Source organism: Pseudochaenichthys georgianus, chromosome 6, assembly GCF_902827115.2.
Source record: "Pseudochaenichthys georgianus chromosome 6, fPseGeo1.2, whole genome shotgun sequence".
Taxonomy (NCBI): domain Eukaryota; kingdom Metazoa; phylum Chordata; class Actinopteri; order Perciformes; family Channichthyidae; genus Pseudochaenichthys; species Pseudochaenichthys georgianus.
Window position 1 is genome coordinate 43,855,084 of NC_047508.1, and position 72,089 is coordinate 43,927,172.

Genomic DNA, 72,089 nt, shown 5'->3' on the forward strand with positions numbered 1-72,089 from the left:
GCGGGTTGACAGGTGTCTGTGTTGACATTCCCCTTATTGTGGAATAAGGGGAATGCAGAGACAGGCTACAAGTGTTCAAGTTAGACAACTAACGTCTGGGTTAGTGTTCAAGACTTCATGTCCTCTTAATGGTTAATCTCAATGCACCCACATTTTCTGTGCTTTCCAATAGTTTAAAATTGTTTCATTCCACTGTTAAATAACCTGTTCAATACAAACATGCCACTTGTACAAATTAAATAACATTTCTGTGAACTGGTATTTGTTTAGTGAGCTTATTAGAGGATGTTCCCTGAAAGATTGTAAAATGTCAATGAAGATGTCAGAGTTACTATATTTGTTAATAATTACACACACAATACATGGCATTTGTGTGTGTGTGTTCCAAGTGAATCTGCGGCCCCCTGGTGGCCAGTACATCAATTATGTGGCCCCCACCACCATCAAAGTTGCCCATCCCGGATCTAAACCCTAACCCTAACCTCGGGTCCCAGGACGTAAACCCAAAACCTCCCTTTTCCCTGACCACATTAACCAGCTCTGACGGGGATTCCAAGGTGTCCACCTGGCCCAGAACCACCTCAATTGGATCCTTTCTTCGAAAAAGCAGCAGCGGTCTCAAAGTCCCTCATGGATGAATGGACTTCTCAAATTATCCCTAAGGAAGATTCCAGCCAACCTCTAGAGAAAGTCTCCGGATAGACCGGTAAGGCAAGGCAAGGCAATTGTATTTATATAGCACCTTTCAGGACGCTACAGTTCAAAGTGATTTACAAAATAATAAACAAAAGACATTTAAGAATAGATACAGCATAAATACATTATTAAATGGCATTTAAAAACAGGCATAAAAAAGCAAATATAATGAATGAAATAAATAAATCAACACAGCAGGTACAGAATACATGAATAAAAGGCATACTGCAGTGTGAGTATGAACAGCTCAATTAAAAGCAGCGGCAAATACAGATGTAGCGCTTCGTTTCAGACGCCTACCCGTGCGGGTCCGTGATCGGCACGGGGTGGGCCCCTGCTCAAAAGGAAAAAAAAAACGCAGGACTTGAAACGCCCCCTTGATAAATACATTTAATTATAATGAAACCAGCTGCAATGGATCATGGATCCACCAGGGGGAGCCGTGAAAAGCTGCCACACTGAAACTCATGTGAAATAAACAGCTGATCTACAGGTATCTGATATAGCGGATATTTGTTAAGATCCATATACTGTATGCACGGATAGGATCATATTCTGTGCTAAGTAAGAGACATGTAATAATTTACTAAACATCACAATGTTTTTATTTAACAAAATAATGTTTAATTCACGTTGGCGTAACTTACGCCGCGTAAGTACAAAACCATCGCTATGTTTTTAGATCAGGAAATGCATCCAGGGTCAAACAAACGATGTTCGATCTTCATCCTCGCATTCATTTAATGTATCATATGTTCGCGAGTTGAAATGAATGCACTAAATTTAATCCACGTGAGTTTACAACAACAACAATAATCGCTTTGTTTTTATATCACATCCGACCGGAGGAAAATGCAGCGGCTCTCACTACCGATCACCCTAATCTCACGGGCAAACAATAATATGTACAGTACCTGTAATCTGTGCAATAACAATAAAGTTGAATCTAATCTTGAGCAGGAACTAATGTAGGCTATTTACTTAGTACATATCTGACATTAACGATTAAACACGTTTGTGCATTCTTTATGAATGCAAACCGAGTCAACCAACCCCCCATGTGTCCTGTTGGGGACCCTTTGTTTAAAACTAATTGGCCATCGGAATGTGTGGAGTCACATTCCACAGCTCTCCCCAGCTCTCCCCCCTGTTTTAGTAGATTTCGCATGAGAGCAAAAGGAGAATATCCGTGTGTAAGAGTGAAAATGTATGTATGTAAAATGAGAATATATGTGTGTAAGAGTGAACATATGCTGCATTTTGAATGTCCGATAGTCCACCATTTCCACCGGAAATATCAAACATTTAATAAAAGTGAAAAACAATGAACAAGACTTAACGTATTCATCATAATTAATTATATTTATTTCGTTTGGATGTAGGATTTTTGACTTTGTTTAGAGCATTGATCTTCTACTATATGAACATGATGGACCCAAAATCACAAAAAAACGTAAAAACAGATTTTGAAAATGATTTTATTTTTCATAACACAAACATACACAACGAAACCATTTAAAAGCTGGAAATATATACATGGGATGTGACTATGATAATGTGAAAGTTTGATTGAGGTAGCATGGGATTTCATTCTGATAAGGCAAAAGTGTTATTATAAATATAATACAAATATATTTATATACACATTATGTACAACAATCTGTTTTTTCTGTCTTTATCTGTGCCACGCTTCAAAGCGGTTTCTGTCAACTACGACACAGAGGGCAACATCACAGATTCCTCCTCCTCCATGTCAAAAAACAAGCTTAAAGCTTGACTCACGTTCAGAGTTCTCTTCATCATAGTTGAGTCTTCAAAACTCAAAATCTATCTAACTATATCTAAATTCTCAATGTTTGTCAGTCACTTTACTTCAATCGCTGCAGTCTCCCGCCGCCTCTCTTCGTCTCCCGCCGCCTCTCTTCGTCTCCCGCCGCCTCTCTTCGTCTCCCGCCGCCTCTCTTTGTCTCCCGCCGCCTGTCTTTGTATATCTTCGTCTCTCTCCATTTCCCGCCGTGTCTCTTCGGTTCCCGCCGTCCCTCTTCGTCTCTTTTCGTCTCGTTTCGTATCACTCCGTTTAACTGATTACCTCACCCCCTCCCTGGTAAATACATCCTGTTGAGCAGAATCTACAGTTTCCAGTATTTTCCGTTTCGTAAAATGATAAAATTCGGCGAAGATATTAAAATATGTGCTTCCATTATTCATACTTCTGAGATATATCTGTATTAACTTTATATCATCATATGTCCGTGTTTATTGGGTATTTTTGCATGAAACAAAGACTGGCATATAGTTTCAAGCCAGTACTTTCGACAGAAATACACATATACATCCTGTTGAGCAGGATCTACAGTTTCCAGTATTTTCCGTTTCGTAAAATGATAAAATGCGGCGAAGATATTAAAATATGTGCTTCCATTATTCATACTTCTGAAATATATCTGTATTAACTTTATATCACTGTATCTCCGTGTTTACTGGGTCTTTTTGCATGAAACAAAGACTGGGATATAGTTTCAAGCCAGTACTTTCGACAGAAACACACGGCAATGTTGTCCGGACTGTTGTTTTTATGCGGCACCGGCTTGAACAGGTCATGTGATCTGATCACGCCGGCGTGACGGTCGACTCCAAAGGGTTAATATTAAATACATATAAGTATTTTTACAACTTGTATTTAGAAATACTCTGTTGTAATTATTGATGCATACATGTGTTCATCCATTCAATGTGGCATCTGCTATAATGGGGTTAATGTATGATATTACTTAATAATACAATACATTATAATATATGATATGATAATTACATTTTAGTTTTATTAATTTCTTATTTCATAGTTTCTCATTATTATTATTTGTATCGCTCATCTTATTTTTGATTTTATTAATCTGTGTGAATCTGTGCTGTCCTGTTTTTCACTCTCACCCTGTTGCTGTTTGAACTACTGAATTTCCCCACGGGATTAATAAAGGTCCATCTTATCTTATCTTAATGTATAAGTTGATTTACTTCAATCTACTGTACAATATTACAAGAAATATACTGCATAAAGCAAACTATATACTTTATTTGATCTAAAATATTGATGTTTCTACAACACCCATTGTGTATTTTGTGAATGAAGCGCCATCTCATGGTTAACTCCTGTAATTGAACAAATAGGGAAATTGGGCAACGCCCTCTAGCAATTTGGCAACACCCCCAGCCACTGGCATCCGCTGCGCTTTTGACTGGGACACACCCATTTGAGTCTGATATGGAGTGCTACATCTGTAGATACGTTTTTAGTCTGGTTTTGAAAATAAGAATTGTTTAAGCGGACATGCACGATTAGGGCAGTTTGTTCCAGATTGTCGGGGCATAATAGCTAAACGCTGCTTTTCCATGTTTATTTCTTATTCTTGGAACAAAGAGCAGACCCGACCCAGAGGACCTGAGACTCCTGGATGGTTTATAGTGATGCAGGAGATCGTTGATATATCGCTAGACAGAGCTTTGCCTTCTGACTTAGCTCTGATTTGCAGATATTACAATAAAAAACAATGCCATACAGAAGCCTGTTGTCTTCTTACTTTGCAAAAACTGAATTCTGACTCCAATAGCTTCCGGACAAGTGTTATAATAAAATACAGTATTTACCTCTGAAAAACAGTGCAGTATGATTGTAAAAGACACTGTGGATCAGTGAAATCATTGAAGTTAAGTATAGTATCCGAATGCTTCCTCTACTACCACAGTACTTAAGTTTAAAATACTCCATGTTCGGCATAGTGGTCCCCCTTTCAGAAGGGGCAAACGGCTAGAATAAAATCAAAATTCTAGAGCTCTGCAGTCACAACTAAAAAGTCCACAAAAAGTGTCATTTCACACTTTCTATAAACTTAAATAAACACTAACTGACCTTTCAAGCTTGTGTTCAGGTGCGTCCTCTTGGTTCTGAAGTCGTCTAAGCATCTGCAAACAAACCATTTACTTAATCAAACTTTGCAAGAACAGGTTACTACACTGAACAAAAATATAAACGCAACACATTTGTTTTTGCTCCCATTTTTCATGAGATGAACTCAAAAATCTAAAAGTAGGGTAGGGTTAGGGGTAGGGTTAGGGCTAGGGTTAGGGTTAGGGCTAGGGTTAGGGTTAGGGTAATGTTGTGAATCGAGTGGCCCATGGTGGTGGTGGGGTTATGGTATGGGCAGGCGTATGTTATGGACGACAAACACAGGCCACTCGATTCACAACATTACCTTAACCCTAACACTAACCCTAACCCTACCCCTCACACCAGATACTGACTGGTTTTCGGACCCCCCCAGACCCCCCTAATAAAGCAAAAATGCACGTTTCAGAGTGGCCTTTTATTGTGGCCAGCCTAAGGCACACCTGTGCAATAATCATGCTGTCTAATCAGCATCTTGATATGCCACACCTGTGAGGTGGGATGGATTATCTCGGCAAAGAAGAAGTGCTCACGATCACAGATTTTTTCAGATTTGTGAACAATATTTGAGAGAAATGGTTATTTTGTGTATATAGAAAATGTTTTAGATCTTTGAGTTCATCTCATGAAAAATGGGAGCAAAAACAAGTGTTGCGTTCATATTTTTGTTCAGTGTATTTTGTGGAACTTGAATCTCCTCCCACAGCAACATCACTCGATCAAAGGTGGAGGGAATGTACCATTTGTAAAGAATGGGATGAGGTCAATCATTATGATCCTTGTAATACACTAAACTTTCGCATACTGAATGAAGCATGTGGATTAACACAAGAAAAGTATAGAATGGTGTGGTGATTTTACTGCCACAGTACTTTGTTAGGGTGTTTTATGAAAATAAACCAGAGCCAGAAAGACAGAGGGGCAGGCTGGAGTTGAGAACTATTGCTAGCAGGATAGAGGCTACCAGGTTTTGTGTTAAAATCTGAAATGTAAAAAAATCCTTTATCCGCCCAGTTATGGAAATTATTAGACAAGGCTTAGCGTTAGCAAACAAGGGAGAAGAACGGATCAAACTGTTCCTATACAAACAGGAGTTGGTCGGATTCTCTGTCACAGTAAGCACCGCAGGTTGAACACAAATGCAGGAGACAGGAACTGTTAACAGAAAATACCTTATTGCAAGCTAGATCCAGACGAGATAAAATAGAACAGAAATTCAATTAATCTACATAAAAAACTGCAAATCCCTCTCTGTCTCTGTTTCCAACGGCGTCCACCAGGGCTCTGTACTTTGTCCACTTGTGTTTACCATCTACATCCACCATCTTGGAAAGATTCTCCGTTACAACGACCTCCAGTTTCACTGTTATGCAGACGACACACATCCAGAAGGAGCTCAACGTAGAGCCACTGCTCCGTTGTATCTGAAGGGGCCAATTGGATCCAGCCTCTGATTAGGCTGCTTCTGGGGGCCCTAAATTGTAGGTTTTTTTTGAGTTTTTTTGTAGTTTGGAGGAAAGTTGCATGGAATCTCCGCAGTACGGCCTGGGGGCAGTGCCGATTGTAATGCCTCACATGACACCATTACATTACATTACATTGCATTTAGCTGACGCTTTTATCCAAAGCGACTTACAATAAGTACATTTGACCAGGAAGACACAACCTTGAAGAAAACAGAATCATATAAGAACATCAGGTTTCAAATGACCCTGTGGACGATAGGCTTAAGGCTGACCAGACGGGCGAAGACGCTCTGAAGGATGGGTAGGAGGTCGAAGGTCGTGACAAGAGGGTGGACCAAAATGCAGGAGACAGGAATTTTAAAACAGAAAATATTTTTATTTTACTCTTGGTCCGAACGAGGCAAAACAGAAAATAACTTCTCGAAAATACAGAAATTCCAACAATGGCTAATAATTATCTGGATTTTACGACGTGTTCATGCACAACAGTAAATTAAAATGTCAGAGAGGATTAATGAGTCAGGTAGATTAAAATATATTAAACTAGAGTCCCCCTCTGCCCCTACTCTCTCTATAATGGAGGTTGTATTTTGGACTCTATTTGAACAAGGGTGATGGAATCCACCCTAAAATCACCCACTGGCTATATAAATAAACTTAAATATTACCACAAGTTATTAATACATTGTACTGATTCAACCAGTAAGCTGTAATCAACTTGATTATAAAGAATAATAATTACAATTAAAGGTAACTTTTCTGGCATGAAAAACAAATGCAGGCATGGAGTCTGTTTCTCTGGCCACCACGGTGACTGAGATAGATGAGCTGTGTTTTCCTGTAAGAAAAACAAAAATTCCCCCCATCATGATTAAGCATGAGGAAAAAAATAGAGCGGACTGTTACTTCCTGAATACAAGGCGCCAGAAGTCCCAGTTAGTGTGAATATTAGTTGTTGTCTTGGTTACAGGGAAAGGGAAGTTTGGGGCTCTCTGCTGGAACTGCTACCCCTGCGACCCGACCACCGATGAGTAGGAGAAGATGGATGGATGGTCTTGGTTACAAGTTGGAAAATGAAGCACCATGTTTCATGCCGCCGTACAGATTCTCCCTCAGAAAGACCAGCATCTTCCTCCAGGCGTCTTCCTGAGCGCGAGAATGTGCCACCAGCTCTCCGCCCCACAGAGCCATCACTGCAAAGACAACAAGCCAAACTATAGCAGTCAAAATTCAAAGTCCGGACTTGTTAGCTTAACTTTGAGATAAACATCTTCCAGGTCTGAAGGGAACATACTCGTAAAAGGTGGAATAGTGACAGATTTGAAGGTGCTGGCTCTGACAAACGGTGTAAATGGAGGTTCGATCAGGTGACCGGCATTCTTATAGGACAGGACAGTCAGCAGGTAGCTGTTCCCCGCTCGCTCCATCATCTCTCACATCTGCAAAACAGGAAGTATAACACATGGTTTTATATTTGTCAGATCATCTTCATTCTTTGGATATGTTTTGTAAATATGTATATCTTATACTCTTTTCTGTCTGAACTGTAACTCCCTGGCAACCAGTGGCGGCCGGCCCATAGGGGCGCTAGGGGCACCGCCCCACCTCTTGCCAGATAAAAAAAAATATATATATATATTAAATAAAAAAAAAAATATTTAAAAAAAAAATATCTAAAAAAATATATATATTTTATATTTGAATTTTTAATGAACAAGGTAAATATCACACAATTGGTATCACAAAAATGTATAATCTACAATACAATCTCGTTTAAAATTGTGTTACGATGTCTAAAGTTACTGATAAGTCACCTGTTTCCTGCCTGGCCTTGCCCATGGCATTAGTTTATCATTACCGGGCAGAGCCCCCGAGCGAAACAGCAGCAACCAGCACGTTGCAAAAGTCTCAATAGTAAACTGTGCCGCCGAAACATAATTTCAACCAATCAGCGGCGTCAAATATTTTGGTCACGTGGGCGCTCACGTTGGCGCCCATGTTGCTTACGTGCGTTGACGTGAGTTGTTTTTTAGACTCGTGAGTGACCAAGGTGACGCAGTATTTGGATGAGAATGGTGTGCAGGTGGAGTCGCCGGAACCTCGGTCCGCCCAAGAGCTACTCTCCAATCCTTTTGAAAGGAGAAGTTTGGGAGATAAATTGATACTTAAAGACCTTGGACCGGACCAACCCGATTTGTATATATCACAGCAAGCTCGTGAAAAAGACAAAACGTATCAACAAGGCTTCTCACATGGCTAGCTGGATGCAAACAGGTAAATGCTATCTTTTGTTTCACATGCTTGCTCTTCAAACAGCCGGGGACAGATACGATCTGTTCAGAAACTAGACAAAAGTTAAACAAGTACAAACCACAGACTGTCTGTGTCATGGAGAATACAGTCGCTGGTTTATTTATGTCTGTAGGCCATTGTTGTGAGTGTGGACGGTCGGAGCATATATAGCGTTAGCTTAGCCAAGCTCCATTCAGGAAACCAGGGATGGGCAAATGGCGGCCCGGCCCCACCTCCTCTTTTTGCGGCCCTCAGATTAATTTATAAACAATGTAATTAATTAAAAAAGTTTTACTTGTAGTACTGATACCGTCCACTAGACTCCTAGTTACGTCGCGAGCTGCGTACATAATTTCAAATACCGGTGCTGAGGAACAGCTGAGTGCGGGTTGACAGGTGTCTGTGTTGACATTCCCCTTATTGTGGAATAAGGGGAATGCAGAGACAGGCTACAAGTGTTCAAGTTAGACAACTAACGTCTGGGTTAGTGTTCATGACTTCATGTCCTCTTAATGGTTAATCTCAATGCACCCACATTTTCTGTGCTTTCCAATAGTTTCAAATTGTTTCATTCCACTGTTAAATAACCTGTTCAATACAAACATGCCACTTGTACAAATTAAATAACATTTCTGTGAACTGGTATTTGTTTAGTGAGCTTATTAGAGGATGTTCCCTGAAAGATTGTAAAATGTCAATGAAGATGTCAGAGTTACTATATTTGTTAATAATTACACACACAATACATGGCATTTGTGTGTGTGTGTTCCAAGTGAATCTGCGGCCCCCTGGTGGCCAGTACATTAATTATGTGGCCCCCATCACCATCAAAGTTGCCCATCCCGGATCTAAACCCTAACCCTAAACTCGGTTCCCAGGACGTAAACCCAAAACCTCCCTTTTCCCTGACCACATTAACCAGCTCTGACGGGGATTCCAAGGTGTCCATCTGGCCCAGAACCACCTCAATTGGATCCTTTATTCGAAAAAGCAGCAGCGGTCTCAAAGTCCCTCATGGATGAATGAACTTCTCAAATTATCCCTAAGGAAGATTCCAGCCAACCTCTAGAGAAAGTCTCCGGATAGACCGGTAAGGCAAGGCAAGGCAATTGTATTTATATAGAACCTTTCAGGACGCTACAGTTCAAAGTGATTTACAAAATAATAAACAAAAGACATTTAAGAATAGATACAGCATAAATACATTATTAAATGGCATTTAAAAACAGGCATAAAAAAGCAAAGATAATGAATGAAATAAATAAATCAACACAGCAGGTATAGAATACATGAATAAAAGGCATACTGCAGTGTGAGTATGAACAGCTCAATTAAAAGCAGCGGCAAATACAGATGTAGCGCTTCGTTTCAGACGCCTACCCGTGCAAGTCCGTGATCGGCACGGGGTGGGCCCCTGCTCAAAAGGAAACCCCCCCCGCAGGACTTGAAACACCCCCTTGATAAATACATTTAATTATAATGAAACCAGCTGCAATGGATCATGGATCCACCAGGGGGAGCCGTGAAAAGCTGCCACACTGAAACTCATGTGAAATAAACAGCTGATCTACAGGTATCTGATATAGCGGATATTTGTTAAGATCCATATATGTCACGGATAGGATCATATTCTGTGCTAAGTAAGAGACATGTAATCATTTACTAAACATCACCATGTTTTTATTTAACAAAATAATGTTTAATTCACGTTGGCGTAACTTACGCCGCGTAAGTACAAAACCATCGCTATGTTTTTAGATCAGGAAATGCATCCAGGGTCAAACAAACGATGTTCGATCGTCATCCTCGCATTCATTTAATGTATCATAAGTTCGCGAGTTGAAATGAATGCACTAAATTTAATCCACGTGAGTTTACAACAACAACAATAATCGCTTTGTTTTTATATCACATCCGACCGGAGGAAAATGCAGCGGCTCTCACTACCGATCACCCTAATCTCACGGGCAAACAATAATATGTACAGTGTTAATAGTGTACTGTATTATTAGTGTCTAATATTACTGCTATAATAATCACACATTGAGTTGTGCATAACATATGCATAGTAATTTAATACCTTCCAACACACATTGTAAGAACAGTTCTGTTTCATATGAGTGTTGAGAGCTGTATCCACAAATCTACTAATTTTGCCCTCAGTGCACCAGATTGATGCATTTAACTTCAATTTAAATAAAAACATCTTCTGTTGTAACAACAATAACATTATAAATAGTAACATAGCATGGTATTGCACATTTATTGTAGCTTTGAGAGTTACTGTCCTGAGATTTATTTATTACATGGATGAAGGTGACTGAGGCTTTTAATATAGACTTTTCAGTGTCCCACATTTTGCACAGAACAGTCCCACATTAGGAAAACAGATTGTCTGAGACAACTTGGCACTAAGAGTACTAATATGTCTACCATTTCTTTTATGAGTTTAATATCTGCATGTTCTCTTTTGGTTTGATGAGGACACATCCTGGGGATTTCAGAATGTTACTGGATTTTGATTTATTGTATCGGCTTCATGTCGCAATATATTCCCGAAGTCTGAAATGCAAAAATGTTCCACATTAGGGCAATGCACCCTACATTTAATCATTTTGTTTATTTTTAACGAAATAAATGTGCTTTAATCCATCATGAAATTAATGTAGGCTATTTACTTAGTACATATCTGACATAAACGATTAACACACTGTTCATACTGCTCACAGGCTGATATCTAGTGTATTCATACCCCTCACTGTTTATTCATCATTCAATTCATTATATATTTTATTCTGTAGATTGTGAACATTACTTTTCACTTTACTGCTTGTTGCACCTGGTTAGAAGCTAAACTGCATTTCGTTGTCTCAGTACCTGTAATCTGTGCAATAACAATAAAGTTGAATCTAATCTTGAGTAGTTACTAATGTAGGCTATTTACTTAGTACATATCTGACATTAACGATTAAACACGTTTGTGCATTCTTTATGAATGCAAACCGAGTCAACCAACCCCCCATGTGTCCTGTTGGGGACCCTTTGTTTAAAACTAATTGGCCATCGGAATGTGTGGAGTCACATTCCACAGCTCTCCCCAGCTCTCCCCCCTGTTTTAGTAGATTTCGCATGAGAGCAAAAGGAGAATATCCGTGTGTAAGAGTGAAAATGTATGTACGTAAAATGAGAATATATGTGTGTAAGAGTGAACATATGCTGCATTTTGAATGTCCGATAGTCCACCATTTCCACCGGAAATATCAAACATTTAATAAAAGTGAAAAACAATGAACAAGACTTAACGTATTCATCATAATTAATTATATTTATTTTGTTTGGATGTAGGATTTTTGACTTTGTTTAGAGCAGTGATCTTCTACCATATGAACACGATGGACCCAAAATCACAAAAAAACGTAAAAACAGATTTTGAAAATGATTTTATTTTTCATAACACAAACATACACAACGAAACCATTTAAAAGCTGGAAATATATACCTGGGATGTGACTATGATAATGTGAAAGTTTGATTGAGGTAGCATGGGATTTCATTCTGATAAGGCAAAAGTGTTATTATAAATATAATACAAATATATATATATATATATACACATTATGTACAACAATCTGTTTTTTCTGTCTTTATCTGTGCCACGCTTCAAAGCGGTTTCTGTCAACTACGACACAGAGGGCAACATCACAGATTCCTCCTCCTCCATGTCAAAAAACAAGCTTAAAGCTTGACTCACGTTCAGAGTTCTCTTCATCATAGTTGAGTCTTCAAAACTCAAAATCTATCTAACTATATCTAAATTCTCAATGTTTGTCAGTCACTTTACTTCAATCGCTGCAGTCTCCCGCCGCCTCTCTTCATCTCCCGCCGCCTCTCTTCGTCTCCCGCCGCCTCTCTTCGTCTCCCGCCGCCTGTCTTCGTATATCTTCGTCTCTCTCCATTTCCCGCCGTGTCTCTTCGGTTCCCGCCGTCCCTCTTCGTCTCTTTTCGTCTCGTTTTGTATCACTCTATTTAACTGATTACCTCACCCCCTCCCTGGTAAATACATCCTGTTGAGCAGAATCTACAGTTTCCAGTATTTTCCGTTTCGTAAAATGATAAAATACGGCGAAGATATTAAAATATGTGCTTCCATTATTCATACTTCTGAGATATATCTGTATTAACTTTATATCATCATATGTCTGTGTTTATTGGGTATTTGTGCATGAAACAAAGACTGGCATATAGTCTTAAGCCAGTACTTTCGACAGAAATACACATATACATCCTGTTGAGCAGGATCTACAGTTTCCAGTATTTTCCGTTTCGTAAAATGATAAAATGCGGCGAAGATATTAAAATATGTGCTTCCATTATTCATACTTCTGAAATATATCTGTATTAACTTTATATCACCATATCTCCGTGTTTACTGGGTCTTTTTGCATGAAACAAAGACTGGGATTTAGTGTCAAGCCAGTACTTTCGACAGAAACACACAGCAATGTTGTCCGGACTGTTGTTTTTATGCGGCACCGGCTTGAACAGGTCATGTGATCTGATCACGCCGGCGTGACGGTCGACTCCAAAGGGTTAATATTAAATACATATAAGTATTTTTACAACTTGTATTTAGAAATACTGTGTTGTAATTATTGATGCATACATGTGTTCATCCATTCAATGTGGCATCTGCTATAATGGGGTTAATGTATGATATTACTTAATAATACAATACATTATAATATATGATATGATAATTACATTTTAGTTTTATTAATTTCTTATGTCATAGTTTCTCATTATTATTATTTGTATCGCTCATCTTATTTTTGATTTTATTAATCTGTGTGAATCTGTGCTTTCCTGTTTTTCACTCTCACCCTGTTGCTGTTTGAACTACTGAATTTCCCCACGGGATTAATAAAGGTCCATCTTATCTTATCTTAATGTATAAGTTGATTTACTTCAATCTACTGTACAATATTACAAGAAAAATATACTGCATAATGCAAACTATATACTTTATTTGATCTAAAATATTGATGTTTCTACAACACCCATTGTGTATTTTGTGAATGAAGCGCCATCTCATGGTTAAATCCTGTAATTGAACAAATAGGGAAATTGGGCAACGCCCTCTAGCAATTTGGCAACACCCCCAGCCACTGGCATCTGCTGGGCTTTTGACTGGGACACACCCATTTGAGTCTGATCTGGAGTGCTACATCTGTAGATACGTTTTTAGTCTGGTTTTGAAAATAGGAATTGTTTAAGCGGACATGCACGATTAGGGCAGTTTGTTCCAGATTGTCGGGGCATAATATCTAAACGCTGCTTTCCCATGTTTATTTCTTATTCTTGGAACAAAGAGCAGACCCGACCCAGAGGACCTGAGACTCCTGGATGGTTTATAGTGATGCAGAAGATCGTTGATATATCGCTAGAGAGAGCTTTGCCTTCTGACTTAGCCCTGATTTGCAGATATTACAATAAAAAACAATGCCATACAGAAGCCTGTTGTCTTCTTACTTTTCAAAAACTGAATTCTGACTCCAATAGCTTCCGGACAAGTGTTATAATAAAATACAGTATTTACCTCTGAAAAACAGTGCAGTATGATTGTAAAAGACACTGTGGATCAGTGAAATCATTGAACTTAAGTATAGTATCCGAATGCTTCCTCTACTACCACAGTACTTAAGTTTAAAATACTCCATGTTCGGCATAGTGGTCCCCCTTTCAGAAGGGGCAAACGGCTAGAATAAAATCAAAATTCTAGAGCTCTGCAGTCACAACTAAAAAGTCCACAAAAAGTGTCATTTCACACTTTCTATAAACTTAAATAAACACTAACTGACCTTTCAAGCTTGTGTTCAGGTGCGTCCTCTTGGTTCTGAAGTCGTCTAAGCATCTGCAAACAAACCATTTACTTAATCAAACTTTGCAAGAACAGGTTACTACACTGAACAAAAATATAAACGCAACACATTTGTTTTTGCTCACATTTTTCATGAGATGAACTAAAAAATCTAAAAGTAGGGTAGGGTTAGGGGTAGGGTTAGGGGTAGGGTTAGGGTTAGGGCTAGGGTTAGGGTTAGGGTAATGTTGTGAATCGAGTGGCCCATGGTGGTGGTGGGGTTATGGTATGGGCAGGCGTATGTTATGGACGACAAACACAGGCCACTCGATTCACAACATTACCTTAACCCTAACACTAACCCTAACCCTACCCCTCACACCAGATACTGACTGGTTTTCGGACCCCCCCAGACCCCCCTAATAAAGCAAAAATGCACGTTTCAGAGTGGCCTTTTATTGTGGCCAGCCTAAGGCACACCTGTGCAATAATCATGCTGTCTAATCAGCATCTTGATATGCCACACCTGTGAGGTGGGATGGATTATCTCGGCAAAGAAGAAGTGCTCACGATCACAGATTTTTTCAGATTTGTGAACAATATTTGAGATAAATGGTTATTTTGTGTATATAGAAAATGTTTTAGATCTTTGAGTTCATCTCATGAAAAATGGGAGCAAATACAAAAGTGTTGCGTTTATATTTTTGTTCAGTGTATTTTGTGGAACTTGAATCTCCTCCCACAGCAACATCACTCAATCAAAGGTGGAGGGAATGTACCATTTGTAAAGAATGGGATGAGGTCAATCATTATGATCCTTGTAATACACTAAACTTTCGCATACTGAATGAAGCATGTGGATTAACACAAGAAAATTATAGAATGGTGTGGTGATTTTACTGCCACAGTACTTTGTTAGGGTGTTTTATGAAAATAAACCAGAGCCAGAAAGACAGAGGGGCAGGCTGGAGTTGAGAACTATTGCTAGCAGGATAGAGGCTACCAGGTTTTGTGTTAAAATCTGAAATGTAAAAAAATCCTTTATCCGCCCAGTTATGGAAATTATTAGACAAGGCTTAGCGTTAGCAAACAAGGGAGAAGAACGGATCAAATTGTTCCTATACAAACAGGAGTTGGTCGGATTCTCTGTCACAGTAAGCACCGCAGGTTGAACACAAATGCAGGAGACAGGAACTGTTAACAGAAAATACCTTATTGCAAGCTAGATCCAGACGAGATAAAATAGAACAGAAATTCAATTAATCTACATAAAAAACTGCAAATCCCTCTCTGTCTCTGTTTCCAACGGCGTCCACCAGGGCTCTGTACTTTGTCCACTTGTGTTTACCATCTACATCCACCATCTTGGAAAGATTCTCCGTTACAACGACCTCCAGTTTCACTGTTATGCAGACGACACACATCCAGAAGGAGCTCAACGTAGAGCCACTGCTCCGTTGTATCTGAAGGGGCCAATTGGATCCAGCCTCTGATTAGGCTGCTTCTGGGGGCCCTAAATTGTAGGTTTTTCTTGAGTTTTTTTGTAGTTTGGAGGAAAGTTGCATGGAATCTCCGCAGTACGGCCTGGGGGCAGTGCCGATTGTAATGCCTCACATGACACCATTACATTACATTACATTGCATTTAGCTGACGCTTTTATCCAAAGCGACTTACAATAAGTACATTCGACCAGGAAGACACAACCTTGAAGAAAACAGAATCATATAAGAACATCAGGTTTCAAATGACCCTTTGGACGATAGGCTTAAGGCTGACCAGACGGGCGAAGACGCTCTGAAGGACGAGTAGGAGGACAAAGGTCGTGACAAGAGGGTGGACCAAAATGCAGGAGACAGGAATTTTAAAACAGAAAATATTTTTATTTTACTCTTGGTCCGAACGAGGCAAAACAGAAAATAACTTCTCGAAAATACAGAAATTCCAACAATGGCTAATAATTATCTGGATTTTACGACGTGTTCATGCACAACAGTAAATTAAAATGTCAGAGAGGATTAATGAGTCAGGTAGATTAAAATATATTAAACTAGAGTCCCCCTCTGCCCCTACTCTCTCTATAATGGAGGTTGTATTTTGGACTCTATTTGAACAAGGGTGATGGAATCCACCCTAAAATCACCCACTGGCTATATAAATAAACTTAAATATTACCAGAAGTTATTAATACATTGTACTGATTCAACCAGTAAGCTGTAATCAACTTGATTATAAAGAATAATAATTACAATTAAAGGTAACTTTTCTGGCATGAAAAACAAATGCAGGCATGGAGTCTGTTTCTCTGGCCACCACGGTGACTGAGATAGATGAACTGTGTTTTGCTGTAAGAAAAACATGAATTCCCCCCATCATGATTAAGCATGAGGAAAAAAACAGAGCGGACTGTTACTTCCGGAATCCAAGGCGCCAGAAGTCCCAGTTAGTGTGATTATTAGTTGTTGTCTTGGTTACAGGGAAAGGGAAGTTTGGGGCTCTCTGCTGGAACTGCTACCCCTGCGACCCGACCACCGATGAGTAGGAGAAGATGGATGGATGGTCTTGGTTACAAGTTGGAAGATGAAGCATCAGGTTTCATGCCGCCGTACAGATTCTCCCACAGAAAGACCAGCATCTTCTTCCAGGCGTCTTCCTGAGCGTGAGAATGTGCCACCAGCTCTCCGCCCCACAGAGCCATCACTGCAAAGACAACAAGCCAAACTATAGCAGTCAAAACTCAAAGTCCGGACTTGTTAGCTTAACTTTGAGATAAACATCTTCCAGGTCTGAAGGGAACATACTCGTAAAAGGTGGAATAGTGACAGATTTGAAGGTGCTGGCTCTGACAAACGGTGTAAACGGAGGTTCGATCAGGTGACCGGCGTTCTTATAGGACAGGACAGTCAGCAGGTGGCTGTTCCCCGCTCGCTCCATCATCTCTCTCATCTGCAAAACAGGAAGTATAACACATGGTTTTATATTTCTCAGATCATCTTCATTCTTTGGATATGTTTTGTAAATATGTATATCTTATACTCATTTCTGTCTGAACTGTAAGTCCCTGGCAACACTGCCTCAGGCTAACACGATGATCTGCTAGGTTTCAACACCTACAAATGTCACGATAGTGGAATTTTAAACAATACAAAGGGGTTTTATTGCCATGACCACATTGTAAACATAGGATTGCCAAAGCATTCCGCACAAGGCGTTATAACAGAACAAAGACAAAAAGAAACACTAAACATAAATGTCAACAATACATGAGGCTCAACAGCATAACACAAAACATACTGTATATGCCAACAACGTGCAAAAAACACTGTTTCTAACACCTTAAAGTCCAAACCTGTTTAAAACCTGGGAAACATGTTCGAAATGTTGATCTTTACTTAATTTGAATAGAAGTTAAACTAACGCAACTTCATTAATACTCCCATGTTCAGTAAGCCTTGGCCGGCACCCTAGTTTGTGAAATCAGGAAGTGATGGCGCTGTTACGTTGTGGATAGCGGGCAGACAGAAAGCCTCAAATGGAGAAAGTTTTGCTATCAGTTCAGCTTTAAAGCCATTGTTCTCTCCACAGAACGTAAGTTATATTTACTATCGACCTCAACCCAGACCTCCAGGCCAAGTTTTCTATTCACACCAAATGTAATCTTGTAAATTCGCTCACGTCCATTGCAGACTCGTAGGAGGGCCAGTTCTGATCGTCCTCACCGACGACGAGCAGCAGAGGACACTGCAGTCGTCCCACCTGCTCAGAGACAAACAGCAGCAGGTTGTATCATCGCCTGCTCAGCATTTATCTTTGGATGTTTGAGACTTTACTCAGAGCTACACATTTATCGGAGAACAAAATAATATAAATTCATTTCCTAGTTGTTAAGTTTAAAACAACAGTGATAATACATAATGCAAACTCTTAACTACAAGAAACTGACAGAAAAGTGTTGGAGAATAGCAAACTAACAACTTTCATAGTTAATTTTCTTCTATCTTAAAAGAAAAAAAACGTTTTAAAAAGGGCTTTTGAGACAAAAAACACAAGCAAAAAAGAATTAAAAGAAAAAAGTGTCTAAGGAGTCTGCTGGTACTGACGTCCACTTTGAGTGAGGGGTCTGTGGGGATGGGCAGCACCAGATCTCTGCAGATCAGTTGGTTGTCCTCGTCAAAGCGAGTCTTCTCAACGTTTCTGATTTGAAAGAAAAGAAAAAAACGTTGTCTGAGGCTGGCTCAAAAGAAAGACCATCACACGTTTAAGACCCACCTCTTTTCCCTCGCTTGAGAGTCAGTCTGAGCTGTACCTATTTGTACGCTTTATTGTCTGTCCATAGCCTTTATGTGTGCCTGGTATCTATTCTTATGTGTGCCTATTATCTATTCTTGTAATATTATATTTTGTTATAATGTTATGTTCGTTGTGAAGCACTTTGGCAAACCCTCTGTTTTTAAAATGTGCTATAGAAATAAAGTGGATTGGATAGGGTCATGAAAATGTAACGTACAGAAAGTCATAGAGATAACTGAAAGCAGATTAACGTACTTGTTAAAGTAAGTCATTATTTGTTCCAGAGGTCCGTCAATCGGCTGCACATGACTCCCATTGATACACACTGCACAGCTGAGCTGGGAGAACACACACACACACACACGCACGCACGCACGCACACACACACACACACACACACACACACACACACACACACACACACACACACACACACACACACACACAGTGTGAGTACTTTGAAAATACTTACTTTGTACTTCCATTACTAATTAATGGCGGTGTAAACCTTTCGGTATGTCACCATTCAATTCAATTGTATTTTGCCAATTGGTAAGTTACATATAAAAATAGGGGAAAATTGAGTTTATGTTTGAAAAACACCATAGAAACCCTTAAAGCTGCGTCCAATATAATGAAAGTAACCGAGCTGGTCTTACCTTGAGACCTTTGGAGTAAACAGCCATTCTGAGGGTGACACCGGCGCCGAAGGAAAGACCCAACATGGCGATCCTGCTGCCGAGGATCTGAGGATGCTGCTCCAGGACTCTATAGGCCGTCTGCAGCAGGAAACGTGTCGATGTGATCAATAAAACCCCCACAAATGTTCCTACTTTTATCCACAAAAATGTATAGAGAAGGTTTCGGATATTTATTTTCTGAAGATATTAAATTTCATCTCCACTCGATACCCACCCATTATAAAGTGGAACTATAAAAAAACTATTTAGTTTACTAAAGTACAGAGGCTGGAAAAGCCTTTCACATTCAGAAGTCTGTGTTTTTGACCTCTGTTCCTTTGTGGAAAAAGCATGAAATCGGCAGGGCGAAAAAGGACATTATTCCCAATCAATCCGCATGTTTATCTCGTGGAAACCTTGACACAAGAACACTATGTCCTCTGTAAAGGTTAATGCATCTTCTCGTAACACAAACATAGAAAAACAAACACAAAGATAATAGACTAAGATGAGAAAACACTTTTAACCCACATAACAAAGCTCATCTGGTTTACCTCAAAGTAATCATTATCCACCATTCTCCCAGTTTCCTTAGTGATTTGAGGTGTGAGGTAGTCGAGGGCCATCGAGGCGATGCCGTGGGAGGCCAGCAGCGCTGCCCGGTACTCCACCAGCTTCCCTCCCCACCCCCAAAGGTCCAAGAGTCCGGGGAAAGGTCCAGGTCCTTCAGACGAGTCAAGACACCAAAACAAATCAATAGCTCCATAATTATACATTGTTATATCGATACTTTTTAGACAACTATACCATATTTGCTGATATCATAACGTATTCAAGATCAAGAATTTATTAAATTGAGCACCCTGCAATCCATTATATTGCGTTTTCCCGATGTTCTCTGGGATTCAATTTGACAAAAAAGTATTTCACTTTTCACTTGCTTATTTAAAACATCACAAATAACTAATGCTTGAACATTGTTAAAGTTTCTCTATGTCACACAAATGTCACCCCTTAACTCCGCCCAGAGGACACCTCCCTTCAGAATCTCCCCAGGTCCTACCTGAGGGCAGGAAGAGGGTCGCAGTGAGTCCGTCCTCTGTTATCGGGACTCTACGGACGCCGGGAGCCATGTACCATCGCTCTACCACCACACTGACCAGCAGCACCTGATCCAAGAAGCCCTCCGTCTGGTGACCCTGGTACACCGAGATGGTGACCACCATGAGAGTCTGGACGTTCAGCTTCCTCCACCTTGAAGAATGAGAGGAACGAGGTAACTCTAATGGTACGTTCACATCGTACACCGGATTAAAGCGATGCGAATATAATCGCTTGAGTTTCCCCGCGGCTTGAAGTGGTGTTTACTAGCGTCATTCAAACAAGTAGGCAGACGAAAACACTTTTATAATATGTGTTTCAGAAAACGATCGATAAGACTAATCCAACATGTAGCTGCTCCGTCCACACTCACAACAATGTCATACAGACAGAAATAAAGCAGCGACTGTATTCACTATGACACAGACAGTCTGTGGTTTGTACATGTATAACTTCTCTCCAGTTTCTGAACAAATATGAGGAGCTGTGAGCTCTGTGTGCTAACAGTTAACGGCTGATGTTTTGGTTATCTGATTCAACGTTAGTAACAGCAGGCCAAGATCCTCAACGCTGATTGGCTAACGCGAGAATGTGCCACGTGAATTTGACGCTCGAGTTGACAAAATGTAACTCTCGCGAAGGCGCAAGTCCCGTCCATCTCGTCATTCGGTGTGAACGCACCATAAGGCTTCATTTAAATCCATCCCCTACACCTTTTTATGGAAGTTAATTTACTTTAAATAATGATTATGTTTCATCCAAGATATGCTGACACAATACTATGGTTACGAAATGTTATGACGGCTGCTCTTTCTACCAGAGAGACAGAAGGAGGCTCGTTCAGCTGAGATCGGAATACTGGCGGAGTTCAGTTGGTCACAGAGTGCAGTGGTGTATGGGTAGTTTTGGAATCAGGCCTAATAATAATATTTGTTCCTGGACTGTCATCTGAACAGCCCCATGGTTGTTGGCCTACCTGAGCCCAGTTTTACTGCCAGGAACTGGTCTGAGGCTCCACAGCAGACCCATCGGTTCAACCCCAGAATATGTCCCGCCCAGACTGGGATCCCGTGAAACTGTGGGAGCGAAATGGATGTAAAATATTGACTTTTTTCTATTTTCACATATAACTCCATCATTTAATAACAAAATATGTTTTGCTGACATTCATGTCATGATGGTCTTACCGTTCACAATACCGGTGGCGTCGGCAGTGTAGTGAGCAAAAGCCTCCCAGCTGTGTCCGTCTTCACACTGGTGGAGGGCGTGGATGGTCAGCTGGAACCCAGGGAGGAGGTTCTGGACCAAGACGGTGAACTTCTCATCCACAAGCCCTCTGGACGGCTGGACCGACAGCTTCACGCAATGCTGTTTCATGTCCATCGTGAACTGAGCGGACAGAAGATATCAAGAGACGATACAACTAATAAAAAAATGACAGATTCCACTATTATTTCCAAATAGAGATGGTGCAATATATTTTATTTAATGTATTTATTTAGTTGGAGTTGGCACTTGTGTGCAAACCCTCAACCAGGGTCTCTAAAATCTAAGGAAATAAATGGTAAACACACCTTAAAAACACTACCATCCATCTAAACCAGGGATGGGCAAATGGCGGCCCTCACCTCCTCTTTTTGCGGCCCTCAGATTAATTTATAAACAATGTAATTAATTAAAAAAGTTTTACTTGTAGCACTGATACCGTCCAATAGACTCCTAGTTACGTCGAGCTGCGTACATCATTTCAAATACTGGTGCTGAGGAACAGCTGAGTGCGGGTTGACAGGTGTCTGTGTTGACATTCCCCTTATTGTGGAATAAGGGGAATGCAGAGACAGGCTACAAGTGTTCAAGTTAGACAACTAACGTCTGGGTTAGTGTTCATGACTTCATGTCCTCTTAATGGTTAATCTCAATGCACCCACATTTTCTGTGCTTTCCAATAGTTTAAAATTGTTTCATTCCACTGTTAAATAACCTGTTCAATACAAACATGCCACTTGTACAAATAAAATAACATTTCTGTGAACTGATATTTGTTTAGTGAGCTTATTAGAGGATGTTTCCTGAAAGATTGTAAAATGTCAATGAAGATGTCAGAGTTACTATATTTGTTAATAATTACACACACAATACATGGAATTGTGTGTGTGTGTGTTCCAAGTGAATCTGCGGCCCCCTGGTGGCCAGTACATCAATTATGTGGCCCCCACCACCATCAAAGTTGCCCATCCCGGATCTAAACCCTAACCCTAACCTCGGGTCCCAGGACGTAAACCCAAAACCTCCCTTTTCCCTGACCACATTAACCAGCTCTGACGGGGATTCCAAGGTGTCCACCTGGCCCAGAACCACCTCAATTGGATCCTTTCTTCTAAAAAGCAGCAGCGGTCTCAAAGTCCCTCATGGATGAATGAACTTCTCAAATTATCCCTAAGGAAGATTCCAGCCAACCTCTAGAGAAAGTCTCCAGATAGACCGGTAAGGCAAGGCAAGGCAATTTTATTTATATAGCACCTTTCAGGACGCTACAGTTCAAAGTGATTTACAAAATAATAAACAAAAGACATTTAAGAATAGATACAGCATAAATACATTATTAAATGGCATTTAAAAACAGGCATAAAAAAGCAAAGATAATGAATGAAATAAATAAATCAACACAGCAGGTACAGAATACATGAATAAAAGGCATACTGCAGTGTGAGTATGAACAGCTCAATTAAAAGCAGCGGCAAATAGATACGTTTTTAGTCTGGTTTTGAAAATAGGAATTGTTTCAGCGGACATGCACGATTAGGGCAGTTTGTTCCAGATTGTCGGGGCATAATAGCTAAATGCTGCTTTTCCATGTGTATTTCTTATTCTTGGAACAAAGAGCAGACCCGACGCAGAGGACCTGAGACTCCTGGATGGTTTATAGTGATGCAGGAGATCGTTGATATCGCTAGAGAGAGCTTTGCCGTCTGACTTAGCTCTGATTTGCAGATATTACAATAAAAAACAATGCCATACAGAAGCCTGTTGTCTTCTTACTTTTCAAAAACTGAATTCTGACTCCAATAGCTTCCGGACAAGTGTTATAATAAAATACAGTATTTACCTCTGAAAAACAGTGCAGTATGAGTGTAAAAGACACTGTGGATCAGTGAAATCATTTAACTTAAGTATAGTATCCGAATGCTTCCTCTACTACCACAGTACTTACGTTTAAAATACTCCATGTTCGGCATAGTGGTCCCCCTTTCAGAAGGGGCAAACGGCTAGAATAAAATCAAAATTCTAGAGCTCTGCAGTCACAACTAAAAAGTCCACAAAAAGTGTCATTTCACACTTTCTATAAACTTAAATAAACACTAACTGACCTTTCAAGCTTGTGTTCAGGTGTGCCTTCTTGGTTGGTTTGATCTCCTCTTGGTTCTGAAGTCGTCTAAGCGTCTGCAAACAAACCATTTACTTAATCAAACTTTGCAAGAACAGGTTACTACACTGAACAAAAATATAAACGCAACACTTTTGTTTTTGCTCCCATTTTTCATGAGATGAACTCAAACATCTAAAACTAGGGTAGGGTTAGGGTTAGGTTGGGGAAGAGCGCAGGGCTCCGTGCGTGCGTGCGTGCGTGTATCGATGTATCTACGTGTGTGTGCGTGTGTGGAGCTTGTCCCAATGGAATCTGTAAAATACCTTAAATGAGAGGGGGATCTAAAATGGCCAATTTAAAAGTGAATCCAGTTCTATTAGTAAAAGCTGTGCATGTTAGTGTAAGTGCAGTTAAAACACAAGTGCAATGATACAAATATAAATTATTAAAACATTCTTCCCAGTAATATGAATTTAAAAAGTAAAGGGAGTGTTAAAATTAACTAATAATAAAATAAAGGAAGGCACACCGGGTTAGTAAAATCGTATATAATGAACTGGATGTCACTGAAAAACAGAAACCATTAAAATCGAGGTCGGGTAAGATTAAAAGTCTCCAAAGGGTCTATTTAAAAGGGTGGCAGGTAGGTGAAGAGTTCCTCCCTGCGGGCGGTTTCCCGGCCTCCAGATAATCAAATAATTTAAAATAAATATAAATAAACAAATAAAAGCGTCCCTCCTCATGTGGCTTTGATAATTTTCAGATAAAAACATACACATAAATACATTTAAAATTATAAAACATGTAAGAAGTAATAAAAACATAAATATGAACACCATTAAGATAAATAAGATAGTGCTGGAAACATGCGATAAAAATGTAGCACACCAATAAAAAAAGTCCAGATGAGGAGGATCTATAAATAATTAATAAATAAATAAATATAAGTGCTAAAATACGTGGAGGGCGGATTAAAACAGGCTGACACACCCGCAGAGAAGGGAACCCAAATCACCCACCTGCAGGGGAGAGACCCCGGGGGGAGAGGAGATCACACAGGTTAAAACATGTTAAGTGGTGGGAGGCGGACCCATCAATTATATTTTTCATTTAGTCCGCCCGGGTCAATGGTGCCCAGGCGATGGATCCACCTCCGCTCCGCCGCTCGCCTCTGGCCGGTGCTCCAGCCGCTGCTGCTCTCCAGGCCCATTGACTGCACACTCTGGAGGCCATGGAGTTTAAAATGGTTGTATAAAACGCTCGTGCCGTCCCCGTCTCTAATTCGATATTGGTGTTGTTTAATTCTGAGGCTGATCTCGTTGCGCGTTTCCCCCACATAGAGTCTCTGGCAGGCCTTGCACCTAATTGCATAAATAGCGTTTTTTGTGTTAGGTGTCAAGGCCTGCCGTACATTGCTCCCCTCTCGAGAGAAGGGATTGAAAACGTGGGGGAGGCGAACGAAACCAACCTCAGAGACCCGAGGCGCCTCCCTAGTTTTGATGCCTTTATTTAATTTTGTGTGGACCAGGAGGTCCTGGAGATTTTTATTACGTCGGTAGGCGGAGATCAGCCGGCACGGTCGCAGCGCGTCACAGCCGCCCCTGGCCCCCTCAAAATTGGCCTTTAGTTTGCCTAAAAGGCTGTTCAGGCTCCCTGAGTAGGTTGTGATGAGGGGGACCAGGGCAGGGCCGGACGGCCGGGCGGAGATGTCTCTGTATTTCTCTATGAAGGTGCGGCTGACCTCCGCCTTAATGCTTCTAAGGAAGCGCCTCGAATAGCCCCTGGGTCTCAGCGCACTAAAGAGGATTCTGGTAGCCTCCTCCACATCCTCCGCGAGGGTGCATATCCTGTGGAAGCGGATCAGCTGGGACTTAATCAGGCCTCTGTACGGGTTAGGGTTAGGGGTAGGGTTAGGGTAATGTTGTGAATCGAGTGGCCCATGGTGGTGGTGGGGTTATGGTATGGGCAGGCGTATGTTATGGACGACGAACACAGGCCACTCGATTCACAACATTACCTTAACCCTAACCCTCACACCAGATACTGACTGGTTTTCGGACCCGCCTAATAAAGCAAAAATGCACGTTTCAGAGTGCCCTTTTATTGTGGCCAGCCTAAGGCACACCTGTGCAATAATCATGCTGTCTAATCAGCATCTTGATATGCCACACCTGTGAGGTGGGATGGATTATCTCGGCAAAGAAGAAGTGCTCACGATCACAGATATTTTCAGATTTGTGAACAATATTTGAGAGAAATGGTTATTTTGTGTATATAGAAAATGTTTTAGATCTTTGAGTTCATCTCATGAAAAATGGGAGCAAAAACAAAAGTGTTTCGTTTATATTTTTGTTCAGTGTATTTTGTGGAACTTGAATCACCTCCCACAGCAACATTACTCGATCAAAGGTGGAGGGAATGTACCATTTGTAAAGAATGGGATGAGGTCAATCATTATGATCCTTGTAATACACTAAACCTTCGCATACTGAATGAAGCATGTGGATTAACACAAGAAAATTATAGAATGGTGTGGTGATTTTACTGCCACAGTACTTTGTTAGGGTGTTTTATAAAATAAACCAGAGCCAGAAAGACAGAGGGGCAGGCTGGAGTTGAGAACTATTGCTAGCAGGATAGAGGCTACCAGGTTTTGTGTTAAAATCTGAAATGTAAAAAAATCCTTTATCCGCCCAGTTATGGAAATTATTAGACAAGGCTTAGCGTTAGCAAACAAGGGAGAAGAACGGATCAAATTGTTCCTATACAAACAGGAGTTGGTCGGATTCTCTGTCACAGTAAGCAGCGCAGGTTGAACACAAATGCAGGAGACAGGAACTGTTAACAGAAAATACCTTATTGCAAGCTAGATCCAGACGAGATAAAATAGAACAGAAATTCAATTAATCTACATAAAAAACTGCAAATCCCTCTCTGTCTCTGTTTCCAATGGCGTCCACCAGGGCTCTGTACTTGGTCCACTTGTGTTTACCATCTACATCCACCATCTTGGACAGATTCTCCGTTACAACGACCTCCAGTTTCACTGTTATGCAGACGACACACATCCAGAAGGAGCTCAATGTAGAGCCACTGCTCCGTTGTATCTGAAGAGGCCAATTGGATCCAGCCTCTGATTAGGCTGCTTCTGGGGGCCCTAAATTGTAGGTTTTTCTTGAGTTTTTTTGTAGTTTGGAGGAAAATTGCATGGAATCTCCGCAGTACGGCCTGGGGGCAGTGCCGATTGTAATGCCTCACATGGTTGGACACCATGACCCTGTGGACGATAGGCTTAAGGCTGACCAGACGGGCGAAGACGCTCTGAAGGACGAGTAGGAGGACGAAGGTCATGACAAGAGGGTGGACCAAAATGCAGGAGACAGGAATTTTAAAACAGAAAATATTTTTATTTTACTCTTGGTCCGAATGAGGCAAAAGAGAAAATAACTTCTCGAAAATACAGAAATTCCAACAATGGCTAATAATTATCTAGATTTTACGACGTGTTCATGCACAACAGTAAATTAAAATGTCAGAGAGGATTAATGAGTCAGGTAGATTAACATATATTAAACTAGAGTCCCCCTCTGCCCCTACTCTCTATATAATGGAGGTTGTATTTTGGACTCTATTTGAACAAGGGTGATGGAATCCACCCTAAAATCACCCACTGGCTATATAAATAAACTTAAATATTACCACAAGTTATTAATACATTGTACTGATTCAACCAGTAAGCTGTAATCAACTTGATTATAAAGAATAATAATTACAATTAAAGGTAATTATATTATCATGATTAAGCATGAGGAAAAAAATAGAGCGGACTGTTACTTCCTGAATACAAGGCGCCAGAAGTCCCAGTTAGTGTGATTATTAGTTGTTGCTTGGTTACAGGGAAAGGGAAGTTTGGGGCTCTCTGCTGGAACTGCTGGAACTGCTACCCCTGCGACCCGACCACCGATGAGTAGGAGAAGATGGATGGATGGTCTTGGTTACAGGTTGGAAAATGAAGCACCATGTTTCATGCCGCCGTACAGATTCTCCCTCAGAAAGACCAGCGTCTTCCTCCAGGCGTCTTCCTGAGCGCGAGAATGTGCCACCAGCTCTCCGCCCCACAGAGCCATCACTGCGAAGACAACAAGCCAAACTATAGCAGTCAAAACTCAAAGTCCTAAATGTAAGCACCCTAACTTTGATTCACTGAGAAATACAGTACTGCAATATGACCTGATACAAGTGTTAGTCAACAGCTTTAAAATCAAAACAGCTCCACTTGTTAAAAATATGCTCAAAGATTGTTGGTCAACCCTGTCAGAGACTCTATGACTCAGCCTTTCATAACAACTTAATAAGGCTGTCCAACAACATCATCTCGGACACAAACCATGTTCTGAACAGAACATATGAACTGCTTCCATCTAATGGGAGATACAGGGTCCCTCAATTAAATAAAGTCAGACTGAAGCATTCTTTTTGCACCAGTCAATCCTCTCAGTAAATACAGAGCCAGATCAAATGCACGCTGAAGGGTCTTTGAGCATGTTTTCTCTCACTGATTGTGCTTTCATGCGTTGTGTCTTGATATTTGTCTGTTGATGTGACACATGGAGCTGCTGTGATGCAAGTCACATTTCAGACTTGATCTGACCATTCAAGTATTATCGTATCCTACCCTTGGTTCGTGGGTTAGTGACCATTTTGAAGGTGCTGGCTCGGGCGAACGGCGTGAATGGAGGTTCGATCAGGTGACCGGTGTTCTTATAGGAGAGGACAGTCAGAAGGTGGCTGTTCCCCGCCCGCTCCATCATCTCTTTCATCTGCAAAACAGGAAGTTAAACACATAATAATCTCATATGTCTTAGATATGTCTTTTACTTCTTCTATTGTTTCTGTTGCCATCATCTCTTAACTGTATATCTCGGGCCACACTGCCTCCAATGACCATCAATAATATAATGATAAGCTTCAACTAAATACAAAAGTCATTAATATGCGTTTTAGACTGCAAAAAGTTGCATGTGCTCACTGTTAAATAATAATGATGACCCGCAATTAAAAGCAATTACTATGATATCGTATAGAGCCGTGCAAGTCCACAAAATTGTCCTGCAAATATTTCAGTCCGCTCACAATGCCCTGTTTTGAACGAGATCTTAGTGAAATATTATGCCAGCTTAATAAGAAAACATTTGGTCCGAGAAGAGAAAAACATAAATGGGTTTAAATTTGGGTGGAAAAAAAGAATAAAAACTATTACACCAGTTTGATCCTTGATATACATATATATGTGTTTTAAAACAGAATGAGATTTAATCAAATGTACATGGCAAGGATACAAAAATGGGTTGTTCATGTATCATGTAGTTATCCATGTTTTCGGTGTTTCATGTCATGTTGAATAACTCACGTCCATTGCAGACTCGTAGGTGGGCCAGTTCTGATCGTCCTCACCAACAACGAGCAGCAGAGGACACTGCAGTCGTCCCATCTGCTCAGAGACACACAGCAGCAGCGTTTCAGATTGTAAATATAGAAGTATAATATTATCTACATAGCTTTAGCCCTTTTGTGCTTTCTGGGATTTTCCCTTTCCTGTAGGGTGTTATAAAGGTTTTTGTGCATGTTGATGGTCTGCAAAGGCTACATTCCCACACACTCCACAGAGCAGACAAGCTGGTTTCAGACAGAGGGTGAAAATAGGTGCTGCAGCACAGGCATTATGAGAAAAATAAAGAGCTTTTTGAACATTAAAGCATTGAGACATGTCCCAGTAGAGACACTACATACTGATATACACCTGAACATCAGCAGGAGACGACTCTTTAAAGCAGAGGCACTACATACTGATATACACCTGAACATCAGCAGGAGAGGACTCTTTAAAGTAGAGACACTACATACTGATATACACCTGAACATCAGCAGGAGAGGACTCTTTAAAGTAGAGACACTACATACTGATATACACCTGAACATCGTCTGTGAAGGAAATATTTAATGGGATCTGTGCATGGGAGACTGTTAGTGTTTTCTCTTTTGTCTGCTTTTTGTAATTTGAACAGGGCAAAGGCCAAAAGGCCCTGCCTTCCTGTGGGGGAAGTGTGGACCATGCGCAGATGGCTTTAACAGACTAGTCCTTTGTCTTCAACATGTCTGGTATTGATTAGGATGGAAAGCGTGCGAATATAGGCCACTCCTATATTCTCTGTGTAGATTTGCGCTGTGTTTCTGTATATTCCTCAGTGTTGACTGGGTCTCTTCATGATGAAAGTTGTGTAAGATATCTTGTGAACGCTCCCGGCCGTGTGACTCTCAATAAACTTCGGTGGATGATTAAGCAGTTTCCAGTTTTCCATTCTTTCATCACATTGCTGATCAGAAGTTTCTTTCACACATTGGCGTCACGACAGGATACCAAAATATCTTCAGAGGCTGGTAAGTACATTTCTATTTTGAGATTGGCTTGCCAGTGTCTGTAATTGACGGTATTATAAATTACCTGAAAGAACTGAGCTGCTGCAATTTTTTTTTTGGTTTCTCTACTCATTTACATTCGGAGGATTAATCATAACCTTGGGGAATCGGTGTCAAAAGGGAACGTTGTCCTGGCCGATTTTCCCCGTGGTTGTTGCTGAGGCATGTGCTTACAGAACAAACACGGCCCATGTAAAAACAATGAGAATATTTGGGGCTAATAAATAACCTCGGAATATCGACTTTCATCGATTTCCTCTGTGTGTGATTCTCGGAATTAAATTACCGGACAATTACACACAGCAAATATTCGGAGAGACCTTGAAAGAGAGCATCAGTAAAGTGGAGCTTCTGCATTAGAAGCAATGTGATAGATTTGTATTGAAACAAATCGCCGAATTCAGGAGATTTCAGAGGATAAATGGCCTAAATCAACAGGATTTCTGCTGAGTTGCCGATTCTCTCCCCGTGTGGAGAGCCGCATGCAGACAAAGAGAGAGGAATAGCAAATAGTCATTATTTCCGCGATTATTGCCATTTTTTAACTAAAGAAAGTGGTTAAACGTGGTGTGAGAATGTCATATATGAATTGCTGAATTTAGATGTTGGTTTTTTTGGGAAGAAAGAGTGAGAACAAATTAAAGTCTATGCTTTTGGACGGAAAAAAGCAGAGCACCACTAAAATAAGCATAGTGGTTGTTGATTTGAGAATAAAATTAGTTATTGCTCTTCAACAGATTGGAACAGTACTAAATAGTCATTATTTCCGCGATTATTGCCATTTTTGAACTAAAGAAAGTGGTTAAACGTGATGTGAGAATGTCATATATGGATTGCTGAACATTATGAGTAAGTAGGCACTCATAATTAAACAGATATTTCTCTACCCCCTCTGAAAATCTCCCTAATTCGGATTCAAATTAAGCTGGAAGAGTTTTTTGTCACGCTGATGGTTGTTGAGAGTTTATGTTTGTTTGTCTAATTGCAGTGTTTGTTTTATTGTACTAACCGTTAAACATGGGTAATACTGTCTCCACAAACGATTTGGTTGGTAAGAGGACAAATAATTCAAGCACCAAGACATTTCCAAAAAATCCTATTACAGACAGCCATTACACTCACATGTTTTCCCCCAATATGCCGTCTGGAATTGTTGGAAGAAGCTTGGATTGGACTAAAGTTATGCCATTCACATCGTTACTTTGTGAACACTCACAACAGAATAGTGAGAAAGGAAAGATTCTGTTTGATTGGCCGTTAACTGGTACTTTTGACATGGCCGTGTTGTGGCAGGCATTCAAATTAATTGAACATGAGGCGAATTGCTCCTGGGATGTAACATACATGAAGGAATGTGTTAAAGCTTGGATGACTATTGCAGAAAAAATAGGTTATGATGAGCGGAAAAATGAAAAATCAGTTGGCACCGAGCGAGGCTCCATTGAGCTCAAAGCTCTGATTGATAGGGTTTCGAAATGCGCAGCGAATTTTCATTTGCTTAGCCTCGAGGCTGCTTTTGATGTTAAATCAGAGAACATGTCCAGAATTAAGGAAATACACGGAAAGGACGTTGCAGCCATTGCGAAATCAGTTATGTACGATTGGCTGAAAAGACAAAGGAAATCTCCCAGCACAGCTCAGCTAATTTCCATTTTAACAGACGCTGGGCTGCTGGAGGAAAAGCAGGCTGTAGCTCTCTGCACACAAATAATTCCCGCGATAGGACTCTCAAATTCTGGCAAATCAAAACCTGGAAACCCACGATAGCCACAATGCGCGCGTTACATAGAAATCAGATATTTCTGACCCCCAGAATTGCCCAGCTGATGCAAAAGTTGCCTCAAAATACACAGGCTTATCAGAGTGCGGATAACTCGCAGCAGTTTCAGGGACAAAACCGCACACAGCAGTATCAAAATCAGGGAAGATCACGGGGTTATCAAGACAAGGGCAGACAGCAGCAGAATACAAATTCCAAAAAGTTGATGCCGTGTCACGTCTGTGGTGGAACAGATCACTGGGCGGGGCAGTGCGAGAGGCGCTGGCGAGCACAGCCCCCCTCAACACCCTGCATTATTGCCTCCCCCTCCCCTTAACAGTCAATACGACAGGCAGGCTCAACAGAGCCAAAACGGTCAGCAAAGTCAATTTAATAGACGATAGAGGTGCCATCATGAAGAAATAGGGTCAGATTCACAGCATTTCCCCATTCAAGCAGCAACAATTCGCCTTTCCAATAACCCGCGTGAAGATCCGATTATGCCCGTCGATTTCAGTGGTAAGGCGGTAGACATTTTGATTGACAGCGGAGCAACATTATCAGCAGTGCGCACGAAGGAAAAAGTGTGTGAAGCAACCAATAATTTTGTTACAACAATGGGAGTTTCTGGCATTCCTATGTCCGAGCCCATTTCAGAGAAAACTAATATTTCAATCGAAGGATCACATGTCCAACACTCTTTCATTATTTCAGATGGAAGTCCTATTAATCCAGTGGTTCTCAAACTTTTTCTGTCATTCCCCACTTTGAACAGGTGGGCCTTTTCAAGCCCCACCTGTTCCTCATCGCTCCAATAAAATGGTAGGCCAAGCTTAAAATTGTCAAATGTATCGTTCTATAACAGGGGTCTCCAACTTTTTTTAGGATGAGGGTTACTTTAAAAAAATAAAACAAGTCGTGAGCTACTTTTACTCCTCTTTTTTGTTTTTTTGCAGTGTATATATTTAGCACATTTTAACATTATTATATGCTACCTTTAACCTTTGAGTGCTGTTTGGGTCTGTGGGACCCGTTTTCAGTGTTTACTAAAATAAAATGTATGCAATTTAATTAGTTTAACCTGCTTTATTTGGTGGTGGACATCACATCCTCGAGGGTCCGGGGGCATGCACCCCCAGGAAGATTTTTTTTAAATGTTGAAGTTGAATGCATCAATCTGGTACACTTTGAGCTAGGGCTGCTCAATTAAATCGTATTTGAATCGCAATTACGATTTTGGCTTGCAACGATTATGAAAACATCATAATCGAAATAAAACGATTTTATTTATTTTTTAAATAGGTTTTTCAGTTGAATTATACTTAAAGTTCAGGGTTAAAAACATACTTTTCAAATTATTTTCTTCAATAAATTGATGTTTTTCAAAGTAAATGGTTAATCGTTTTTAATAATCGTGATCTCAATTATTGACCCAAATAATCGAGATTGATTTTTGCCATAATCGAGCAGCCCTACTTTGAGCCCAACATGAATTTATGGATACAGCTCTCAACACTCAGATGAAAGGGAGCTGTATACTTTTCAATAATCCAAACATCTTTAGAATATGATCACAACAAATCATTTAAACTTGTTTATTCTTATCTTACCTAGTTAGCATTCTTTCTTTTATTTATGCATATTTGACTAATCACTCCCCTTTTAAACTTTTTACTGTCCTATAGTACACATTGGAATGATTTCTTACTTTATTTTGTACAACTTTATTAAATAGATAAAGGTGTGCTCTCTCTCTTGCTCTCTCGCTCCACATTGCTTTTCTTCCCGACTGCAACGCTGTTGTGTGTGTCTGTCAGAGCGTTTCACACGTGTGTATGAGAGATTTTTACCATTTTTGCCTGTCTCTGAGGGCCTAAGATATTCTACAAAATAATATTTAAAAACATTAAAACAAATGATATTTTTCTTTATATATTTTTTAAAAATATGTTTTTAGTAATATTTGTCAATAGTTTTACCAAAAATAACTTGATTAAATTGTATTTAAAATAACATTTCCAAAGAAATAAATCCTTTGAATCTGCCTATTCAGTTTCTGTTTGAATGTGAAGGGTTAAATGAAAGAAGCTCGTCTCTGCGAGGTGAAGACAGGAGCTGATTGGACGTCCAGCTATGAATTCACAGAGGGCCAGCTATAGTAACTGAACGAGAGTAATGTCAAATGACAGTACAATTGACCAATCATATCTTCCCTCTAAATGGGTGGGCTTTATTATCGCGGACTTTAGGACAAGTTCCGCCCGCTGTGAAACGTTTCTTGTTTCCATAGCAACAACAACTGTCAACAGCGTAAACTTGCCTTCAAAATAAAAGCATGCCAAATTACACTTAAGACATACAACTGCAACGAAAAGTAACAAACACAATGCAATATCCTTTTCAATTTCAAAGAACACAAATTGGGTTATCTACAGGTGTTGTTTTGTGTGGTAGAGGGTCGCTTTTCATTGATACGTTTTGCACCCCGGGCGCATCGGGCGTTGTTTTGATATTCCACCAGTGTATAAATAATAAATAAATGTGAAAAAAAACCACTTTGAGAAACGCTGTATTAATCTAATGGGCAGAGATTTGCTTTGTAAATTACAAGCAACAATACATTGCACTCCAGACGGATTGTTTTTGACTATTCCTGACAGCAAAGTCTATCAAGCTGTCCAATTCATTCAATCATCTCAAGACAACCTTTATTGTTGGTCATTTCCAGATTTCAACATGATTTCTGTTTTCTCAACAACAGGAATTCAGAAAATTGCTAGCATTTCCCCTGTGTGTGCTTCTTTAATGTCCCTTATGCGGCCTGTATTGAATTGTCACTGTAGAGCTGCTTTTAACCCATCAGATGACTATGCGCTATCAGCAAGAGGTTTTTGCAACAGCTCAGATCAGTTGGAATGTGAGCAGTTTCTATTTTTAGGACCCCAGGGGTGCGCATTGCCTGTTAGGCGCACACCCTCACAGCAGGCTCTTTATGCTGCAGACACGATCCCTCACCTCACACTAGCGGTCACTTCAGGAAGTGGGGGCCATGGTAGCCCACTGCCATGCTCTGCTAGAAGCTGCAACAGCTCCACACACACACACACACACACACACACACACACACACACACACACACACACACACACACACACACACACACACACACACACACACACACACACACACACACACACACACACACACACACACACACACACACACACACACACACACACACACACACACACACACACACACACACACACACACACACACACACACACACACACACACACACACACACACACACACACACACACACACACACACACACACACACACACACACACACACACACACACACCACACACACACACACACACACACACACACACACACACACACACACACACACACACACACACACACACACACACACACACACACACACACACACACACACACACACACACACACACACACACACACACACACACATTAACCTCGGAGAAGAACATTACATGCTGTATCTCTCTGAGCAACTTTCTGTCCTTCACAGCACATTTCTTCATTTACAGCCACCTGCACTCACACAATATGGACCCCCATCAGATTTTTCTGAGGTTCCGGCCACATTATGGGCTAAACACAAGAATCATGTGGGGTTTGTTTGCTCAGCCCCTCCACACAGAGTCACACTTAAAGCCAATGCCAGATTGCCAGCTATCAGACAGTACAATTTACCCCATAGAGCCATTTTGGGAATTGAAGGAGTCATCCAATCTCTGCTCGATCAAGGCGTATTAATCTACACGACCAGCCCGTGTAATACTCCGATTCTGCCTATACCTAAACACAATCGCTCCCTGATGAGTGGCGTTTGCTCCTATAGTACCTGACACTAATTCAATTCTTTTTTTTCTGTTTTGTCCAAGATCTGCAAGCTATTAACGCTATTGTCATTCCGACAGCTCCTATAGTGCCTGACACCAATTCAATTCTTGCATCATTACCGCCAGATTCAAAATGTTACACAGTAATTGATTTGTGTTCAGCATTTTTCTCTGTTCCTCTGCATCCAGACAGCCAGTATCTGTTTGCATTTACTTTTAAAGGTAAATAAATCACATACACGCGCCTCCCACAGGGGTACGTCGAGTCGCCTACTGTGTACGCAGCAGCGGTTAAGAGAGATCTGGACACTTTGGTCCTTACCGGAGGTAGTACCTTGCTTCAGTACGCAGATTACCTGTTGTTAGCTTCTCCCAACATGGACGCATGTCGCATCGACTCCATTCTGCTCATGAAAAGACTTTCTGAATGCGGACACAGAGCATCCCTGGCTAAGTTGCAGTACTGCCAGACTGAGGTCACGTATCTGGGTCACATTCTGAGGGATGGACACCGACTCCTCTCGCCAGCAAGGATTTGCCTTTTGAACAAAGTGGCACCACCCCACACAAAGAAAGACATGCTGTCTTTTTTGGGCATGGCTAACTATTGCAGACACTGGATATACGAGTACGCTGCTATGGACTCTGTCCTGCGTGCTGCAACTCTGCAGGCTGCTCCTAACATTGTTCAATGGTCTGAGGACATGCACACAGCTTTTCAGGACTTAAAGCGAGCCCTGACATCAGCTCCTGCCCTGGGGCTCCCTGATTACCATCAGCCGTTTCACCTGCACGTCCATGAAAAGGGGGGCTTTGCAGCGGGCATCTTGGTACAGAAGCATGGCTCTAATTTCCGGCCTGTTGCATACTACTCATCTCGACTCTCCCCTGTGGTACTTGGTATGCCTTCCTGCCTGCGGGCAGTGGCCGCAGTTGCAATTGTTATCAAACAATCCTCTCCCATTGTACTGGCCAGTGACTGTGTAGTACATGCTCCACATGCAGTTTTGCATATTCTGAACACCTCTGCTACTCAGCATATGACAGCAGCAAGGCGATCTGGTTATGAAGCAATAATTCTTTCAAGCCCACACATCACACTTAAACACTCTCCCCCTCTAAACCCAGCTACGCTGGTGCCAATTCCAGATTTTGAAATAACACATGACTGTGTCACAACGATTGACACGTCTTCTTCCCCCAGAACTGATTTGTTGCAAACTCCTATCCCTAATTCAGATATGATTCTATACACAGACGGGTCTGCAAGCAGGCCGTCTGACACAGTACACTTAGCAGGCTATGCTTTTGTGGACGACTGGGAGGTTTTAGAAAGCCGGGCCTTGCCAAATGGCACGTCGGCTCAGGCCGCAGAGTTGTATGCTCTGCTGAGGGCGTGTATTTTGGCTAAAGATAGAGTTGCAACCATTTTCACAGACTCCAGGTATGCATTTGGTGTGTGCCATGATTTTGGTGTCTTGTGGAAAATGCGCGGTTTCTTAACATCGGCCGGTAAGCCTATTCAACATCATGCGTTAGTAGCTCAGCTATTAGACGCTATCATGCTCCCTACACAGCTATCAGTAGTTAAGTGTGCTGCTCACACAAATTCTGATGATCCTATTTCGCGTGGAAATGCATTAGCCGACACCGCGGCTAAACAAGCAGCAGTTTCCTGCTCGTCTCCTGCTGATGTTAGGGAGAAAGATTTATGGCTAAGACGAGGTTGTACACTTGACGCTGAGTCCAGCTTGTGGCTCCACCCAGACGGACGGATGGTCTGTCCACATTCGTTCCTCCATGTTTTGGCACATGTTGCACATGGCAAATCACATGTAGGAAAAGGAGGGATGAATGGGATTATAAAGTCCCAATGGTTTTCTCCAGGCATTACACTAGCTACACAGACCCTTGTAGATAGATGCATGATATGCCAGCAGACAAGACGAAGAAGTGGTCAAGTTCAGCATGAACACTTACCGCCCCCCTCGGGGCCCTTTGTAAATATGCAAATTGACTTTTCACATATGCCACCATGCCAAGGATTCAAATATATTTTGGTAATAGTGTGCCAGTTCTCCAAATGGGTAGAGGCCTACCCTACCAGAAAAGAAGACGCTAGAACAGTTGTAAAGTGTCTTCTCAAAGATGTTATTCCTAGATTTGGTGTGCCCACAGGAATTAACAGTGACAGAGGTCCAGCATTCGTTTCTAAGATAACCCAGAGTCTAGCTACAGTGTTAGGGTTCAAATGGCAATTGCATGTTCCCTATCACCCACAGAGCTCAGGCCAGGTTGAGAGAATGAACTCGACTATAAAGGAGAAACTCACTAAAACAATGTTGACCACAGGACTAAAATGGGTAGACGCGCTGCCGCTAGTTCTGTGCTCCATCAGAAGCTCGCCAAATGCAACGACAGGGCTTAGCCCACACGAGGTATTGATGGGAAGGGTAATGTTTGCAGGATCTAGCCCCCCAGTAACACCCCACAAACTCACTCTTTTGTGAACAGATGATTACATGACTAACTATGTCAAATATCTAACTGACATGTTGAGAAAGGTTCACAGGTGGCTGACAGGCTCCCCCAGCCGGGAGAGGAGCCCACCCACCCCTTTCAGATTGGTGATAATGTACTAATCAAATCTCTTGAAAAAGATGCTCTGTCTCCCATGTGGAAAGGTCCTTTCCAGGTGTTAATAGTGACCAGAACAGCCCTGAGAGTACAAGGGAGACCGGAGTGGATTCACGCTACCAGATGTCGTCTCTCTCCTCTACCGGATGCTGGCGTGTGAAGGCAGTCATCATCATCGTCATGCTGGGTCTTCTGTACCTGGCCAAGGACGCCCTGCTAGATGAAGCTGTGGAAATCCCAACGACAGGTGGCGAGGGATCTCGCCCGTCTGAGGAAGAAAATAAGGTGCTCTTATCTACGAGCGCAGACGACTTGACCACTCAGGGCCCAGACCCTGAGGGCAAAACGACACCAACGGGCAAATCAGTGCCTAGCGACAAGGACAGGTTGTATCCAATCACCACACAGACATTCAGTATGGTGCGAGAGACACAAAGAGAGAGAAAAGGAGGAAGAATCACTTAAACACTCAGGAGATGATCTAGATATTTCAAAAAAGGCCTTAATCACTCCTTTTAAACGAACTAAAACTAATTCTGCAGTAAGTTTAATGTTAGTCTACGCACATGAACGCAATATTAGCAACTGTTGGCTGTGCCAAAATATGCCAGAATCTATGCATTCTCCTATGTTTAGCCCAATTCCTTTTACAAAAGCGGACTATAAATTAGTCAGCTGGAATGACATTGATTCCAGAATTAGCGATGAGGCTGAGGACTGCTACACTCCTTCATATCCAACAGACTCTGATAAACCGTTACAGTACGAGGGTCTGGTCTCTCTCATTGTTGAGACAGTAAATAAATATTACCTGCCTGACGGTTTCAAACGATTGATGTTTTTAAAACTAATATATGTGAAGAAATACATTCAGCTAGCTTTTGAATACAGATTCCAGTTAGCTCTGGTACAAACTAACTGTTCGGTTAATTCCACAAGTCCAACATGCACAAAACAACCACACATGGCATCTTTATTAGTTGAAGCTTTAGTGACAGTGGTTCCCTGGTTTGGCTCCAGAACAGTAGACTCCGTTGAGGTTAAAATACATGATTGTATGCAACCAATACCCCTAGGCAATCCCCCTACACGTGACTGTTCAATATATGTTCCCCCAATTGTAGTACATGAATGGAAGAATGTGTCCATCTGTTTCCAGCATGAAGCAGGATCTCACACGTCTCCAGATGTGGGACACAGCGAATGTAATACCATAGTGAGGGTAAAATAAGCCAGAATTCCCCTCCCACAGAGAGTTTACTTAGTTTGTGGGGACCGAGCGTATGGCTGCGTGCCGTATGACGTTTTCTATGGCACCTGTTATCTAGCCTACCTAATTCCTTTAATCCGTAAAGTAGAGGCAAATGAGATTGCAGCGATACTTCCCTCTCTACACAGGAACAGAAGGTCCATTACAAAAGGACAACAGATAGCGAGCCTATTTTTGCCTTGGTACGGCATTTATGTTAGTCAGCAGGAAATCATGGCATTATCCAAAGTAGTGGAAAATCATCTAAATGTATCTAACACAGCGATGTTAGCTGAACACAAAGAATTACAAGAAGTTAGGACAGTAGCACTACAGAATCGCATGGCGCTGGACCTCCTCTTAGCTGCCCAGGGGGGCGCATGTAAAGTAATTGGTGCGGAGTGCTGTTCCTTTGTCTCTGATGCCACACCGGAAGTTATGGATATGATTCATGATACGGCTAACGGGATATAAGAATTGCATGAAACTCATGGGTTTACATTTGGGGATTTAAGTGGAACCCTTGGATGCTGGGGAGCGGGGTTGGTTACATTTGTTGTTACTGTTGCAGTGTTTATCTTGGTTGTGCTAATCCTAGTGATTTGTTTGATCACTGTAGTTAAATTAGCCATACGCAGGGTTGCCAAGACTGCCCTCCAGGCCCCACAGAGGCTAGTGGGGTATTCAACTGTAAATGACACAATGTTGATGTACGACGCTGATCTTCTAGATCCATGGGTCTCCATCGCAGTTCCTGTAGCATGGGTACCTCCTTTCAGCGATTGATACATTGATTAAAGTTGACACTCAGAATAAAGAATAAATGTTTTGATTTTTCCTTGAATAAAGAACAGATGTTTTTGATTTTTCCTTCCTCAGGTTGTTACAATAAAATGTCTGACTTTTCCTTTTCAGATTTTGAACAAATGTATTTGAATAAAATGTATGTAGTAAAGTGCCTTACTCTTGAATTAAGCGTATTGAAGTAAACGTAATGCAATGTTAAAGATTGAGGACACTGTAACTTTACAGATTGATCGATTCTTAACTGTGAATCTAAAGGCCCTGACACACCAAGCAGTCACCAGAGGACTAGCCGACGCTGAAGTCGGCTGTTGCCTGGCCGTGTTCTCCTGCGTTTTGGCCATGTGTCGCACGGGAACACACCGCACCGACTTCAGTGCGTGAGTGGCAATAACTCTCCTTACCAGCAGGCGGCGGTAGTGTGTATTCGTCATTCAAAAGAGTCAACAACCGGAAGACAGAGAAGAAGAAGAGTATCTTTTCTCCGTAATATCATACAGAGCTGGCCTCTCCTGGATCAAGGTGATGAGCAGGTCTTCGTTTGCATCATTCCAGATCGCCATGATGAGATGAAAATGAATAGCAGTCTGTGTGTGCCTTCTTAAATAGTTTGTTTACGTCCCTCACCTCCGCTTCGCTTCTCATGCACTGATTTGCTAGCTGAACAGCCAATCAGAGTGATTATTTGGTCCGACTGCCAGACCCGATGCATGGCCGATTCAACATGTTGAATCGGCCATGCATCGGGTCTGGCAGTCCAAATAAGGCGTGTCACGGTCGACGGTGCGGGACACACCAACCTGACTACGGCGCCGCGAAGGCCCGACAGCCTCTGACGGCCTCTGACGCCCAAAATCGGGTTGGTGTGTCAGGGCCTTTAACTGGATCTCTTATGATTCTGATTTTATACCTCAATTGGATTTCTTATAATCCTAATTGTGTTTTAATAAGTAATTGCCTTGAAGTACATTTTTAAGATGTAAGCTGATTTTGAATTTGTGTTTGATGAATGAGATTAACTGAGTGATAAATGATAAAAGATCTTGTTTTTGAAACATATATTTTACTATTATATTTTTGTATTTCATGTGTTATTATTGTGCCTTTTGACAAAAGAAATCAAACACTGAAGAGAGATGATTTTTCTATTGTGGTTGTCTGTATCAACCATTGTGATGTTATTCTGCTTTTGATGTAATTAATGTAATGGGAACCCACACAACTCTGAGGACGTTTTATTTGATTTAAGTAGTGACTGAAATATTCTTAGACTAATGTTAATTGGTTATCAATAAATTGATAAAAGGAAGGATCTGTGAAGGAAATATTTAATGGGATCTGTGCATGGGAGACTGTTAGTGTTTTCTCTTTTGTCTGCCGTTTGTAATTTGAACAGGGCAAAGGCCAAAAGGCCCTGCCTTCCTGTGGGGGAAGTGTGGACCATGCGCAGATGGCTTTAACAGACTAGTCCTTTGTCTTTAACATGTCTGGTATCGATTAGGATGGAAATCGCGCAAATATAGGCCACTCCTATATTCTCTGTGTAGATTTGTGCTGTGTTTCTTTATATTCCTCAGTGTTGACTGGGTCTCTTCATGATGAAAGTTGTGTAAGATATCTTGTGAACGCTCCCGGCAGTGTGACTCAATAAACTTCGGTGGATGATTAAGCAGTTTCCAGTTTTCCATTCTTTCATCACATTGCTGATCAGAAGTTTCTTTCACAGCAGGAGAGGACTCTTTAAAGTAGAGACACTACATACTGATATACACCTGAATATCAGCAGGAGAGGACTCTTTAAAGTAGAGACACTACATACTGATATACACCTGAACATCAGCAGGAGAGGACTCTTTAAAGTAGAGACACTACATACTGATATACACCAGAACATCAGCAGGAGAGGACTCTTTAAAGTAGAAACACTACATACTGATATACACCTGAACATCAGCAGGAGAGGACTCTTTAAAGTAGAGACACTACATACTGATATACACCTGAACATCAGCAGGAGAGGACTCTTTAAAGTAGAGACACTACATACTGATATACACCTGAACATCAGCAGGAGAGGACTCTTTAAATTATAGACACTACATACTGATATACACCAGAACATCAGCAGGAGAGGACTCTTTAAAGTAGAGACAATACATACTAATATGAACCTGAAAATGAACACAAAAAGGCCCTTTTATATAGTATACAGTTTGTAAAAAAATAACAGAACAATTGGTGGTACTCACGTCCACTTTTAGTGAAGGGTCTGTGGGGATGGGCAGCATCAAATCTCTCCAGATCACTTGGTTATTCTCGTCAACGCGAGTCTTATAAGCGTTTCTGATTTAAAAAACAAAATAAGTTGTCTTGATGGTGGCAATATGAAAATATGATAGGCTCATTAAAATCTGCAGGTCATTCTCTAGAGAAAAATAAAGGCAAGAAGATAATAGAAAGCAGATTAAGTTACCCGTGAAAGTAAGTCAGTATTTGTTCAACACTTCCACCAATCGGCTGCACATGACTCCCACTGATACACACTGCACAGCTGAGCTAGGAGACAACGTCTCACGATCTGTCTGCGTTGTGTTTTGTCTTGTTTAGATCTGTCTGTGGTTCCCTGTCGTTAGTTTCCCTGGTGTGTCTGATTACCCGATTGTGTTCACCTGTGGCCCCTGTGTTTTCTCCTCCCTCCTCACCTGTGTCTTGTTTGTGTAATTAGTCTTGTGTGTATTTAAGTTCTGGTTTTTCTGTCTGTCTTTGTCGGTTCGTCTTGTGTCATGACTAGTTCGTCGGTGAGTGTTCTGTTTTGTCTTTGTTTGTCACCTAGCCTTGAAATAAAGGAATTTTCACTTTATTCTGCATTTGGGACCTGCCTGCTTCACACACCGTAACATTACGAACCGAACATTATGGACCCAGCAGACTCAGCCCATTTGATGCTACAGGCGGAATGTCTTGGATACTCTCTGAAGTACATTTTTTATACGTGGAAAGGCGCCTCATCTAGACGGGGTAGAGAGGCTGCGTTGAAGGAGGCACGTCAGGAGGTTGCTCGCAAGCCCTGGCTCTGGAGCTTGTTGCCCGAGTGGCTTAGGGTTTTCTCACGTAGCCCTGAGTGCCAGTCTGCATGTTCTGACCCTTTCTTGGGGTCTGGTCTGGCGTTTGGAGGTCCACGAAGCCTCCAAAAGACTCCTAAGAGACGCAAGGACAGGGTTCCAGCCCCAGTTCCGGCTCCAGAACCGGCCTACAAGGCCATGGATCCATGCACCAGTACCGGCCCACGCAGCCATGCTTCCATTCTCCATTACCTGGCTTACACAGCCAGGGTACAGGCTTCCGCTCCGTGCCCAGCAATGGTTCCGACTCCAGAACCGGTCCCCACAGCCATGGTTCCGGCTCCAGACCCGGCCCATGCAGCCATGGTCCCTGCTACAGAACCGGCCCACACAGCCATGGTCCCAGCCCCAGTCATGGCCCAAGCAGCCATGGCTCCGGCCCCAGCAGCCATGGTTCCGGCTTCAGTACCGGCCCCAGTAGCCAGCCATGGTCCCAAATCCAGTTTCGGCTCCAGGACTGGCTCTCTGGCCGACGCCAGCTCCCCGTGTCCTGTCGGCGTACCGGCCGACTCCAGCACCTCATCTCCTGTTGGCTCTCCAGCCGACGCCCGCTCCCCGAGGGCTGTCGGCGTACCGGCCAACGCCAGCTCCCCGAGGCCTGGCGGCTAGTTTTGTGGGGGCAGGTGCAGCCACTGGTTGAAAAGACCTACGGCATTTCAGCCTGCCCGACGCTCAAACCAAAAGAAAAGAGGTCAGGATGTTTATAGAGCTGGCTGGCTACTACAGAAGAAAAACGAGTGTAATTCCAGTGTTTTAAAAAGCTTAACTGACCTCAATGGGAACTGTTTTTAAATGGGGGGGGGGTCCTTTAAAAGTTGGGCTGTTGTAGCTTCAGTGGTTCTCAGGTTACAGTTACATAGCAGTGAATATAAACAGACTGATTAATGTGAATATTACTGTAAACTAACCTGTGTAAAAGTTTCTCGAATAAATGTAATTCTTTTGGTGGAAGAAGCATGTATCATGTTTTTACCCTGCCGCTCAAAGCATCGGAATTGAGAACCGGAATCGAAAAGTAGAATCGGAATCAGAGTCGTGGAAATTCAAACGATACCCAACCCTATTTAAGACCGACCTCTTTTCCCTCGCTTGAGAGTCAGTCTGAGCTGTACCTATTTGTACGCTTTATTGTCTGTCCATAGCCTTTATCTGTGCCTGGTATCTATTCTTATGTGTGCCTATTATCTATTCTTGTAATATTATGTTTGTTGTGAAGCACTTTGGCAAACCCTCTGTTTTTAAAATGTGCTATAGAAATAAAGTGGATTGGATAGGGTCATGAAAATGTAACGTACAGAAAGTCATAGAGATACCTGAAAGCAGATTAACGTACTTGTTAAAGTAAGTCATCATTTGTTCCAGAGGTCCGTCAATCGGCTGCACATGACTCCCATTGATACACACTGCACAGCTGAGCTGGGAGAACACACACACACACACACACACACACAGTGTGAGTACTTTGAAAATACTTACTTTGTACTTCCATTACTAATTACTGGGGGTGTAAACCTTTCGGTATGTCACCATTCAATTGTATAAAAATAGGGGGAAATTGAGTTTGTTTGAAAAACACCATAGAAACCCTTAAAGCTGCGTCCAATATAATGAAAGTAACCGAGCTGGTCTTACCTTGAGACCTTTGGAGTAAACAGCCATTCTGAGGGTGACACCGGCGCCGAAGGAAAGACCCAACATGGCGATCCTGCTGCCGAGGATCTGAGGATACTGCTTCAGGACTCTATAGGCCGTCTGCACAGCAGGAAACGTGTCGATGTGATCAATAAAACCCCCACAAATGTTCCTACTTTTATCCACAAAAATGTATAGAGAAGGTTTCGGATATTTATTTTCTGAAGATATTAAAGTTCATCTCCACTCTAGCTCTTAACATTCCATCCGATACCCACCCATTATAAAGTGGGACTATAAAAAACCTATTTAGTTTACTAAAGTACAGAGTCTGGAAAAGCCTTTCACATTCAGAAGTCTGTGTTTTTGACCTCTGTTCCTTTGTGGAAAAAGCATGAAATCGGCAGGGCGAAAAAGGAGATTATTCCCAATCAATCCGCATGTTTATCTCGTGGAAACCTTGACACGAGAACACTATGTCCTCTGTAAAGGTTAATGAATGTTCTCGTAACACAAACATAGAAAAACAAACACAAAGATAACAGACTAAGATGAGAAAACACTTTTAACCCACATAACAAAGCTCATCTGGTTTACCTCAAAGTAATCATTATCCACCATTCTCCCAGTTTCCTTAGTGATTTGAGGTGTGAGGTAGTCGAGGGCCATCGAGGCAATGCCGTGGGAGGCCAGCAGCGCTGCCCGGTACTCCACCAGCTTCCCTCCACCCCCCCAAAGGTCCAAGAGTCCGGGGAAAGGTCCAGGTCCTTCAGACGAGTCAAGACACCAACAAAATCAATAGCTCCATAATTATAAATTGTTATATCGATACTTTTTAGTCAACTATACGATATTTGCTGATATCATAAAGTATTCAAGATCAAGAATTTATTAAATTGAGCGCCCTGCATTCCATTATATTGCGTTTTCCCGATGTTCTCTGGGATTCAATTTGACAAAAAAGTATTTCACTTTTCACTTGCTTATTTAAAACGTTACAAATAACTAATGCTGAATTTGGTTCATTTTCATTGTTAAAGTTTCTCTACGTCACACAAATGTCACCCCTAAACTCCGCCCAGAGGACACCTCCCTTCAGAATCTCCCCAGGTCCTACCTGAGGGCAGGAAGAGGGTCGCAGTGAGTCTGCCCTCTGTTATCGGGACTCTACGGACACCGGGAGCCATGTACCATCGCTCTACCACCACACTGGCAAGCAGCACCTGATCCACGAAGCCCTCCGTCTGGTGACCCTGGTACACCAAGATGGTGACTCCCATGGGAGTCTGGACGTTCATCTTCCTCCACCTTGAAGAATGAGAGGAACGAGGTAACTCTAATGGTACGTTCACATCGGACACCGGATTAAAGCGATGCGAATATAATCGCTTGAGTTTCCCCGCGGCTTGAAGTTGTGTTTACTAGCGTCATTCAAACAAGTAGGCAGACGAAAACACTTTTATAATATGTGTTTCGGAAATCGATCGATAAGACTAATCCAACATGTAGCTGCTCCGTCCACACTCACAACAATGTCATACAGACAGAAATAAAGCAGCGACTGTATTCACCATGACACAGACAGTCTGTGGTTTGTACATGTATAACTTTTCTCCAGTTTCTGAACAAATATGAGGAGCTGTGAGCTCTGTGTGCTAACAGTTAACGGCTGATGTTTTGGTTATCTGATTCAACGTCAGTAACAGCAGGCCAAGATCCTCAACGCTGATTGGCTAACGCGAGAATGTGCCACGTGAATTTGACGCTCGAGTTGACAAAATGTAACTCGCGAAAGCGCAAGTCGCGTCAATCTCGTCATTCGGTGTGAACGCACCATAAGGCTTCATTTAAATCCATCCCCTACACCTTTCTATGGAAGTTAATTTACTTTAAATAATGATTATGTTTCATCCAAGATATGCTGACACAAAACTATAGTTACGAAATGTTATGACGGCTGCTCTTTCTACCAGAGAGACAGAAGGAGGCTCGTTCAGCTGAGATCGGAATACTGGCGGAGTTCAGTTGGTCACAGAGTGCAGTGGTGTATGGGTAGTTTTGGAATCAGGCCTAATAATAATATTTGTTCCTGGACTGTCATCTGAACAGCCCCATGGTTGTTGGCCTACCTGAGCCCAGTTTTACTGCCAGGAACTGGTCTGAGGCTCCACAGCAGACCCATCGGTTCAACCCCAGAATATGTCCCGCCCAGACTGGGATCCCGTGAAACTGTGGGAGCGAAATGGATGTAAAATATTGACTTTTTTACATTTTCACATATAACTCCATCATTTAATAACAAAATATGTTTTGCTGACATTCATGTCATGATGGTCTTACCGTTCACAATACCGGTGGCGTCGGCAGTGTAGTGAGCAAAAGCCTCCCAGCTGTGTCCGTCTTCACACTGGTGGAGGGCGTGGATGGTCAGCTGGAACCCAGGGAGGAGGTTCTGGACCAAGACGGTGAACTTCTCATCCACAAGCCCTCTGGACGGCTGGACCGACAGCTTCACGCAATGCTGTTTCATGTCCATCCTGAACTGAGCGGACAGAAGATATCAAGAGACGATACAACTAATAAAAAAATGACAGATTCCACTATTATTTCCAAATAGAGATGGTGCAATATATTTTATTTAATGTATTTATTTAGTTGGAGTTGGCACTTGTGTGCAAACCCTCAACCAGGGTCTCTAAAATCTAAGGAAATAAATGGTAAACACATCTTAAAAACACTACCATCCATCTAAACCAGGGATGGGCAAATGGCGGCCCTCACCTCCTCTTTTTGCGGCCCTCAGATTAATTTATAAACAATGTAATTAATTAAAAAGGTTTTACTTGTAGCACTGATACCGTCCAATAGACTCCTAGTTACGTCGAGCTGCGTACATAATTTCAAATACCGGTGCTGAGGAACAGCTGAGTGCGGGTTGACAGGTGTCTGTGTTGACATTCCCCTTATTGTGGAATAAGGGGAATGCAGAGACAGGCTACAAGTGTTCAAGTTAGACAACTAACGTCTGGGTTAGTGTTCATGACTTCATGTCCTCTTAATGGTTAATCTCAATGCACCCACATTTTCTGTGCTTTCCAATAGTTTAAAATTGTTTCATTCCACTGTTAAATAACCTGTTCAATACAAACATGCCACTTGTACAAATTAAATAACATTTCTGTGAACTGATATTTGTTTAGTGAGCTTATTAGAGGATGTTTCCTGAAAGATTGTAAAATGTCAATGAAGATGTCAGAGTTACTATATTTGTTAATAATTACACACACAATACATGGAATTGTGTGTGTGTGTGTGTGTGTGTGTGTGTGTGTGTGTGTGTGTGTGTGTGTGTGTGTGTGTGTGTGTGTGTGTGTGTGTGTGTGTGTGTGTGTGTGTGTGTGTGTGTGTGTGTGTGTGTGTGTGTGTGTGTGTGTGTGTGTGTGTGTGTGTGTGTGTGTGTGTGTGTGTTCCAAGTGAATCTGCGGCCCCCTGGTAGCCAGTACATCAATGATGTGGCCCCCACCACCATCAAAGTTGCCCATCCCGGATCTAAACCCTAACCCTAACCTCGGGTCCCAGGACGTAAACCCAAAGCCTCCCTTTTCCCTGACCACATTAACCAGCTCTGACGGGGATTCCAAGGTGTCCATCTGGCCCAGAACCACCTCAATTGGATCCTTTCTTCTAAAAAGCAGCAGCGGTCTCAAAGTCTCTCATGGATGAATGAACTTCTGAAATTATCCCTAAGGAAGATTCCAGCCAACCTCTAGAGAAAGTCTCCAGATAGACTGGTAAGGCAAGGCAAGGCAAATGTATTTATATAGCACCTTTCAGGACGCTACAGTTCAAAGTGATTTACAAAATAATAAACAAAAGACATGTAAGAATAGATACAGCATAAATACATTATTAAATGGCATTTAAAAACAGGCATAAAAAAAGCAAAGATAATGAATAAAATAAATAAATCAACACAGCAGGTACAGAATACATGAATAAAAGGCATACTGCAGTGTGAGTATGAACAGCTCAATTAAAAGCAGCGGCAAATAGATACGTTTTTAGTCTGGTTTTGAAAATAGGAATTGTTTCAGCGGACATGCACGATTAGGGCAGTTTGTTCCAGATTGTCGGGGCATAATAGCTAAACGCTGCTTTCCATGTTTATTTCTTATTCTTGGAACAAAGAGCAGACCCGACCCAGAGGACCTGAGACTCCTGGATGGTTTATGGTGATGCAGGAGATCGTTGATATATCGCTAGAGAGAGCTTTGCCTTCTGACTTAGCTCTGATTTGCAGATATTACAATAAAAAACAATGCCATACAGAAGCCTGTTGTCTTCTTACTTTTCAAAAACTGAATTCTGACTCCAATAGCTTCCGGACAAGTGTTATAATAAAATACAGTATTTACCTCTGAAAAACAGTGCAGTATGAGTGTAAAAGACACTGTGGATCAGTGAAATCATTTAACTTAAGTATAGTATCCGAATGCTTCCTCTACTACCACAGTACTTACGTTTAAAATACTCCATGTTCGGCATAGTGGTCCCCCTTTCAGAAGGGGCAAACGGCTAGAATAAAATCAAAATTCTAGAGCTCTGCAGTCACAACTAAAAAGTCCACAAAAAGTGTCATTTCACACTTTCTATAAACTTAAATAAACACTAACTGACCTTTCAAGCTTGTGTTCAGGTGTGCCTTCTTGGTTGGTTTGATCTCCTCTTGGTTCTGAAGTCGTCTAAGCGTCTGCAAACAAACCATTTACTTAATCAAACTTTGCAAGAACAGGTTACTACACTGAACAAAAATATAAACGCAACACTTTTTTTTTGCTCCCATTTTTCATGAGATGAACTCAAAAATCTAAAAGTAGTGTAGGGTTAGGGTTAGGGTTAGGGGTAGGGTTAGGGTAATGTTGTGAATCGAGTGGCCCATGGTGGTGGTGGGGTTATGGTATGGGCAGGCGTATGTTATGGATGACGAACACAGGCCACTCGATTCACAACATTACCTTAACCCTAACACTAACCCTAACCCTAACCCTACCCCTCACACCAGATACTGACTGGTTTTCGGACCCCCCCAGACCCCCCTAATAAAGCAAAAATGCACGTTTCAGAGTGGCCTTTTATTGTGGCCAGCCTAAGGCACACCTGTGCAATAATCATGCTGTCTAATCAGCATCTTGATATGCCACACCTGTGAGGTGGGATGGATTATCTCGGCAAAGAAGAAGTGCTCACGATCACAGATTCTTTCAGATTTGTGAACAATATTTGAGAGAAATGGTTATTTTGTGTATACAGAAAATGTTTTAGATCTTTGAGTTCATCTCATGAAAAATGGGAGCAAAAACAAAAGTGTTGCGTTTATATTTTTGTTCAGTGTATTTTGTGGAACTTGAATCTCCTCCCACAGCAACATCACTCGATCAAAGGTGGAGGGAATGTACCATTTGTAAAGAATGGGATGAGGTCAATCATTATGATCCTTGTAATACACTAAACTTTCGCATACTGAATGAAGCATGTGGATAAACACAAGAAAATTATAGAATGGTGTGGTGACTTTACTGCCACAGTACTTTGTTAGGGTGTTTTATGAAAATAAACCAGAGCCAGAAAGACAGAGGGGCAGGCTGGAGTTGAGAACTATTGCTAGCAGGATAGAGGCTACCGGGTTTTGTGTTAAAATCTGAAATGTAAAAAAATCCTTTATCCGCCCAGTTATGGAAATTATTAGACAAGGCTTAGCGTTAGCAAACAAGGGAGATAACGGATCAAACTGTTCCTATACAAATAGGAGTTGGTCGGATTCTCTGTCACAGTAAGCAGCGCAGGTTGAACACAAAGGCAGGAGACAGGAACTGTTAACAGAAAATACCTTATTGCAAGCTAGATCCAGACGAGATAAAATAGAACAGAAATTCAATTAATCTACATAAAAAACTGCAAATCCCTCTCTGTCTCTGTTTCCAACGGCGTCGACCAGGGCTCTGTACTTGGTCCACTTGTGTTTACCATCTACATCCACCATCTTGGACAGATTCTCCGTTACAACGACCTCCAGTTTCACTGTTATGCAGACAACACACATCCAGAAGGAGCTCAACGTAGAGCCACTGCTCCGTTGTATCTGAAGGGGCCAATTGGATCCAGCCTCTGATTAGGCTGCTTCTGGGGGCCCTAAATTGTAGGTTTTTCTTGAGTTTTTTTGTAGTTTGGAGGAAAGTTGCATGGAATATCAGCAGTACGGCCTGGGGGCAGTGCCGATTGTAATGCCTCACATGGTTGGACACCATTACATTACATTACATTGCATTTAGCTGACGCTTTTATCCAAAGCGACTTACAATAAGTACATTCGACCAGGAAGACACAACCTTGAAGAAAACAGAATCATATAAGAACATCAGGTTTCAAATGACCCTGTGGACGATAGGCTTAAGGCTGACCAGACGGGCGAAGACGCTCTGAAGGACGGGTAGGAGGATGAAGGTCGTGACAAGAGGGTGGACCAAAATGCAGGAGACAGGAATTTTAAAACAGAAAATATTTTTATTTTACTCTTGGTCCGAACGAGGCAAAACAGAAAATAACTTCTCGAAAATACAGAAATTCCAACAATGGCTAATAATTATCTGGATTTTACGACGTGTTCATGCACAACAGTAAATTGAAATGTCAGAGAGGATTAATGAGTCAGGTAGATTAAAATATATTAAACTAGAGTCCCCCTCTGCCCCTACTCTCTCTATAATGGAGGTTGTATTTTGGACTCTATTTGAACAAGGGTGATGGAATCCACCCTAAAATCACCCACTGGCTATATAAATAAACTTAAATATTACCACAAGTTATTAATACATTGTACTGATTCAACCAGTAAGCTGTAACCAACTTGATTATAAAGAATAATAATTACAATTAAAGGTAACTTTTCTGGCATGAAAAACAAATGCAGGCATGGAGTCTGTTTCTCTGGCCACCACGGTGACTGAGATAGATGAGCTGTGTTTTCCTGTAAGAAAAACAAAAATTCCCCCCATCATGATTAAGCATGAGGAAAAAAATAGAGCGGACTGTTACTTCCTGAATACAAGGCACCAGAAGTCCCAGTTAGTGTGATTATTAGTTGTTGTCTTGGTTACAGGGAAAGGGACGTTTGGGGCTCTCTGCTGGAACTGCTACCCCTGCGACCCGACCACCGATGAGTAGGAGAAGATGGATGGATGGTCTTGGTTACAAGTTGGAAAATGAAGCACCATGTTTCATGCCGCCGTACAGATTCTCCCTCAGAAAGACCAGCATCTTCCTCCAGGCGTGAGAATGTGCGCGAGAATGTGCCACCAGCTCTCCGCCCCACAGAGCCATCACTGCAAAGACAACAAGCCAAACTATAGCAGTCAAAATTCAAAGTCCGGACTTGTTAGCTTAACTTTGAGATAAACATCTTCCAGGTCTGAAGGGAACATACTCGTAAAAGATGGAATAGTGACAGATTTGAAGGTGCTGGCTCTGACAAACGGTGTAAATGGAGGTTCGATCAGGTGACCGGCATTCTTATAGGACAGGACAGTCAGCAGGTGGCTGTTCCCCGCTCGCTCCATCATCTCTCACATCTGCAAAACAGGAAGTATAACACATGGTTTTATATTTGTCAGATCATCTTCATTCTTTGGATATGTTTTGTAAATATGTATATCTTATACTCTTTTCTGTCTGAACTGTAACTCCCTGGCAACCAGTGGCGGCCGGCCCATAGGGGCGCTAGGGGCACCGCCCCACCTCTTGCCAGATAAAAAAAAAAATATATATATATATATTAAATTTAAAAAAAAATATTTAAAAAAAAAATATCTAAAAAAATATATATATTTTATATTTTAATTTTTAATGAACAAGGTAAATATCACACAATTGGTATCACAAAAATGTATAATCTACAATACAATCTCGTTTAAAATTGTGTTACGATGTCTAAAGTTACTGATAAGTCACCTATTTCCTGCCTGGCCTTGCCCATGGCATTAGTTTATCATTACCGGGCAGAGCCCCCGAGCGAAACAGCAGCAACCAGCACGTTGCAAAAGTCTCAATAGTAAACTGTGCCGCCGAAACATAATTTCAGCCAATCAGCGGCGTCAAATATTTTGGTCACGTGGGCCCTCACGTTGGCGCCCATGTTGCTTACGTGCGTTGACGTGAGTTGTTTTTTAGACTCGTGAGTGACCAAGGTGACGCAGTATTTGGATGAGAATGGTGTGCAGGTGGAGTCGCCGGAACCTCGGTCCGCCCAAGAGCTACTCTCCAATCCTTTTGAAAGGAGAAGTTTGGGAGATAAATTGATACTTAAAGACCTTGGACCGGACCAACCCGATTTGTATATATCACACCAAGCTCGTGAAAAAGACAAAACGTATCAACAAGGCTTCTCACATGGCTAGCTGGATGCAAACAGGTAAATGCTATCTTTTGTTTCACATGCTTGCTCTTCAAACAGCCGGGGACAGATACGATCTGTTCAGAAACTAGACAAAAGTTAAACAAGTACAAACCACAGACTGTCTGTGTCATGGAGAATACAGTCGCTGGTTTATTTATGTCTGTAGGCCGTTGTTGTGAGTGTGGACGGTCGGAGCATATATAGCGTTAGCTTAGCCAAGCTCCATTCAGGAAACCAGGGATGGGCAAATGGCGGCCCGGCCCCACCTCCTCTTTTTGCGGCCCTCAGATTAATTTATAAACAATGTAATTAATTAAAAAAGTTTTACTTGTAGTACTGATACCGTCCACTAGACTCCTAGTTACATCGCGAGCTGCGTACATAATTTCAAATACCGGTGCTGAGGAACAGCTGAGTGCGGGTTGACAGGTGTCTGTGTTGACATTCCCCTTATTGTGGAATAAGGGGAATGCAGAGACAGGCTACAAGTGTTCAAGTTAGACAACTAACGTCTGGGTTAGTGTTCATGACTTCATGTCCTCTTAACACTAGAACCGCCAGAGGTTGCTGTATACCTATATCCGCCAACGGGTAAAGTTTACCCGCTATTGATTTCCAAGGTAAAATGTACCATACAGAACGGTGAGTTTTGATCGCACAGGGATGACATGTATACCAATATAATCTGTGGACTCTCAGCTTTTCATATTATGTGACCCGCTCTATCAAAATCAGTCGGAAGTCGCAACGGCTCATTTCAGAATAAACGTGGATTTACGTAAACAACTATTTTTTTCAGGGTTCGGGTGTTTTGTTTGATTTTAAACAAACAAAGTCTTGGCTTTCAGAATATGAAACTTTTATTTCCAAAATCACACGATAAATACATTTTTGAAGCTTGTAAAGGGACGAAGACAGGCACCTCTCACTCGCAATCTGCTCTTCCAGCAGCGCCGCAGCGCCGCCCCCCCCCCCCCCCCCCCTCCCTCCGGCTGAAATTATGAACGTAAGAGTAAAGTAATCATAGATAACACGGCAGGGTCCGTTACAGTTTGTTTTCATTTGATTTAAATTAAACAAAATCTTGGCTTTCAGAATATTTAACTTGTTTCGGCAAATTCAGATGATAAATATAACTTTGAAGCTTCGGCATAATTACAAGCGGAGAGCGGAGTAACTTGACAGCAGGCAGCAGCAGGCACAACAACAGCCGGTGTTTCTCGTGAGGGTTTTCTCTGGGAAACAAACACAATACACACAAACGCAAAAATACACAAACACACACACGTATACACATACACACACTCGCGAGCTTCCCCTCCAAATGAAAATATCTTCCCTCCGTAGTATTTTGATCATTTTGATCGCAAAATCAATAGCGCGAGGAGCGCTGCATTTCTATGAGGTAAATATTACCCGCTGGCGGAAATAGGTATAAATATCCATTTTTTTGGCGATTTTTTCAATCTGACTTCATATTGACCATTTTTAACAACACAGGGTGTTACATAACACACTTTCAGGAAAAGTCACGGACTGGGAGACTTTAATATTTTATTGAAAAAAAGTTACATACAATAAAAAAACAGCTGCGGGTAAAATTTACCCGTTGGCGGTTCTAATGTTAATGGTTAATCTCAATGCACCCACATTTTCTGTGCTTTCCAAAAGTTTAAAATTGTTTCATTCCACTGTTAAATAACCTGTTCAATACAAACATGCCACTTGTACAAATTAAATAACATTTCTGTGAACTGGTATTTGTTTAGTGAGCTTATTAGAGGATGTTCCCTGAAAGATTGTAAAATGTCAATGAAGATGTCAGAGTTACTATATTTGTTAATAATTACACACACAATACATGGCATTTGTGTGTGTGTGTTCCAAGTGAATCTGCGGCCCCCTGGTGGCCAGTACATCAATTATGTGGCCCCCACCACCATCAAAGTTGCCCATCCCGGATCTAAACCCTAACCCTAACCTCGGTTCCCAGGATGTAAACCCAAAACCTCCCTTTTCCCTGACCACATTAACCAGCTCTGACGGGGATTCCAAGGTGTCCATCTGGCCCAGAACCACCTCAATTGGATCCTTTATTCGAAAAAGCAGCAGCGGTCTCAAAGTCCCTCATGGATGAATGAACTTCTCAAATTATCCCTAAGGAAGATTCCAGCCAACCTCTAGAGAAAGTCTCAGGATAGACCGGTAAGGCAAGGCAAGGCAATTGTATTTATATAGAACCTTTCAGGACGCTACAGTTCAAAGTGATTTACAAAATAATAAACAAAAGATATTTAAGAATAGATACAGCATAAATACATTATTAAATGGCATTTAAAAACAGGCATAAAAAAGCAAAGATAATGAATGAAATAAATAAATCAACACAGCAGGTACAGAATACATGAATAAAAGGCATACTGCAGTGTGAGTATGAACAGCTCAATTAAAAGCAGCGGCAAATACAGATGTAGCGCTTCGTTTCAGACGCCTACCGTGCGGGTCCGTGATCGGCACGGGGTGGGCCCCTGCTCAAAAGGAAAAAACCCCCGCAGGACTTGAAACGCCCCCTTGATAAATACATTTAATTATAATGAAACCAGCTGCAATGGATCATGGATCCACCAGGGGGAGCCGTGAAAAGCTGCCACACTGAAACTCATGTGAAATAAACAGCTGATCTACAGGTATCTGATATAGCGGATATTTGTTAAGATCCATATATGTCACGGATAGGATCATATTCTGTGCTAAGTAAGAGACATGTAATCATTTACTAAACATCACCATGTTTTTATTTAACAAAATAATGTTTAATTCACATTGGCGTAACTTACGCCGCGTAAGTACAAAACCATCGCTATGTTTTTAGATCAGGAAATGCATCCAGGGTCAAACAAACGATGTTCGATCATCATCCTCGCATTCATTTAATGTATCATATGTTCGCGAGTTGAAATGAATGCACTAAATGTAATCCACGTGAGTTTACAACAACAACAATAATCGCTTTGTTTTTATATCACATCCGACCGGAGGAAAATGCAGCGGCTCTCACTACCGATCACCCTAATCTCACGGGCAAACAATAATATGTACAGTGTTAATAGTGTACTGTATTATTAGTGTCTAATATTACTGCTATAATAATCACACATTGAGTTGTTGAAATCAGACCGTCGTTTTTTGTTAAACGCTCTGAATGAAACGGCAGCTCTCAGGTGATCAGCTGTGTGTTTACACAATAACATATGCATAGTAATTTAATACCTTCCAACACACATTGTAAGAACAGTTCTGTTTCATATGAGTGTTGAGAGCTGTATCCACAAATCTACTAATTTTGCCCTCAGTGCACCAGATTGATGCATTTAACTTCAATTTAAATAAAAACATCTTCTGTTGTAACAACAATAACATTATAAATAGTAACATAGCATGGTATTGCACATTTACTGTAGCTTTGAGTGTTACTGTCCTGAGATTTTTTTATTACATGGATGAAGGTGACTGAGGCTTTTTAATATAGACTTTTCAGTGTCCCACATTTTGCACAGAACAGTCCCACATTAGGAAAACAGATTGTCTGAGACAACTTGGCACTAAGAGTACTAATATGTCTACCATTTCTTTTATGAGTTTAATATCTGCATGTTCTCTTTTGGTTTGATTAGGACACATCCTGGGGATTTCAGAATGTTACTGGATTTTGATTTATTGCATCGGCTTCATGTCGCAATATATTCCCGAAGTCTGAAATGCAAAAATGTTCCAAATTAGGGCAATGCACCCTACATTTAATCATTTTGTTTATTTTTAACGAAATAAATGTGCTTTAATCCATCATGAAATTAATGTAGGCTATTTACTTAGTACATATCTGACATAAACGATTAACACACTGTTCATACTGCTCACAGGCTGATATCTAGTGTATTCATACCCCTCACTGTTTATTCATCATTCAATTCATTATATATTTTATTCTGTAGATTGTGAACATTACTTTTCACTTTACTGCTTGTTGCACCTGGTTAGAAGCTAAACTGCATTTCGTTGTCTCAGTACCTGTAATCTGTGCAATAACAATAAAGTTGAATCTAATCTTGAGTAGGAACTAATGTAGGCTATTTACTTAGTACATATCTGACATTAACGATTAAACACGTTTGTGCATTCTTTATGAATGCAAACCGAGTCAACCAACGCCCCATGTGTCCTGTTGGGGACCCTTTGTTTAAAACTAATTGGCCATCGGAATGTGTGGAGTCACATTCCACAGCTCTCCCCAGCTCTCCCCCCTGTTTTAGTAGATTTCGCATGAGAGCAAAAGGAGAATATCCGTGTGTAAGAGTGAAAATGTATGTATGTAAAATGAGAATATATGTGTGTAAGAGTGAACATATGCTGCATTTTGAATGTCCGATAGTCCACCATTTCCACCGGAAATATCAAACATTTAATAAAAGTGAAAAACAATGAACAAGACTTAACGTATTCATCATAATTAATTATATTTATTTCGTTTGGATGTAGGATTTTTGACTTTGTTTAGAGCAGTGATCTTCTACTATATGAACATGATGGACCCAAAATCACAAAAAAACGTAAAAACAGATTTTGAAAATGATTTTATTTTTCATAACACAAACATACACAACGAAACCATTTAAAAGCTGGAGATATATACATGGGATGTGACTATGATAATGTGAACGTTTGATTGAGGTAGCATGGGATTTCATTCTGATAAGGCAAAAGTGTTATTATAAATATAATACAAATATATATATATACACATTATGTACAACAATCTGTTTTTTCTGTCTTTATCTGTGCCACGCTTCAAAGCGGTTTCTGTCAACTACGACACAGAGGGCAACATCACAGATTCCTCCTCCTCCATGTCAAAAAACAAGCTTAAAGCTTGACTCACGTTCAGAGTTCTCTTCATCATAGTTGAGTCTTCAAAACTCAAAATCTATCTAACTATATCTAAATTCTCAATGTTTGTCAGTCACTTTACTTCAATCGCTGCAGTCTCCTGCCACCTCTCTTCGTCTCCCGCCGCCTCTCTTCGTCTCCCGCCGCCTGTCTTTGTATATCTTCGTCTCTCTCCATTTCCCGCCGTGTCTCTTCGGTTCCCGCCGTCCCTCTTCGTCTCTTTTCGTCTCGTTTCGTATCACTCCGTTTAACTGATTACCTCACCCCCTCCCTGGTAAATACATCCTGTTGAGCAGAATCTACAGTTTCCAGTATTTTCCGTTTCGTAAAATGATAAAACAGATATTAAAATATGTGCTTCCATTATTCATACTTCTGAAATATATCTGTATTAACTTTATATCATCATATGTCCGTGTTTATTGGGTATTTTTGCATGAAACAAAGACTGGCATATAGTTTCAACCCAGTACTTTCGACAGAAATACACATATACATCCTGTTGAGCAGGATCTACAGTTTCCAGTATTTTCCGTTTCGTAAAATGATAAAATACGGCGAAGATATTAAAATATGTGCTCCCATTATTCATACTTCTGAAATATATCTGTATTAACTTTATATCACCGTATCTCCGTGTTTACTGGGTCTTTTTGCATGAAACAAAGACTGGGATATAGTTTCAAGCCAGTACTTTCGACAGAAACACACGGCAATGTTGTCCGGACTGTTGTTTTTATGCGGCACCGGCTTGAACAGGTCATGTGATCTGATCACGCCGGCGTGACGGTCGACTCCAAAGGGTTAATATTAAATACATATAAGTATTTTTACAACTTGTATTTAGAAATACTCTGTTGTAATTATTGATGCATACATGTGTTCATCCATTCAATGTGGCATCTGCTATGATGGGGTTAATGTATGATATTACTTAATAATACAATACATTATAATATATGATATGATAATTACATTTTAGTTTTATTAATTTCTTATTTCATAGTTTCTCATTATTATTATTTTTATCGCTCATCTTATTTTTGATTTTATTAATCTGTGTGAATCTGTGCTGTCCTGTTTTTCACTCTCACCCTGTTGCTGTTTGAACTACTGAATTTCCCCACGGGATTAATAAAGGTCCATCTTATCTTATCTTAATGTATAAGTTGATTTACTTCAATCTACTGTACAATATTACAAGAAATATACTGCATAAAGCAAACTATATACTTTATTTGATCTAAAATATTGATGTTTCTACAACACCCATTGTGTATTTTGTGAATGAAGCGCCATCTCATGGTTAAATCCTGTAATTGAACAAATAGGGAGATTGGGCAACGCCCTCTAGCAATTTGGCAACACCCCCAGCCACTGGCATCTGCTGCGCTTTTGACTGGGACACACCCATTTGAGTCTGATCTGGAGTGCTACATCTGTAGATACGATTTTAGTCTGGTTTTGAAAATAAGAATTGTTTAAGCGGACATGCACGATTAGGGCAGTTTGTTCCAGATTGTCGGGGCATAATATCTAAACGCTGCTTTTCCATGTTTATTTCTTATTCTTGGAACAAAGAGCAGACCCGACCCAGAGGACCTGAGACTCCTGGATGGTTTATAGTGATGCAGAAGATCGTTGATATATCGCTAGAGAGAGCTTTGCCTTCTGACTTAGCCCTGATTTGCAGATATTACAATAAAAAACAATGCCTGTTGTCTTCTTACTTTTCAAAAACTGAATTCTGACTCCAATAGCTTCCGGACAAGTGTTATAATAAAATACAGTATTTACCTCTGAAAAACAGTGCAGTATGATTGTAAAAGACACTGTGGATCAGTGAAATCATTTAACTTAAGTATAGTATCCGAATGCTTCCTCTACTACCACAGTACTTAAGTGTAAAATACTCCATGTTCGGCATAGTGGTCCCCCTTTCAGAAGGGGCAAACGGCTACAAATAAAATCAAAATTCTAGAGCTCTGCAGTCACAACTAAAAAGTCCACAAAAAGTGTCATTTCACACTTTCTTAAAACTTAAATAAACACTAACTGACCTTTCAAGCTTGTGTTCAGGTGCGTCCTCTTGGTTCTGAAGTCGTCTAAGCGTCTGCAAACAAACCATTTACTTAATCAAACTTTGCAAGAACAGGTTACTACACTGAACAAAAATATAAACGCAACACTATTGTTTTTGCTCCCATTTTTCATGAGATGAACTCAAAAATCTAAAAGTAGGGTAGGGTTAGGGGTAGGGTTAGGGGTAGGGTTAGGGTAATGTTGTGAATCGAGTGGCCCATGGTGGTGGTGGGGTTATGGTATGGGCAGGCGTATGTTATGGACGACAAACACAGGCCACTCGATTCACAACATTACCTTAACCTTAACACCAGATACTGACTGGTTTTCGGACCCCCCAGATCCCCCCAATAAAGCAAAAATGCACGTTTCAGAGAGGCCTTTTACTGTGGCCAGCCTAAGGCACACCTGTGCAATAATCATGCTGTCTAATCAGCATCTTGATATGCCACACCTGTGAGGTGGGATGGATTATCTCGGCAAAGAAGAAGTGCTCACGATCACAGATTCTTTCAGATTTGTGAACAATATTTGAGAGAAATGGTTATTTTGTGTATACAGAAAATGTTTTAGATCTTTGAGTTCATCTCATGAAAAATGGGAGCAAAAACAAAAGTGTTGCGTTTATATTTTTGTTCAGTGTATTTTGTGGAAGTTGAATCTCCTCCTACAGCAACATCACTCGATCAAAGGTGGAGGGAATGTACCATTTGTAAAGAATGGGATGAGGTCAATCATTATGATCCATGTAATACACTAAACTTTCGCATACTGAATGAAGCATGTGGATTAACACAAGAAAATTCTAGAATGGTGTGGTGACTTTACTGTCACAGTACTTTGTTAGGGTGTTTTAAGAAAATAAACCAGAGCCAGAAAGACAGAGGGGCAGGCTGGAGTTGAGAACTATTGCTAGCAGGATAGAGGCTACCAGGTTTTGTGTTAAAATCTGAAATGTAAAAAAATCCTTTATCCGCCCAGTTATGGACATTATTAGACAAGGCTTACCGTTAGCAAACAAGGGAGAAGAACGGATCAAACTGTTCCTATACAAACAGGAGTTGGTCGGATTCTCTGTCACAGTAAGCAGCGCAGGTTGAACACAAATGCAGGAGACAGGAACTGTTAACAGAAAATACCTTATTGCAAGCTAGTTCCAGACGAGACAAAATAGAACAGAAATTCAATTAATCTACATAAAAAACTGCAAATCCCTCTCTGTCTCTGTTTCCAACGGCGTCCACCAGGGCTCTGTACTTGGTCCACTTGTGTTCACCATCTACATCCACCATCTTGGACAGATTCTCCGTTACAACGACCTCCAGTTTCACTGTTATGCAGACGACACACATCCAGAAGGAGCTCAACGTAGAGCCACTGCTCCGTTGTGTATGAAGGGGCCAATTGGATCCAGCCTCTGATTAGGCTGCTTCTGGAGGCCCTAAATTGAAGGTTTTTCTTGAGTTTTTTTGTAGTTTGGAGGAAAATTGCATGGAATCTCCGCAGTACAGCCTGGGGGCAGTGCCGATTTTAATGAATCACATGGTTGGACACCATGACCCTGTGGACGACAGGCTTAAGGCTGACCAGACGGGCGAAGACGCTCTGAAGGACGGGTAGGAGGACAAAGGTCGTGACAAGAGGGTGGACCAAAATGCAGGAGACAGGAATTTTAAAACAGAAAACATTTTTATTTTACTCATGGTCCGAACGAGGCAAAACAGAAAATAACTTCTCGAAAATACAGAAATTCCAACAATGGCTAATAATTATCTGGATTTTACGACGTGTTCATGCACAACAGTACATTAAAATGTCAGAGAAGATTAATGAGTCAGGTAGATTAAAATATATTAAACTAGAGTCCCCCTCTGCCCCTACTCTCTCTATAATGGAAGTTGTATTTTGGACTCTATTTGAACAAGGGTGATGGAATCCACCCTAAAATCACCCACTGGCTATATAAATAAACTTAAATATTACCACAAGTTATTAATACTTTGTACTGATTCAACCAGTAAGATGTAATCAACTTGATTATAAAGAATAATAATTACAATTAAAGGTAACTTTTCTGGCATGAAAAACAAATGCAGGCATGGAGTCTGTTTCTCTGGCCACCACGGTGACTGAGATAGATGAACTGTGTTTAGCTGTAAGAAAAACAAGAATTCCCCCCATCATGATTAAGCATGAGGAAAAAAATAGAGCGGACTGTTACTTCCTGAATCCAAGGCGCCAGAAGTCCCAGTTAGTGTGATTATTAGTTGTTGTCTTGGTTACAGGGAAAGGGAAGTTTGGGGCTCTCTGCTGGAACTGCTACCCCTGCGACCAGACCACCGATGAGTAGGAGAAGAAGGATGGATGGTCTTGGTTACAGGTTGGAAAATGAAGCACCATGTTTCATGCCGCCGTACAGATTCTCCCTCAGAAAGACCAGCGTCTTCCTCCAGGCGTCTTCCTGAGCGCGAGAAAGTGCCACCAGCTCTCCGCCCCACAGAGCCATCACTGCGAATACAACAAGCCAAACTATAGCAGTCAAAACTCAAAGTCCTAAATGTAAGCACCCTAACTTTGATTCACTGAGAAATACAGTACTGCAATATTACCTGGTACAAGTGTTAGTCAACAGCTTTAAAATCAAAACAGCTCCACTTGTTAAAAATATGCTCAAAGATTGTCGGTCAACCCTGTCAGAGACTGTATGACTCAGCCTTTCATAACAACTTAATAAGGCTGTCCAACAACATCATCTCGGACACAAACCATGTTCTGAACAGAGCATATGAACTGCTTCCATCTAATGGGAGATACAGGGTCCCTCAATTCAATAAAGTCAGACTGAAGCATTCTTTTTGCACCAGTCAATCCTCTCAGTAAATACAGAGCCAGATCAAATGCACGCTGAAGGGTCTTTGAGCATGTTTTCTCTCACTGATTGTGCTTTCATGCATTGTGTCTTGATATCTGTCTGTTGATGTGACACATGGAGCTGCTGTGATGCAAGTCACATTTCAGACTTGATCTGACCATTCAAGTATTATCGTATCCTACCCTTGGTTGGTGGGTTAGTGACCGTTTTGAAGGTGCTGGCTCGGGCGAACGGCGTGAATGGAGGTTCGATCAGGTGACCGGTGTTCTTATAGGAGAGGACAGTCAGAAGGTGGCTGTTCCCCGCCCGCTCCATCATCTCTTTCATCTGCAAAACAGGAAGTTAAACACATAATAATCTCATATGTCTTAGATATGTCTTTTACTTCTTCTATTGTTTCTGTTGCCATCATCTGTTAACTGTATATCTCGAGCCACACTGCCTCCAATGACCATCAATAATATAATGATAAGCTTCAACTAAATAAAAAAGTCATTAATATGCGTTTTAGACTGCAAAAAGTTGCATGTGCTCACTGTTAAATAATAATGATGACCCGCAATTAAAAGCAATTACTATGATAGCGTATAGAGCCGTGCAAGTCCACAAATTGTCCTGCAAATATTTCAGTCCGCTCACAATGCCCTGTTTTGAACGAGATCTTAGTGAAATATTATGCCAGCTTAATAAGAAAACATTTGGTCCTAGAAGAGAAAAACATAAATGGGTTTAAATTTGGGTGGAAAAAAAGAATAAAAACTATTACACCAGTTTGATCCTTGATATACATATATATGTGTTTTAAAACAGAATGAGATTTAATCAAATGTACATGGCAAGGATACAAAAATGGGTTGTTCATGTATCATGTAGTTATCCATGTTTTCGGTGTTTCATGTCATGGTGAATAACTCACGTCCATTGCAGACTCGTAGGTGGGCCAGTTCTGATCGTCCTCACCAACAACGAGCAGCAGAGGACACTGCAGTCGTCCCATCTGCTCAGAGACACACAGCAGCAGCGTTTCAGATTGTAAATATAGAAGTATAACATTATCTACATAGCTTTAGCCCTTTTGTGCTTTCTGGGATTTTCCCTTTCCTGTAGGGTGTTATAAAGGTTTTTGTGCATGTTGATGGTCTGCAAAGGCTACATTCCCAAAGTGTATTTCCCACACACTCCACAGAGCAGACAAGCTGGTTTCAGACAGAGGGTGAAAATAGGTGCTGCAGCACAGGCATTATGAGAAAAATAAAGAGCTTTTTGAACATTAAAGCATGGAGACATGTCCCAGTAGAGACACTACATACTGATATACACCTGAACATCAGCAGGAGAGGACTCTTTAAAGCAGAGGCACTACATACTGATATACACCTGAACATCAGCAGGAGAGGACTCTTTAAAGTAGAGACACTACATACTGATATACACCTGAACATCAGCAGGAGAGGACTCTTTAAAGTAGAGACACTACATACTGATATACACCTGAACATCGTCTGTGAAGGAAATATTTAATGGGATCTGTGCATGGTTGACTGTTAGTGTTTTCTCTTTTGTCTGCTGTTTGTAATTTGAACAGGGCAAAGGCCAAAAGGCCCTGCCTTCCTGTGGGGGAAGTGTGGACCATGCGCAGATGGCTTTACCAGACTAGTCCTTTGTCTTCAACATGTCTGGTATTGATTAGGATGGAAAGCGTGCGAATATAGGCCACTCCTATATTCTCTGTGTAGATTTGCGCTGTGTTTCTGTATATTCCTCAGTGTTGACTGGGTCTCTTCATGATGAAAGTTGTGTAAGATATCTTGTGAACGCTCCCGGCCGTGTAACTCTCAATAAACTTCGGTGGATGATTAAGCAGTTTCCAGTTTTCCATTCTTTCATCACATTGCTGATCAGAAGTTTCTTTCACACATTGGCGTCACGACAGGATACCAAAATATCTTCAGAGGCTGGTAAGTACATTTCTATTTTGAGATTGGCTTGCCAGTGTCTGTGATTGACGGTATTATAAATTACCTGAAAGAACTGAGCTGCTGCAATTTTTTTTTTTGGTTTCTCTACTCATTTACATTCGGAGGATTAATCATAACCTTGGGGAATCGGTGTCAAAAGGGAACGTTGTCCTGGCCGATTTTCCCCGTGGTTGTTGCTGGGGCATGTGCTTACAGAACAAACACGGCCCATGTAAAAACAATGAGAATATTTGGGGCTAATAAATAACCTCGGAATATCGACTTTCATCGATTTCCTCTGTGTGTGATTCTCGGAATTAAATTACCGGACAATTACACACAGCAAATATTCGGAGAGACCTTGAAAGAGAGCATCAGTAAAGTGGAGCTTCTGCATTAGAAGCAATGTGATAGATTTGTATTGAAACAAATCGCCGAATTCAGGAGATTTCAGAGGATAAATGGCCTAAATCAACAGGATTTCTGCTGAGTTGCGGATTCTCTCCCCCTGTGGAGAGCCGCATGCAGACAAAGAGAGAGGAATAGCAAATAGTCATTATTTCCGCGATTATTGCCATTTTTTAACTAAAGAAAGTGGTTAAACGTGGTGTGAGAATGTCATATATGAATTGCTGAATTTAGATGTTGGTTTTTTTGGGAAGAAAGAGTGAGAAAAAATTAAAGTCTATGCTTTTGGACGAAAAAAAGCAGAGCACCACTAAAATAAGCATAGTGGTTGTTGATTTGAGAATAAAATTAGTTATTGCTCTTCAACAGATTGGAACAGTACTAAATGGTCATTATTTCCGCGATTGCCATTTTTGAACTAAAGAAAGTGGTTAAACGTGGTGTGAGAATGTCATATATGGATTGCTGAACATTATGAGGCACTCATAATTAAACAGATATTTCTCTACCCCCTCTGAAAATCTCCCTAATTCGGATTAAAATTAAGCTGGAAGAGTTTTTTGTCACGCTGATGGTTGTTGAGAGTTTATGTTTGTTTGTCTAATTGCAGTGTTTGTTTTATTGTACTAACCGTTAAATATGGGTAATACTGTCTCCACAAAAGATTCGGTTGGTAAGAGGACAAATAATTCAAGCACCAAGACATTTCCAAAAAATCCTATTACAGACAGCCATTACACTCACATGTTTTCCCCCAATATGCCGTCTGGCATTGTTGGAAGAAGCTTGGATTGGACTAAAGTTATGCCATTCACATCGTTACTTTGTGAACACTCACAACAGAATAGTCAGAAAGGAAAGATTCTGTTTGATTGGCCGTTAACTGGTACTTTTGACATGGCCGTGTTGTGGCAGGCATTCAAATTAATTGAACATGAGGCGAATTGCTCCTGGGATGTAACATACATGAAGGAATGTGTTAAAGCTTGGATGACTATTGCAGAAAAAAGAGGTTATAATGAGCGGAAAAATGAAAAATCAGTTGGCACCGAGCGAGGCTCCATTGAGCTCAAAGCTCTGATTGATAGGGTTTCGAAATGCGCAGCGGATTTTCATTTGCTTAGCCTCGAGGCTGCTTTTGATGTTAAATCAGAGAACATGTCCAGAATTAAGGAAAGACACGGAAAGGACGTTGCAGCCATTGCGAAATCAGTTATGTACGATTGGCTGAAAATACAAGGGAAATCTCCCAGCACAGCTCAGCTAATTTCCATTTTAACAGACGCTGGGCTGCTGGAGGAAAAGCAGGCTGTAGCTCTCTGCACACAAATAATAGGACTCTCAAATTCTGGGGCAAGAAACTCCGATGATGATCTGTTAATGTCAGCTGCAGCTATCATGAATCAAAATGGGTTGACATATCAGGCAGGACAGTATAGACAACAAGAAAGTGAGCAGCAGGAACATAGTGCAGCGGACAGTGGAGAGGAAATGCCAGATAGCAGCCCATTACACACCCGACTTCTGGCTCCGCAACGAAAGTGTTACACAATCCAAACACGCCGTACGGCACCAGTTTTAACAACTATGTCCCGCATAGAATTATCACAAGACTGCAAACATCTCAGGATAATAATTCAGCTGAAGCTGTGACCGCACCGAAAATCCTGATAGGAGATGTTCCAGTTTATAAGCCTTGGAAACCCGCTGAGGTCATGGATGTCACTAATCACGCTCCAAGTCCCACTAAAAGCCCAGATGAGTATCTGTCGTGGTTGACTAATGTCTGCTCAGTTTATAACTGTCTAGTTCATGATGTTAAACAGCTGATAATCCTAACATACAAGGCAGATTGGCCCACGTGCAGGTACGAATTCAAATTCCCTGTCTGTACGCCTGCAGGTGACTGGCCTGCGACACAGACGCGTGATATGTGGATCCAGACTGTAGCTGCTGTTGCGATCAGAGCATGCGCTAAAACTCACAGATTTTTCGCTAGTGATGGCTTGCGTACAGAACCCAACAGAAACTGTCCCAGAATTTCTCCAGCGTTTCATGACAGTGTGGGATAATAACGCGGGCATTAAAAGGGAGGGCAATGATTTGTTCGCCATACAGACTTTGTTACATAATTTAATCCCTGAAACAGCTCAGGCGTATATGATGACCACTCCGGACTGGCAAATCAAAACCTGGAAACCCACGATAGCCACAATGCGCGCGTTACATAGAAATCAGATATTTCTGACCCCCAGAATTGCCCAGCTGATGCAAAAGTTGCCCCAACATACACAGGCTTATCAGAGTGCAGATAACTCGCAGCAATTTCAGGGACAAAACCGCACACAGCAGTATCAAAATCAGGGAAGATCACAGGGTTATCAAGACAAGGGCAGACAGCAGCAGAATAAAAATTCCAAAAAGTTGATGCCGTGTCACGTCTGTGGTGGAACGGATCACTGGGCGGGGCAGTGCGAGAGGCGCTGGCGAGCACAGCAGGATACATTGCCTGCTCTCCCCCAGCCCCCCCAACACCCTGCATTATTGCCTCCCCCTTCCCTTAACAGTCAATACGACAGGCAGGCTCAACAGAGCCAAAACGGTCAGCAAAGTCAATTTAATAGACGATAGAGGTGCCATCATGAAGAAATAGGGTCAGATTCACAGCATTTCCCCATTCAAGCAGCAACAATTCACCTTTCCAATAACCCGCGTGAAGATCCGATTATGCCCGTTGATTTCAGTGGTAAGGCGGTAGACATTTTGATTGACAGCGGAGCAACATTATCAGCAGTGCGCACGAAGGAAAAAGTGTGTGAAGCAACCAATAATTTTGTTACAACAATGGGAGTTTCTGGCATTCCTATGTCCGAGCCCATTTCAGAGAAAACTAATATTTCAATCGAAGGATCACATGTCCAACACTCTTTCATTATTTCAGATGGTTAATCTAATGGGCAGAGATTTGCTTTGTAAATTACAAGCAACAATACATTGCACTCCAGACGGATTGTTTTTGACTATTCCTGACAGCAAAGTCTATCAAGCTGTCCAATTCATTCAATCATCTCAAGACAACCTTTATTGTTGGTCATTTCCAGATTTCAACATGATTTCTGTTTTCTCAACAACAGGAATTCAGACAACTGCTAGCATTTCCCCTGTGTGTGCTTCCTTAATGTCCCTTATGCGGCCTGTGTTAATTGTCACTGCACAGCTGCTTTTAACCCATCAGATGACTATGCGCTATCAGCAAGAGGTTTTTGCAACAGCTCAGATCAGTTGGAATGTGAGCAGTTTCTATTTTTAGGACCCCAGGGGTGCGCATTGCCTGTTAGGCTCACACCCTCACAGCAGGCTCTTTATGCTGCAGACACGATCCCTCACCTCACACTAGCGGTCACTTCAGGAAGTGGGGGTCATGGTAGCCCACTGACACACACACACACACACACACACACACACACACACACACACGAACATTACATGCTGTATCTCTCCGAGCAACTTTCTCTCCCTCACAGCACATTTCTTCATTTACAGCCACCTGCACTCACACAATATGGACCCCCATCAGATTTTTCTGAGGTTCCGGCCACATTATGGGCTAAACACAAGAATCATGTGGGGTTTGTTTGCTCAGCCCCTCCACACAGAGCCACACTTAAAGCCAATGCCAGATTGCCAGCTATCAGACAGTACAATTTACCCCATAGAGCCATTTTGGGAATAGAAGGAGTCATCCAATATCTGCTCGATCAAGGCGTGTTAATCTACACGACCAGCCCGTGTAATACTCCGATTCTGCCCATACCTAAACACAATCGCCCTGATGAGTGGCGTTTGCTCCTATAGTACCTGACACTAATTCATTTCTTGCATCATTACCGCCAGATTCAAAATGTTACACAGTAATTGATTTGTGTTCAGCATTTTTCTCTGCATCCAGACAGCCAGTATCTGTTTGCATTTACTTTTAAAGGTAAACAAATCACATACACGCGCCTCCCACAGGGGTATGTTGAATCGCCTACTGTGTACGCAGCAGCGGTTAAGAGAGATCTGGACACTTTGGTCCTTACCGGAGGTAGTACCTTGCTTCAGTACGCAGATGACCTGTTGTTAGCTTCTCCCAACATGGACGCATGTCGCATCGACTCCATTCTGCTCATGAAAAGACTTTCTGAATGCGGACACAGAGCATCCCTGGCTAAGTTGCAGTACTGCCAGACTGAGGTCACGTATCTGGGTCACATTCTGAGGGATGGACACCGACTCCTCTCGCCAGCAAGGATTTGCCTTTTGAACAAAGTGGCACCACCCCGCACAAAGAAAGACATGCTGTCTTTTTTGGGCATGGCTAACTATTGCAGACACTTGATATACGAGTACGCTGCTATGGACTCTGTCCTGCGTGCTGCCACTCTGCAGGCTGCTCCTAACATTGTTCAATGGTCTGAGGACATGCACACAGCTTTTCAGGACTTAAAGCGAGCCCTGACATCAGCTCCGGCCCTGGGGCTCCCTGATTACCATCAGCCGTGTCACCTGCACGTCCATGAAAAGGGGGGCTTTGCAGCGGGCATCTTGGTACAGAAGCATGGCTCTAATTTCCGGCCTGTTGCATACTACTCATCTCGACTCTCCCCTGTGGTACTTGGTATGCCTTACTGCCTGCGGGCAGTGGCCGCAGTTGCAATTGTTATCAAACAATCCTCTCCCATTGTACTGGCCAGTGACTGTGTAGTACATGTCCCACATGCAGTTTTGCATATTCTGAACACCTCTGCTACTCAGCATATGACAGCAGCAAGGCGCTCTGGTTATGAAGCAATAATTCTTTCAAGCCCACACATCACACTTAAACGCTCTCCCCCTCTAAACCCAGCTACGCTGGTGCCAATTCCAGATTTTGAAATAACACATGACTGTGTCACAACGATTGACACGTCTTCTTCCCCCAGAACTGATATGTTGCAAACTCCTATCCCTAATTCAGATATGATTCTATACACAGACGGGTCTGCAAGCAGGCCGTCTGACACAGTACACTTAGCAGGCTATGCTGTTGTAAATGACTGGGAAGTTTTAGAAAGCCGGGCCTTGCCAAATGGCACGTCAGCTCAGGCTGCAGAGTTGTATGCTCTGCTGAGGGCATGTATTTTGGCTAAAGATAGAGTTGCAACCATTTTCACAGACTCCAGGTATGCATTTGGTGTGTGCCATGATTTTGGTGTCTTGTGGAAAATGCGCGGTTTCTTAATATCGGCCAGTAAGCCTATTCAACATCATGCGTTAGTAGCTCAGCTATTAGACGCTATCATGCTCCCTACACAGCTAGAAGTAGTGTGCTGCTCACACAAATTCTGATGATCCTATTTCGTGTGGAAATGCGTTAGCCGACACCGCGGCTAAACAAGCAGCAGTTTCCTGCTCTTCTATGGTGCTCCAATGCCCCTTGACACAATCCGCAGAGCCCATTTCTTTGCCTTCCTTTAATGATGTCGCGGACATGCAAGCCCGCGCTGATGTTAGGGAGAAAGATTTATGGCTAAGACGAGGTTGTACACTTGACGCTGAGTCCAGCTTGTGGCTCCACCCAGACGGACGGATGGTCTGTCCACGTTCGTTCCTCCATGTGTTGGCACATGTTGCACATGGCAAATCACATGTAGGAAAAGGAGGGATGAATGGGATTATAAACTCCCAATGGTTTGCTCCAGGCATTACACTAGCTACACAGACCCTTGTAGATAGATGCATGATATGCCAGCAGACAAGACGAAGAAGTGGTCAAGTTCAGCATGAACACTTACCGCCCCCCTCGGGGCCTTTTGTAAATATGCAAATTGACTTTTCACATATGCCACCATGCCAAGGATTCAAATATATTTTGGTAATAGTGTGCCAGTTCTCCAAATGGGTAGAGGCCTACCCTACCAGAAAAGAAGACGCTAGAACAGTTGTAAAGTGTCTTCTCAAAGATGTTATTCCTAGATTTGGTGTGCCCACAGGAATTAACAGTGACAGAGGTCCAGCATTCGTTTCTAAGATAACCCAGAGTCTAGCTACAGTGTTAGGGTTCAAATGGCAATTGCATGTTCCCTATC

The 72,089-nt window shown here is 41.5% G+C and overlaps 3 protein-coding genes across 3 annotated transcripts in view; all 3 read right to left on the bottom strand.

The window, feature by feature from the left end:
- Positions 1-7,112: 7,112 nt before the first annotated feature.
- On the bottom strand, positions 7,113-21,706 carry LOC117448372 (peroxisomal succinyl-coenzyme A thioesterase-like). The gene is made up of 10 exons (XM_071203393.1): positions 21,511-21,706; positions 21,300-21,399; positions 20,286-20,476; positions 19,777-19,946; positions 19,202-19,321; positions 18,798-18,880; positions 18,353-18,446; positions 17,928-18,008; positions 17,054-17,198; positions 7,113-7,298 (listed from the first exon to the last, which is right to left on the bottom strand). Exons 1-10 carry the CDS (start codon positions 21,704-21,706, stop codon positions 7,165-7,167), a joined length of 1,314 nt encoding a protein of 437 aa, XP_071059494.1. The 3' UTR covers positions 7,113-7,164.
- Positions 21,707-27,117: 5,411 nt separating this feature from the next.
- On the bottom strand, positions 27,118-49,968 carry LOC117448366 (peroxisomal succinyl-coenzyme A thioesterase-like). Its single transcript, XM_034085652.2, has 11 exons — positions 49,944-49,968; positions 47,607-47,808; positions 47,396-47,495; positions 46,384-46,574; positions 45,864-46,033; positions 45,267-45,386; positions 44,968-45,050; positions 42,762-42,855; positions 29,101-29,181; positions 28,366-28,510; positions 27,118-27,819 (listed from the first exon to the last, which is right to left on the bottom strand). Exons 2-11 carry the CDS (start codon positions 47,800-47,802, stop codon positions 27,686-27,688), a joined length of 1,314 nt encoding a protein of 437 aa, XP_033941543.1. The 5' UTR covers positions 47,803-47,808; positions 49,944-49,968; the 3' UTR covers positions 27,118-27,685.
- Positions 49,969-63,047: 13,079 nt separating this feature from the next.
- Positions 63,048-72,089, bottom strand: part of LOC139434037 (peroxisomal succinyl-coenzyme A thioesterase-like) — a 23,877-nt gene continuing 14,835 nt past the window's right edge. Inside the window, exons 6-8 of the mRNA XM_071203419.1 lie at positions 64,530-64,610; positions 63,796-63,940; positions 63,048-63,249 (exon numbers count right to left, since the gene is read on the bottom strand). Of these exons, the coding sequence (XP_071059520.1) occupies positions 63,116-63,249; positions 63,796-63,940; positions 64,530-64,610 (360 nt within the window). The 3' untranslated portion in view covers positions 63,048-63,115. The remainder of the gene's footprint in view (positions 63,250-63,795; positions 63,941-64,529; positions 64,611-72,089) is intronic.

Excerpts from the sequence above, each read along its gene's own strand:
- LOC117448372 (XM_071203393.1), bottom strand. The coding sequence starts at position 21,706 with ATGGACATGAAACAGCATTGCGTGAAGCTGTCGGTCCAGCCGTCCAGA. Across the intron at positions 18,881-19,201 it reads TTTACTCCAAAGGTCTCAAG|CTCAGCTGTGCAGTGTGTAT; the intron begins GTAAGACCAGCT and ends GTGTTCTCCCAG. Across the intron at positions 18,009-18,352 it reads ACCCCTCACTCAAAGTGGAC|GTGGGACGACTGCAGTGTCC; the intron begins GTCAGTACCAGC and ends GTCTCTGAGCAG.
- LOC117448366 (XM_034085652.2), bottom strand. The coding sequence starts at position 47,802 with ATGGACATGAAACAGCATTGCGTGAAGCTGTCGGTCCAGCCGTCCAGA. Across the intron at positions 46,034-46,383 it reads GACCCTCTTCCTGCCCTCAG|GACCTGGACCTTTCCCCGGA; the intron begins GTAGGACCTGGG and ends ACTCGTCTGAAG. Across the intron at positions 28,511-29,100 it reads CCTACGAGTCTGCAATGGAC|ATGAAAGAGATGATGGAGCG; the intron begins GTGAGTTATTCA and ends CCTGTTTTGCAG.